At 41.3% G+C, this 72089-nt stretch overlaps 4 protein-coding genes across 6 annotated transcripts; 2 read left to right on the top strand and 2 right to left on the bottom strand.

Annotated features, from left to right (window-relative positions):
• Positions 1-22466: 22466 nt before the first annotated feature.
• Positions 22467-30002, bottom strand: LOC143511716 (putative methyltransferase DDB_G0268948). Its single transcript, XM_077001293.1, has 7 exons — positions 29882-30002; positions 29518-29696; positions 29240-29400; positions 27240-27453; positions 26655-26758; positions 24120-24257; positions 22467-23999 (listed from the first exon to the last, which is right to left on the bottom strand). The coding sequence occupies exons 2-7, from the start codon at positions 29626-29628 to the stop codon at positions 23912-23914; spliced, it is 816 nt and encodes a 271-aa protein (XP_076857408.1). The 5' UTR covers positions 29629-29696; positions 29882-30002; the 3' UTR covers positions 22467-23911.
• A 10320-nt stretch (positions 30003-40322) lies between these two features.
• LOC143511715 (putative methyltransferase DDB_G0268948) lies at positions 40323-55775 on the bottom strand. Its single transcript, XM_077001292.1, has 9 exons — positions 55631-55775; positions 49530-49593; positions 46882-46940; positions 45449-45583; positions 44769-44929; positions 44282-44495; positions 43823-43923; positions 41041-41178; positions 40323-40722 (listed from the first exon to the last, which is right to left on the bottom strand). Exons 4-9 carry the CDS (start codon positions 45557-45559, stop codon positions 40632-40634), a joined length of 816 nt encoding a protein of 271 aa, XP_076857407.1. The 5' UTR covers positions 45560-45583; positions 46882-46940; positions 49530-49593; positions 55631-55775; the 3' UTR covers positions 40323-40631.
• LOC143511713 (uncharacterized) lies at positions 46181-65849 on the top strand. Of its 3 annotated transcripts, none has more exons than XR_013130235.1 (10): positions 46181-46274; positions 56460-56705; positions 56888-57196; positions 57365-57655; positions 57914-58024; positions 58693-58782; positions 59007-59054; positions 59258-59280; positions 59386-60368; positions 60657-60725. XR_013130235.1 is itself a non-coding variant. In XM_077001290.1 (10 exons), exons 1-10 carry the CDS (start codon positions 60293-60295, stop codon positions 65560-65562), a joined length of 1359 nt encoding a protein of 452 aa, XP_076857405.1. In that variant the 5' UTR covers positions 59461-60292; the 3' UTR covers positions 65563-65849. The 3 variants fall into 3 exon arrangements, 1 of the variants encoding a protein (XP_076857405.1); XR_013130234.1 differs by having other exon boundaries at positions 59007-59093; XM_077001290.1 differs by lacking the exons at positions 46181-46274; positions 56460-56705; positions 56888-57196; ... (3 more) ...; positions 59007-59054; positions 59258-59280 and adding exons at positions 62945-63181; positions 63319-63645; positions 63729-64055; ... (3 more) ...; positions 65291-65319; positions 65512-65849 and having other exon boundaries at positions 59461-60368.
• On the top strand, positions 49453-55492 carry LOC143511714 (uncharacterized). The gene is made up of 2 exons (XM_077001291.1): positions 49453-49552; positions 49821-55492. Exon 2 carries the CDS (start codon positions 49929-49931, stop codon positions 50835-50837), a length of 909 nt encoding a protein of 302 aa, XP_076857406.1. The 5' UTR covers positions 49453-49552; positions 49821-49928; the 3' UTR covers positions 50838-55492.
• Positions 65850-72089: the final 6240 nt, after the last annotated feature.

Below are 72089 nucleotides of genomic sequence, written 5' to 3'. Positions count from 1 at the left end.
CTCACAGATATAGTGGGTACAGTTACAGATGTTGTGGGTAGTCACAGATATAGTGGGTACAGTTACAGATGTTGTGGGTACAGTCACAGATATAGTGGGTACAGTTACAGATGTGGTAGATACAGTCAGATATAGTGGGTACAGTTACAGATGTGGTAGATACAGTCAGATATAGTGGGTACAGTTACAGATGTGGTAGATACAGTCACAGATATAGTGGGTACAGTTACAGTTGTGGTGAATACAGTCACAGATATAGTGGGTACAGTTACAGTTGTGGTGAATACAGTCACAGATATAGTGGGTACAGTTACAGATGTTGTGGGTACACTCACAGATATAGTGGGTACAGTTACAGATGTTGTGGGTAGTCACAGATATAGTGGGTACAGTTACAGATGTTGTGGGTACAGTCACAGATATAGTGGGTACAGTTACAGATGTGGTAGATACAGTCAGATATAGTGGGTACAGTTACAGATGTGGTAGATACAGTCAGATATAGTGGGTACAGTTACAGATGTGGTAGATACAGTCACAGATATAGTAGGTACAGTTACAGATGTAGATATAATCACAAATATAGTAGGTACAGTTACAGATGTTGTGGGTACAGTCACAGACATAAGCAATAAGCAAATTCAATACCAGATGTAGTGTGTACTATCAGCCTTCATATAGGTGGCTGTTATTTATTATTACATTAATAACTTATAGGTGGGCAGTCATGGCCTAGTGGTAGGGAACTGGTCTTGTGACCGGAGGGTTGTGGGTTCGATTCCCACCTGAGGTCATGACTGAGGTGCCCTTGAGCAAGACACCTAACCCCAACTGCTCCCCAGGAGCTGGGCTAGGGCTGCCCACCGCTCTGGGCATGTGTGATCCACAGCCCCCTAGTAATCACTAGTGTGTTTGTGTGTGTGTTCTGACTGCACAGATGGGTTAAAAGTGGAGGACAAATTTCGATTGCGGTGTAAAAATCACAATTGACAAATACGGCACATTTACATTTTTTATAGCGTGGCGGGAATAGAACAACTTAATGTAAATGTATGTGAACCAGAGTGTGCAAAACAGCCTCCCCCTTCTCTACTACTGAGGATGTTTATCATATGAAAATATGTGAACCTGCTTGCGTGCTCACGCAACATGTCTGCAGCATTCTGTCAGTTATGCCAGTTAAGCACGATGCACAGCACAGGAACTACACATAAATGTTTAAATACCACAGCACATTTTCCCCTTCACCTCAACTCACTATTAGCAAGGTTGATGTCATCAGAGTCCTGGAGAGGGAGCAGGACTCAGTGCTGGGATCAACATTTAGCTCCTTCTGGATGGGCTTCAGTTTGCTTCCAGAGCCAGCGTACCTGCAGGTGCAGCCATACTGCCCCAGGGCTTAAAGCATTTTGACAGTCTAGGCACTTATAAGCTCTAATAGCTCTGCTTATGGATTTAATTTCAATACCATTGTGTCAGAACGTCTGCAAATCAGACCTACCCAGCTGCCTGTGCCAGATAACATCTGTCGGTGGAGCAAAGGTTTACACTTGTTGGCTTCAACTGTGGAGAACTTCCAGTTTTATGTCCAATTATATCCAGGTACCTGGGCACATCCGTGCAGGTGCTCGTCTATTACCAAGACAGAAGGTTCTTGTTAAGGAAAAGGAACAAATTCAACCTGCCACAGCTTCTGATGGTCCAGTTCCACACTGCAATTAAGGAATCACCTCTCACCTCTTCCATAACCTTTTGGATTGATTTCTACATGAGTCTAACTCCAGTGCAAAATCAGGACTGCAAAGAGAGGTATCAGATTTAATACTGCAGGACATATACAATAGCAGTGATGCTAAGAGTGTTTGCAAGATCATTTTATTGCAAGCGTAATTAAGATGTGTTATTATATTGACTTCCTGGAGTCCTGGTGATCTTCCCACTGTATCCCACTTTAGATGTGTACTGAAAACTCCACAGCGCCCTCTGTAGGATGTTGTGCCCCTCTCTGTGTGTAGTGACTAACAATTAAGAATGTGCAGGATTAAAGATCCTTACAAAGCTTACAAAGTTCATGTCAAAAATGTATGAAATGAACAAAACAAACTTGCATGTAACCTTTACAATATCCAGATATGGCATGAAAGGGTTAGAGAAACATCCATTAAATGAAGAAAACATCCATTATTAACTTTAAAGGACCAACTCAATGTGAACATGGCCAGCCTAGTTAAAAACTCGCATACGGAGATGAAGTAGGTGAAACGTCTTCTCACTAACCAGTTTGCAAATGCCCCGGAGTGTGAGCAGGCACACACACACCAGCACAATCCTCAAAGCAAAAGCAGCATAAAGTAGTCTGAAGAGGGGGAAAGGCACGGAGGGGGGGTTGTGCATTACCGCAGGCATGAATAATTTCTGGCCCTTCACGCTCTCCCCCTCCCACCGCAGGGAGACGTGTAACCCAGGCAGGGCTTTGACAGCACTGCTGAGGTAGCAGAGCAGACATGAGAGAGTGATTTACCCATTTACCCCAGCTGAGAGTGAGCTATCTACCTCAGTGCAGCCACTGTGTGGTGACTTTGTCACACTGGGTGATGGAAGACATCCAATTTGCTTGTAGATAGCTCATCTATGGTCAGGAAACTGATGCTTGTTCCTCGTCTTTGTAAGTGAACCAATGTCTTAAGAAGTTTAGGAACTCAACTCGGGGGGTATTAGAAAAATAGTTTACTTACAGTCTTTTGAAGATCCTGCCGAGAGAGGAATGCTCTCAATTATACATTAAGCACGGACCTCATCAGTATTCGGCACTGAACTGCTGTCTTGTCGAGCTTGTGGCTATAATAAATAACTGACAATGAAAAGGTTTGTTAACAATTTAGCACTTTAGGGTTCAATAGAACGACCTTGTTTTTTAGTACTTTGACATCTCAGTTGCAGCCATGACACAGCAGTGAGTCACCTATAATGGAATAGTTTTAGGTGTACGTCGTGAAAAAACGAGACAAGACTGCACAATTCAGACCACGCGGACCCCCAGGGTAAAGCTCTATTACAGTATAAAGTATCAAATGCTTTGAAACGACTGCTATTACAAATGACAGATGGAGAGGAGTCATCTAGATCCCGCTATGTGATCTCTACCTTTATCGCAAGCGGCAAACTGCCGCAGGCCAGTTATCTGGGGGAGGAAGAGTCAGGCGGCGATGAAGCTCTCTCGCACCAGAAAAGTTGGCCGTACAAGTGACTTCAATAAAAAAATCAAATTACATCATCAAACCATGAGGCAAAGCAGCAAAGGAGAGCAAAGTGCAAATCCAGCCGAGAACGTTTAATGACTCGTGCTAATTGGAGAGCTGATTTGAGTGCTGTCCTCACTCTGACACTGTGACTGACCACACGCCGCATTGCCGAGGCTTCTGGGGGTTTCTGCGAGATCTGGGTTTGTTGAAGGAATGAGCAGGGCCCAGTCTGCCATGTTTACATGAAGAGTTTGCACTTTCCCTTGTTAGTGTGCACTTCTGAGTGAACTAGATGGAAAAGCATGAAATGTCATTCACACTTTACAGGGGCGGGCAAGGTGCTTTTGCTGAAAGATACTGTTAAGCCTCTAAATCTGTTGTTTTTTCTTGACTGGTTTTTCTTGCCAGGCCTTATGGGCCAAGTCTCATTCTCAAAATAAGTGCACTAGCATGAACAAATACAGACCAGGACAGTGGTATCTCAGTACTGAATTAGGAAGCAAAGGTTGCCAGTTCAAGCCTAACCACTGCCAAGTCACTGCTATTGGGGCCCTGAGAAACGCCCTCTACTTGAACGAATTATATAATTGCAATAATTGTAAGTCACTTTAGATAAAAGTGTCAACTAAATACTGTGAATATAATGGACTGATTTGAGCCTAAAAATTGTGGCATTATTTTTGTTTGTTTTTGAGAGCTTCTAATGGAGAGCTCTCAAATGATGTTTCCTGACTTTTAATGAAAGATTAAGACTGGTGCACCTGGTCTGTTCTTTCATTCTTTCTGTGCTTTCTCATCAATGTACAATGCAATAATTTGGACATACTTTCATAGGCTGCCCTCCAATTATCCAAATTCTGCAATAAAAATAAAAATAACAAAAAAACTACAAAAATAATAAGATGGAAAGTCCAATTAGTAGACTCTTAGCCTACGCCAACATTTTTTCATTTGAAGCATCTCACAAATCTATTACTCTAATCTATTTCAAAAAGACATTTCATTATGTCATTAATTTATGTCATTAGTCATCATCAGTTACATTCATAGATATATTTAACTGTGAAACCAAAATCCACTGCACCATCTCCTCAGCACCACAGAGACATACAAGTATGAATGACTGTCAGCATGAGTAATGGTGTACAATCCGACGTCCCAAATCCTCCCACAGGAAGCTGGGGAGGTCGTGCGTCTTCTCTCCGGCCTCAACTGGGGTTTCCCAAGTCGCAGTGCTGAGCTTCTGTTTCCGGACCATGGCGGTCGTAACACATCGTAAATGCATGTAAGGCAAAGAGGAAGGCAGCAGAAAATCTGGCTGCATGTTAGTTCCCACACTACAGCGTAATCTGTGTATTTTTTAAACATTTCTTTAAGGCACATGGCAGTTTTCTCATTTGGTCTTGTCCAATGCACAGCATTTATTGACATAGTTTTGAAAGTAGACATGGCAACCACAAGTCTGAGTTATGCCTGAGTGCCATTAAATTGATCCTAAAATGTATTCAGATCAGAGCTGAAGGCTCATCACGTGCCTCGAGGGAGAGCAGTGTTGGTGGAAAATCTCCTAAGAGGATTCCTTTGGGTGTCCATGCCTGACTGTTTGGATGAGAGATGAAGCGGTCTGTGGCAGGACTCTCTCACTGCACTGAGAACAGAGTTGTCGCTCCAGTGCGTCCAACAGCATTGCCAACTCCACTGCAGGAAACTTCTCAAGGTATTGAAGAATGCCCACATCCACTCCACATATAGTCACATCCACTCCACATATAGTCACATCCACTCCACATATAGTCAACTGGAGCTTTTTGGTTACCTACAAAAACCACAACGTTACCCCCCCCCCCCCCCCAAAAAAAAATTTAAAAAGATGTTCTGATTGTTTTTTGTTGTTACAGGAAGGCAACGAGATTAATTAGCAGTTTTCTTGCTTTCAAAAGGAGTAAATTAAGTTCTCTGCACGGTGACCTTATGAAATCTAATGAGCAGGCAGACTGCACAGAACAGCTGTGTGGTCTGAAAGGTTGTCATACACAGCTGCAACTTACATGCCAGTAGATAAAAATACATTTTTGCTATAATTTTTGGCAGATGGAGGAGCTCTGGCCTTAGGGCCACAGTGAGAGAGAAGCCAAGTATCAGCTGTGTCTCTCATTAGACTGTTTGCTTGCAGCTGAGGTATTTGCTAATATCCTCTTGCTTTCAAATTGTGCTCAACAACATTTACAACATTATGTATTAGGAGAGAGCTCATTAGGGTTTGGAATATTGTGGTTAAAAACTCACCAGAATGATTTATTACTGGCAGAATGATTTATTATTGCAAAGGTAAACCAGTCATTTAATTTTTCAAGCATGTTCATGAAAGAAGTCTTGAAGAAAAGATCATCAGATCAAAAAACACAAAATCAAGAGAGAACAGTTCATGTACAGTTGGTCTTTTCAGCCCTAAACTCAAGTGGGAGGATAATAATGAAGTCAGTGGCACTATGGGTTAAGCTAGGTTTATACTTGACACGTCGCGACTGGCGCGAGGGTCCGCGCGTCAAAAATGATGCAATCACGGTGGCTCCGCCCTCGAGGCCAGTAGGTAAACAGTAATAGATAAAAAATGTATTAAAAATACACGTATAGATTAGTGAGAAGTTGTCTGATTACAGAGTTGGAATTACAAAATGAATGCATGGGTTTGTAAAGGCCAGTACAGAGTACATCAGGGCCAGATGCATTTTAACGACTCTACCGTTGGGTGGTGTTAACTGTGATTGCTTGAGTACAAAAGACGTTTGCAGCCTGTAAGCAGGACAGTGACAGCAGTCCATCACTGAATACTTTCCTTTGTGGAGGGTCTTGTCCAGGGTGATGTGTATTGCCCATGAATGACAAAAGGTGTCTTGAGACCTTCTCCCCGCCCACCACCGTCTGCCATTCAGCGGTCATGTATTTAATTGTAGTTCCAGAAACTTGATGCTAATTATTGGTGGTTTTTTTGTTAGGCTGAGGACACAGAACGGGGCAGCCAGAAGAACCTCGTGCCAGTGGAGACGACCTGCCTCCCACCCACCAGTCCCCATCAACCCATAGATCAAAGCACCACAGCAACACCACCCTCATCCTCTCATTCTTCACCTTGGCCTGGCGTCTCCCCACCTCCCCTGACATCCTCCATCAACTGTACTTGTGTGCGGAAAAAGACCAACACCATTGATGATGCTATTCTCAAAAGACTGGAAAGGATAGACCAGGACAGACCGAGGTTAAAACAGCAAGATAATGAAGACTCTCGCTTTGGTGACGTGGTTGCACATATGCTAGGACATATACACCCTAAACATAAGCCTGAAGTGAAGTTTCAGGTGTACAAGGCGTTGTATGAAGCGATTAAAAAAATACCCTAAAAAGACCCACCAATGTTTGCACTGTAACTGACAGTTCTCTTAAGAGATGTTAAAAAAAGATATTAATGAGCTACACCACACTCAATATCGGATTTAATTGTATTTTATTTCAAAAGTAGTTTATCTTTTGTTCTGTTGCTCCTGCAATATATATATATATATCAGTGGGGAACCGTCAGGGCCCTCTACGCCCTCTCAAAGGGCCTAAAAATATTCTTAAAACATAAATATATATAATATAATTTATCCAATTTTATTTTATCTACTTACAGTTTGACAATCGACATCTAAACAATTACAAAAATATAAGCAAATAAATTATTCACCCGTGTCTATTCAATCTGTGTTGGAAGGTGAGGGGTTAAGTGGAAGCCTGTGAGCCTGTGTCCCCCCCTATCAGCACTGTGATGCCCGCTGTTCGTTTACAGAGGGCCTGGCAGTTATAATTCAGCGCAATACCAGTTTCATTGCTTTTGACGTCCTTGTGCGCGTTGTTTACGTATTCCGCTTCCGAGGAACACGAAGCTGTGAACCTTATTTTGTTGGAACCTTATTTTTGTTAAGAAGTTATCTAGTACAGATATTACTGTTTATTGCGTGTCTAAAGCTGTACTGTCGTCTCAGTTTTTTTTTCTTTATTGCAGTTAATTAGGAGAGGAAACACTTTTTTGGGGGGGGGATGGGAGCGGTATAATGGTCACGGTTCGCTACTGATTGTAGCTACACTGTACTGTTGTACTGTACTGTTGTACACTTTCTGCCCATTATCAAGGTTTGCACCTGCAAAATAAAAGCATATTCAATTATCTTCATTAGGTAATTAAGTCTTATATATATATATAACAGCCTAAGCAGTTTGGAAAGTTCCAAACCCTCCAATATTCCCGATCAATATCGGTCCACTCGCTGCCTTTGGGCACAGAGACAAAGTGCTTTTTCAGTGCCTTCCAGCCCGGCTTACCTCAGCCACGATCAGAAACACCGTTGTAGATCCTAATTTATAGCTTGCTGCTACACTTTTCTGGCTACCAGATACTTGGATCCTTAAAGTTGCAGCTCAGCTAAATAAATTGGGCTGATGTATGTCCTTCCATGTGATGCAATGGGTCATCAAACTGGTGTGAAGACATACAAAAATAGTCACAGTGCTTTATTTGTCCAAAGCACACATCGGCTTTACAAGTACGCTGAATTCACCATCACTGCCTCTCTGTATGTCAGGGACGAACATACCATCTTCTCTTTCATCGTTTTTGTCTGTCTAATAGACATAAACACAACAGCCCTTCCTCAGTATTTAGAAGCTCCTCACTGATGGAAGACATAAGTAGTCAAACACAGAAAACAACAACAAAACCTTCTCTGGCACTTTTCCATAAAAGACTGCTTGCAATGTTCAACATCCAGAAATTCATTTTTTATTTCGCTTTACTTCCAGTATACTGTAAATCTTTAAAATTCTACAGACCCAAAGTGCAAAACATTGCATGGAAATGTCCTCAAGTAAAGGAGAAGACTATAAATATAATCTTTGCCTATCTTTTATTGAGATACTTGGCGTATGCTGAGTTGAGTTCACTAGCAAACCAACTCGCGCAGATTTCCGTAAGGGGTCATTCACAGTTTCATCTATAAGGCTGGAAAATTCCAGAAGAAAGATGGGAGGTTGGGGAATAATGAGGCAGAACTGATGACCGAGTGCTCCAGACGCCCAGACCAGCCGGCAGCCGCATGCTCTTCACACACGCCCTAATGGGCCCATTATGTGAAGACAGGCTCATTAAGTAAATGACGAGGATTGCTACGAAGGACTGCCATCAAACGTCAGATGGAAACTTCTCCCTTGCTCACCGCTGTAAAAAAAAAAAACATTGTTTTAACTTAAAAAAGTGTCTGTGCCTTAAGGACCTTATCATTTTGAGTATTTCAGATTACTGTTAACTTCCAATTTCGATTTGTTCCAAGCCCTTACTTTTTAAGTTAAAATACCCAATACATATTTTACAAGGTGCAGAATTCACGTGGATCCAGCCCGTGGAAAGGAGTGGAGTGAATTTGTTATAGAACGGCGTGAAATCCACCGAGAGCCACAGGACAGCTCAGACTGCAAACAACACCATGCCAAAGTGTCCTGGGGGGAGGAGCCTCAGTGCAGGCCTAATCACACACCTGTTACCTGCTGCGGAGTACAGCCCTGCAGATGGGAGAGCAAACCTGCTGACTCAACAGAGCAAAGAAGAGACAACATGGGAAACCGCTCACACTGTTCCCTGAACAAAAACGAAAGGATGACTGACATAGTAAAAAAACAGCTGATCCACACACCATGGAAACGGCTCACCCAACAGAGGTGTAAGGAGTCCCCGCTCCAGAGAAGCTGGCATTTCAAGCAGAGGCAGACATGATGATGGAAGTTCATATTTACCTCTGATGAGCTCCCAGACATACACTGCAGGTGCTGGGCTCTACCTATTCTCATTGCATTATCAAAACCCCAGTTTAGTGTCTAGAGTTATCATCGCTGCAGTTTTATACACACACACACACACACACACACACACACACACACACACACACACACACACACACACACACACACACACACACACACAGCAGTAGCAACAACGACAGCAGTTAGAGAACTCAGTAGCAAACACAATTAGCTTTATTGGTTTATTGCAGTTGGTAATCAGAATCTATGGTAAAGACAGATGAGGATTCCAATGTCCCCATTTATTTCCACACAGACAGTTTCATCCCAGGGGAACCTTACAGTGAAGTCGTACTACGCCTGCAGGTCTTGTCCCGGCCCATGACAAAAACTGGGTGTGATGTGATCAGAAATGACCCAGTCAAATGCTATAGTTAGAAAAATTGAAAAAAACAACAACATAATAACATAACAATAATAGTGACATAATTATAGTAAAATAAGCTATTTGCAAAACATTTTACCACCTATGAGTATTCACCACATTGTAATGTTTCCAGACAAACAATGAATGCATTTGTTTACGTAAAAAAATCATCCACAATAAATCACATAAAAGTGAAGTGGTGAGGTGCAACGCCATTACAATATACAGTATGCTGCCAAAAGAATTCGTTCACCTTCCTTGACTCACAGATGAGCTTAAGTGACATCCCATTCCTAATACATAGGGTTCAGTATGAGGTTGGTCCACCCTTTGCTGCTAGAACAGCTGTAATTCTTCAGGCTGTTCACAAGGATTAAGAGTAGGGATGTTTGACCATTCTTCCAGAAGTGCATTTTTGAGGTCACATACTGATGTTGAACAAGAAGGCCTGGAGTCTCCGCTCATTCATCCCAAAGGTGTTCTATCGGGTTGAGGTCAGGACTCTGTGCAGGCAAGTCATGTTCATCCATACCAGACTCTGCCATCCATGTCTTTATGGACCTTACTTTGTGCACTGGTGCAGTCATGTTGGAAGAGGAAGGGGCCAGCTCCAAACTGTTTTCACAAAGTTCATTTCACTGGAACTAAGAGGCCAAGCCCAGCTCCTGAAAAACATCCCCACACCATATTCCCCCCTCCACCAAAGTTGACACTTGGCACAATGCAGTCAGACAAGTACCGTTCTCCTGGCAACCACCAAACCCAGACTCATCCATCAGATTGCCAGATGGAGAAGCGCGATTCACACCAGAGAACGCACCTCCACTGCTCTAGAGTCCTGTGGCGGTGTGTTTTACACCACTGCATCAACGCTTTGCATTGCACTTGGTGATGTATGGCTTAGATGCAGCTGCACCACCATGGAAACCCATTCCAAGAAGGTCTCTGCGCACTGTTCTTGAGCTAATCTGAAGGCCACTTGAAGTTTGAATGTTTGTGATTGTTTGTGCAGAAAGTTGGCGACCTCTTCACACTGCAATTCATCATCCGCTGACCCCGCTCCGTCAGTATACGTGGCCTACCACTTAATGGCTGAGTTGCTGTCATTCCCACTTCCATTTTATTATAATACAGCTGACATTTTATTATAATACAGCTGACAGTTGACTGTGGAATATTTAGGAGCGAGGAAATTTCACGACTGGGTTTGTTGCACAGGTGGCATCTTATCACAGTCCCATGTTGGAATTCACTGAGCTCCTGAGAGCCACCCATTATTTCACAAATGTTTGTAAAAACATGCCTGCATGCCTAGGTGCTTGGTTTTATATACCTGTGGACATGGAAGTGATTGGAAGACCTGATTGGATGACACTGATCCACAGTTAATCGAAGCACAGTATAATATACAGTGGGGAAAATAAGTATTTAGTCAGTCACCAATTGTTCTCCCACTTAAAAAGATGAGAGAGGCCGGGACTTGACATCATAGGTAGACCTCAAATATGAGAGACAAAATGTGAAAAAAAAATTGAGAAAATCATTTTGTCTGACTTTTAAAGAATTTATTTGCAAATAATGGTGGAAAATAAGTATTTGGTCAATAACAAAAGTTCATCTCAATACTTTGTTGTATATCCTCTGTTGGCAATGACGTTTGCGTCATGAGGTCAAACGTTTTCTGTAAGTCTTCACAAGGTTGGCACACACTGTTGCTGGTATGTTGGCCCATTCCTCCATGCAGATCTCCTCTAGAGCAGTGATGTTTTGGGGCTGTCGGCGGGCAACACGGACTTTTAACTCCCTCCAAAGGTTTTCGATGGGGTTGAGATCGGGAGACTGACTAGGCCACTCCAAGACTTTGAAATGTTTCTTACGAAGCCACTCCTTTGTTGCCCTGGCAGTGTGCTTGGGATCATTGTCATGCTGAAAGACCTAGCCACGTTTCATCTTCATTGCCCTTGCTGATGGAAGGAGGTTTGCACCCAAAATCTCACAATACATGGCCCCATTCATTCTTTCATGTACACGGACCAGTCGTCCTGGTCCCTTTGCAGAGAAACAGCCCCAAAGCATGATGTTGCCACCCCCATGCTTGACAGTTGGTATGGTGTTCTTTGGATGCAACTCAGCATTCACTGTCCTCCAAACACGACGAGTTCTACTTTGGTTTCATCTGACCATATGACATTCTCCCAATACTCTTCTGGAACATCCAAATGCTCTCTAGCAAACTTCAGATGTGCCTGGATATGGACTGGCTTAAGCAGGGGGACACGTCTGGCACTGCAAGATCTGAGTCCCTGGCGTCGTAGTGTGTGGCTGATGGTAGCCTTTGTAACGTTGGTCCCAGCTTTCTGCAGGTCATTCACTAGATCCCCTCTTGTGGTTCTGGGATTTTTCCTCACCGTTCTTGTGATCATTTTGACCCCACGGGCTGAGATCTTGCGTGGAGCCCCAGATCGAGGGAGATTAGGAGTGGTCTTGTAGGTCTTCCATTTTCTGATTATTGCTCCCACAGTAGATTTCTTCACACCAAGCTGCTTGCCTATTGCAGATTCAGTCTTCCCAGCCTGGTGTAGGTCTACAATTCGGTTTCTGGTGTCCTCCGACAGCTCTTTCGTCTTCACCATAGTGGAGTTTGGAGTGTGACTGTTTGAGGTTGTGGGCAGGTGTCTTTTATACTGTTAACGACTTCAAACGGGTGCCATTAATACAGGTAATGAGTGGGGGAAAGAGGAGCCTCTTAAAAAGAAGTTACAGGTCTGTGACAGCCAGAAATCTTGCTTGTTTGTAGGTGACCAAATACTTATTTTCCACCATTATTTGCAAAATAAATAAAAAGGCAGACAAAATGATTTTCTCAATTTTTTTTCACATTATATATATATATATATATATATATATATATATATATATATATATATTCAGACTGGATTCTAAATATACAGTGTGAAGATGTATTGGTCATGTCTGGTTCACTGCTGCCTTGGGTGACATTATATAACATCAAGTTTCTTCTAATTCAGGCATTACTAGCTGACCTGTCCCCACTGATCTAAGAGGCCTTTTGGTTTTGTACCAGAGATGCATTTAGGTCCTGAGCAATATAGTGATTAATGACTAACAAGTACTAACCCTTCGAAGTCGATCGAGTTGCTAATTGGAGGCCAGTATAGGGGCCGGACAGTAGGGCTAATCTGCTCATTTCTCTTTGTCCTAGAGACGCTGTTGTCCTGTAGTCTATCTGCATGGACCCCCAGCTGTTCGGGTTAGTGTTAGTGTTAGGGTTTCCTTCTGGAGAAGGTTGGTACAATGAAGATATGGATTGACCAGTTCACGTGATTTTGGTCAATTATGTTGTACCGTGCCAAATCTTGGTCTGAAGTCTCCCGAGCTTCCCAGAGAATGTAACGAGCTGAGCAGCAGAACTTGAACTAGAACGGAGTACCTTTCCAGAGCAGCCGAACCTTCACTTCGTCTCACACCACTTACCTTAGGCAGGTGCTGTTGTGTCTCTATTCATTGCTCGTGAATAGCTCGACCATGGTGCAGGCAAGCAAAGACAAAATTGGAAACGGCTTGCAGAATTGCTTCCTGACTCTGAAGGGCTGTCTGCCGTGCTAAGGGAGTTTGTTAACATGTTCAGTGCGTCACCTTCAGCTTCCATTAGCAGTTACAATGCACTGCCAACCGAGTGCTCAGGACCTCTAAACTGACAGCTTAAGACGCAGACAAGACTAATAACTTAATTAGCATCTGTCATGGACGGACTTTCCACATTCATTTGACAGCGTGGGATGATTTAAAGACTTCATTGTTGGGGCTTTGACAGAATACTGCACTTCCAACAACAAAAAAAATCAGATACATGAGTCTACGAGGCTTTTGCTAGAACATCTTTGATGCAAGGTTTCCTTACATTATAAGACTAATACAAGGATGGATGTGATGGGCTAATTACTGGGTTCCTTCGACAGAAGGAGGGGGGAGCTTCGCTAAGAGCTGCCCAGGCCCAGCTGGTGATGGTTCCTGGTTGGACTTTGGTGTTTTGAGTTCCCTAGCTGATCTCGGCCAGTGCGTCTCAATCTCCTCTGCTTGAAGACTGAGGTTTGACACCACATATCCCCTGTTATAATTGTGGTGGTGTTGTTTATTAGTTCAATATCAGGAAGGTCACAGCTTTACATTAAAAAAAAAACAAACAACAAAAAAGAAACCTCACAACACATTATAAAATTGCAATAAGACTGAATACATGGCACTGGCCTGAATGGTCTATCTACCACGACTTGTTATTGCAATCCACAGTTAGAGTTGTCATCAGGCCACAGGTGACTATGGACTAAAGAGAACTCTGCTTTAAAAGGGTCAGGACTGATTATAATATGCTATCTGTATGCACATAAGGTACTTGGACACGTTGACCATGTTGCCTGGCTACAATCTCAGGGTTTTCTCAGTTATGATAATAATGTAACACAAAACAATAAACCTAAGAAAGAAATGAAGGTTATTGCTTAGACATAGAAGGAATGAATCACTGGTATTTGATATTTCACTCTTTGTAAACACATGTGAGTCAGAATATTCATAAGTATACACTTTACCCACATGACTAATGCATGTTCTATGTGATATTCAAGCAGACGCTATAATGGGGGGTGAGGGTCATTCATACTGAATATTAGGTTTTCATATAAACTTACGCTGAATTAACTTCATATGAGATTAATAATGAAAGAACATCAAACAATTAGATGAAAGAGAAGCATATCTGCTGTATATAAAATAAAAATGAATAAAATACAATAAAATAAAAAAGAAGCCAAGGAGCATTAGATTTAATAATCTAATTTAGATTTAATAATCCAATGTTAGATTTCATAATCTAATCTTAGGTTTACTAACATTTTCTGAAATATGGATGTTTTGGAAAGAGGTTTCATGCTGTTAATGGTTAAATGCTATAGCTCACTGCATCCATGGCTTAAATGAACCATGAGCTCATCTCCAGATCTCTGTGAACCCTGTACCAACTGTACCAACACTGAATGATTTTTATGGTCAGATTGTCCCAAAGAGCTGGATTCATACAACCTATTAAATATTTCATGAGAACCAAGTTTATAGGACTATCAAAAATGTTGTGCATATTTTTATGTTAACATGTCATAGATGACTCAGGTTATTAGCAACATGTAAACATTAAGGAAATTGTGCTTTGGAAAAAGATTTTGGAAAGTCACCAAATACCTAAAAAATAGAACACAATCTCAAATGAAGTAAATAAACAGCATTTAGGGGCAATACTTCATGCACATGAGTATCGTATGGAGAGCCACAGAACAACAGGGCTTCTCTTTCCCCACTGTGATTCAATTGATTCAGTTGATTCCATGTGATAATCAAATGCAAATTTCAACCTGCATGGCTGTGGACCTGTGGGGAGTGAATTGAAGATCGGATCGATTTCCACAACCCGAGCACTTACGTATATGTATATATGTATATGTATACAGTATATACATATATGTATATATATACACACTCTCACTCTATCTCGCCCCCCCCCCCCCCCATATATTTCAGTAGAATTAATTCTTCTCCTATGTCAGAAGGATTAAGAATAAGATTGTGGAATCTTATTCCCTGTGGCCTTTTCCCCTCAGGGCAGTGCAGTTGTGGGGCTATAAACTGTGGAGAAGTGCTTCACTGTTTCCGGCCTTTCTGGATGTACATCCCTGCAAGTAAGTTGATGGTCCTTCACTACAGCTCCAGTGCCCAGGTGCCTGGTATATTTTGGCCTGGAACAGGACCAAATTGATCCAAAATTTGGATGACTGGATGTTCCGCAAAGCACGGCGGCCGGCGGCGGCTTGAAGAAGTTTTTTTTGTGTTGTTATTGTTGTTACTGTTCCCAGCACTAATCAGGATTCTCCTCTCTGATTGTTTTAACAGATGGAGGTAATTATGTCCCGAGTGACGTCGAACGGCGAGCCCGAGCGCTAGCGTGACGAGCCGCGTTTCGTTTGTTTACACACCAATGAAAAAAATGCGGCTCGACGGCATCTCCTGTAAACCAGCCGCTTCAGTCTACGCTTCAGTGGGACGGTCTACGTCTGGACCTGCTGGAGCGCTGTGTGAATCCAGGGAGAGACCAAACACGAGCAGAAGCATATGAGCAACTCTGAAATAATCACCGTCGTAGTAGTAGGTGGTACTGTGGACGTGGCATTTCACTGTAGACGCAGCACTGGTAAAACTGACCCTCATATTTCCATAGTTACGGTGTGATATTGTGCTGATGTCGGCCATAAGTCACCGGCTCCATATGAATATGTGCAGAGAAACAAAACAAAATCATTTTGTTTATTTTGGTGCCAGGAGCACTGCGTAGACCCTCCAGGTAGGTTACCTTTGTCTGAATGTGAGTCCTGTTTGACTGAAACTCTGCTGTCTGAGAGGGAACAAAGACACTCAAGTTTCCTTCGTTAACATGTGTCTCTCTCTCTGCCTCCAACCGACATGCTCGTCTTCCCAACTGCCACGAGTCAGACACACCTGAGCAGTATTTCTGGATGGTTTTGTTGGCCACATCGTGCCATTCAACCTCATGTGTCTTTTTATGTTCAACATGGATCATCAATGCACAACACACATAAAAGCACAATAACATGCATAATAGTTTACACATTAGAGTAGACAGGTGTAAAAATTAGAGTATACAGAAAATACATACATACTTTATACAAATCACGTGTACTGTAAGCGTGCAGTACAAAAACGAACTTCCCATCGTGGAGAATGTTGTACTGAGAAGGATTCATCTCTGTATTAATTGCTCATTTCAGTGACTCCTCTATATGGATCATGGTGTAATAGAAGATCTGTACATTGCTGGATGCAATAGCAGAATACAGAGTTTGTATGACTGATTACGAAACTTTAGCTTTTGTGAAGAGCAAACTTTGCTCAAATCTGTGACCTTGTGGCTGACTGGTGAACTAGTGAGGTGAAGCCATGAAGTGTTTGAATCTGCCGACTCCCCTAGGAGAACATAGCTATTTCCAGGGATAGTAGGATCTACTGATGATCAGTGTTCTTCATAAAGCATGATACAGTAGATGTACTTCATTGTTGTTTAAAAATGTTCTAAAATCCTCTCTCCCCACTGCCTCTTGCATTTTGTGCAAAGACGTCAGCACTGTGTTGGACTTTATATATTTTGCCACCCACCATCACTTACCACCTACCTCTCTTAATAACTGCTTAAAAATGAAATTATTATTGTTATCATTTCTAGTAGCATTTTGTGATTTGTTGAGCACTTTCAATTTAAACAGGAAAACAGCATAAATGGGGGAAAAATTGAATTCTGAGTTAAGTATCTGTTCAGCTTCAGTTTTTGAAGGTTCTAGATTTGACCTCACTGTTGTAGCGCTTATGGCAGGCATTGGAAGCTTTATAGTTTGACTAGGTGCTCAATCACTTCAGATGATGTAATAAAAACTTTTGAGAAAGTAATAGCTCTGACCGATGAAACAGACAAAGTACAAGGTCTTGCTATATACAGTATCTTTAGCAATAAGAGATACCCATCGTCTCCAGGTATGACGGTGTGTGGAGGTTTAATCAGGTCTGGGTCTTAGGTACAAAGCTGTTTGAGGTAGCACAGAGGGATTAATCAGCTTAGGGCGTATTGTGTAATAAAGCCCTGGAAAAAATAAAACGCCTAAAAAAACAGCAATCAAAAACACAGAATCGTCACAACAGTAATGAAAGACAACAAAAAGACACAAATCCTGATTCGGATCCCTCTAGCTTCAGAAACGACAGACCACATCTAAATATTCACCAGAGGTGGTTTCTTTTGAAGTATATGACAGCTTCAGTTCTAACAGCTTAAATGAAGTATTCCTGTTTGCCTCTTAGGATCATCATAGCACAGAAAAAGCACTTCTTAAAGTTTTTATTTATCTTAGACTGAATCAAAATGCACTACTACACTGGTTCCTTTGTATTTTAGCCCAACTTTTGATAAAGCTGACCTTAAAATACCCCCTTATCAGTTAATAAACTGATTCAATATCTCTTGATCTTGCCAGCTCTGATCTAAATGACCTTAACAACTACACCTTTGTAATGATCACAAACGTATGTTTTTTCAATGGAGAAATATATCAAAGGTCCAAGACATTCTCTAATCAACAGCTAATGGTGGAAAAACTCATATATACTTTTTGTTCTGTCCTTCCAAAGAACTCCAGCTTACAGACTGAAATGCCCAAGAATGAGGTAGGCTATCATATTTCTGCTCACACAGCTGTACTGACCACCTGTCTCTTTCCCAACTGATTTTAATGACCTTCCAATATCACCATAAGAGCTCTGAGATCTACTTGGCTGTATTACCTGAAACTGCAAATTGAACTGCAGTAAAGTCAGGAGGCAAACTCAAACATGCTGGCTTCATAAGGCACCTTCTCGAGGGTTTTAAAGGGTGCAGAAAGCTCACATCGGTCATATCGGTAATACAAAATTTTCATCACCCTTTCATGACACATGTGACAAATTATGTCCTCCAAAATTTCATTTAGTCGTTCCTCGTGAGGGAGAAACATCGGATCACACCGGACATTTATCAGTCTGAACAGAGAGAGGAGACACACTCGGTGCCAAGCTTGCTCTGTGTTTTGAGATTGCTTTAATGTTTCATATCATGGGAAGGACGACATAGCAGAGGTCTCTACCTGCACTGCAGCACTGGTCCTGGCACTAGGAACGCATTTGGAAGTGATTAAAATTGCTGCTTCCATGGCTGTTTTGTTGGCCTTGCAGATTCCCCAGTAGTCTGTCCCCAGGTGAAGCACCAGGACAGAAGTGACTGTGTTTATGTTTTCAAATCCTATTATAAAGGTCTTACTCTGGGTAATGTACCATTTCAATGATACCCAGTAGTGCATGAGTGAAACTGGCAGTCTAGAACAATAACGGTGTTTAAGGACACACTGAATCACACAGAATGCAGCTACATTATCTTTGGTCGGTGGCTCTAAACTCGAGGGTTCGGCTCAGGGTGACAGAGGTTCTGTTTGGTCAGCTCCTGGTTGGACTTTAGGGAATCGTTAGCACTGTAACCAGTGCTGCATATCAGTGTTTACGTGGTATGTTTTTGCAAGATGCATTTCATAGATGATACTGTTCTACTCAGTAATTCGGTGTTGTTTAATGAAAATAAGGACACTTATGGAAACTTATGCTGCTGACTATTTTTACTGAAAGTAATATAGAGACACATTTTGTATATCTCATAAACGAATGACTGCTGTGCTATGTTTGTCGCCTAATATATGCTGGCTGGCTATTTCAGAGCAGGAAGTTTTACTGTCATTTGCACCCACACAGGTACACACACACACACCTATCTCTTTTATCTCACTTGCCCGTTGGCATGACAACTTCTACAAAAATAATGTAACACACTGCCACACAATTCAATAATACAATACAAACAAGATAAAGGACTATATTGCGCATGGTGGTTACTCATCATTCACATGAATGAATGAGATGAAACCACCACCTTGAACATTTGTGCTTGGGGTGTGGAGTTACTTCACAACCACCTTTCTGTCTAGAGCCCAGCAGCAGGTTAAGAGATGGTGTCAGAGGGGCGCTAGCAGAGGAAAGGTGGACGAAAAAGTAGTTTATATTCAACCATCACAGTTGATGTCTCTTGCTTTGCTGTTCAGAGACTGTAGAAAGGCTGCGAGTTTATTCTTTGTATCATGGATTTTCAGGAGAAGCACGTCATGAACAATTGCATTACAAAGATGCAAACAGATTGGTAGTGTGCTCGATGAAGTAAATAATTAAATATAAATAACTGAGCACTGCACTCTAGTGGACAACTTTGCTAATTTATATAAAAAATAAATATTTTTTGTAAAATAAACTATCCATTGGAAAAATCAGAAAAAACATCTGGAAAAAACATCAGTGAAGACTACATGGTTTCTTGTAGCTAAAGTTGAGATGCTACATATGCATAGAAAATCCTAGAATCAATCATGTTGGTGATATTATCAGACTTAATATTCTTAATTTAAATTCTTATTCATATATGTACATGTGCATTGTACAGCACTTTGGCTGGCCCTTGTGGCTTTTAAATGTGCTTTATAAATAAAGCTAAGCTGACTTGACTTGACTTGACCAGACAGAACTTTAACTTCATCAATCAAAAGACATTATTGCTACATTTTCTCAACCAAAAAAAAAAAAATATATATATATATATATATATATATATATATATATATATATATATATATATATATATATATTATTTTTTGCATATATTGAACCTTGTCTTGGATCAATTCAGGCATACCTAAGATGAATTTATCAACAGGATTCTCTACCTTAAAATAGTTTAAGATATTTAAACTAGCATTTAAAATATCTTCACAGAGTGAAGTGTGATTTTTCAACCTGCATGGCTATGGACCTGTGATTTTTCCCCCCCTATTGTTATTGATATAGAGCTCATTGTCTGAACTGTGTAAATGAGAAAAGTCTATTGTTGTAAGGGAGACGTCGAGATTTTCCAGATGAGAATCCTTAATGAGAATCCTGATCCAGTAGAAACGTGGGCTCGTACTGGCCCAGTCAATCTGCACCCTCATCCAGAGCTGAGGGAAGAAATCGATGCCTGTCTGCATGAAAAATGGGGCAGTTACAGCTCTGCTATGATTCCCATCTGGAAACACAGCCAAAGACAATTAGGGCAAGACAAGTCACTGGCTCACCGCATACCCCGAGCAGCAGCCCTGATAAGTCATAGAAACCCATTTTCAGTGTCTCTTTAAACTAGAAATAGGTTCCTGGGTGTTGTGAAGGCTACATCTTAGTGATGAACTGGACACGATGATTCATTCATATTGGGGGATCTACCTTCTTGTATTGGACACTTGATATAAGAATGGAGATAGCCAGGACTTTGAGTTGAGCATCTTAACACTGTGATAAAATATCAAAAAACATCAGAAGAGATGAGAGCAATTATAGAGTTCGGCAAAGAGAGAGACACATAGCTCACATAGCTGGTCAGCTCCAGTCTGAATGTACAGAATGGACAATTATACATGACTAACAGACCTAGCAGAGACTTCTGCAGCTCTAGCCTTACACGCTCAGCTAAAAGGTGAAGGCAAAGATGACAGCACAGACATGAGGGCTCCATGTCAACAATGACAATGTTGGTGTGGCAGACACAGATGTTTCAGTTTACCTTAATTGTTTTATATCCTTGAATCCCAATATCTTGTTTTGCTGCCTCCCCAGGTTTTCAATTCAAACTCCACTACCCAGAATACACAGGCAGTCACGTGGGGAGTCTAGAAAGATCTCCACCAATCCTACGTCTCACAGATGGCTCCACGGCGCCAGAGAACTGATTGAATCCACCTGTTCCTAATTATTTTCCTATGTTTAAACAGCTGTTTTACAAGGTATTGTTGGTATGCATTTCTATATGAAGCATATAGACTGTTGTAATAGTTTTCTGGTTCTGACGTCACCTGTCTTGTGGATTATATCTGTTTGGATCACCTCTGTTATTGGTATCCAGTTTGTTACTGAACTCTCCCATCTCTGGTTTATGCCCAAGAATCTAGCTGTTGGAATAGTTTGCTCTGATCTGGTGTTACCCTTAACATGTTTGATGTTTACAGTTCTGTCCTCTTGTCAGTAGAATTATTCTTATTAATTTTGCCCACGAGTGTTTGTGTGTTCCTGCCTTGTCACAGATCTGTGCTATTTATCTAACATGGAAGCTCATTTTGAAATGGTTGACAAATGGGGTTTCAACATAGACTTACATTTTTGTACTTTCTAATTTGTATGAAAATGTTTTGTTTCCTCTTTTTTATAATTTTACCTACAATAGGCAGGAATGATTGTTCATAATAGGAAATAAGTTCACTCAGACATCTGAAGTGGAGAACCTTAGGTCAGAAACAAAATTTTCTATAATACCAAATCTGACATGCAATCATTGTCATGCCAGTAATATCAGGCTAGTATTGTTAAACTCTTGTTCTTGTATGGGAACTAGCTACCACAGTATGCGCTAACAGACTCTTACATCAAGTAAGCAGGTATTGGAGTAGGCCAAGATATATACAATTGTGTTCCATTAGCATAGCAGGAGAAACCAATGGCATATTCACAAATACTGCTACAGAGAGGCAGTATACACCGTGTAGAGGCACAGGATGGATTTTAGGACGGGCACGTCACATTTATAAACCCACAGAAGTCAGTCAGGTAGGGTCTAAAGTTTAGACTCTAAACCAGGGGTAATCAATTAAATCTTTCCGCGGTCCATTTTTGGCAGATAGCTCAGACCTTAGGTCCGGGTCCGCGGTGGCGAACGAAAGTTGTTGAGCGCGGGGGGGGGGGGGGGGGGGGGGGGGGGGCGTAACACTCGTCTGAAAATAAATTCTCCGGTTTAAAATATAGTCTCCCGTTAAAATTTTTTTGGCATTTGGGTCCGTATCCAGTTAATCAGGAATGTGATTGGGTCCGGACAGGACGGCGTTCGGGTCCGGATCCGGACCGCGGTCCGCCATTTGGTGATACCTGCTCTAAACCATAACAGCTTTTCCGAGTCCTCTATATGGTGTATAGCCATATCTGGTAGCATAGCATGATCTATTGCGTCAATTGCACTCGGACCAAGCAGAACCATGAAACGTGTAAAAGAAGATTTACATATGTGAGGGGTGGTGTTTGAAAATGTTCATGAATATCATTCTTGTACAAATTCAAGCTTTTGTGCACCAACTTTCTTAAAGTGTAGTTACAAATGGCACATTTAGATCTATCTATGAAATGGATCTATAATTTGAAAGGTCACAGGGGTCAGGATCTGGGGATGGTAGTGAAGACCAACAGAAGAGTTTACTCTTTAAGCCTTGAAAGGCTTTATTTCTGGGAGCATTTCTTTAAGTAAACTGTTAGAAATAGGGCACAGAGACAAATGGATCATTTATTTATTCATAATCTATCAATTTAGGATAAATTCAAGTGTTTTTCTCGGGATATACTGTGCTATATTCAAATTAATATTAAAATCTCCTAGTATCTTTATCAAAAATATTACAAAATTTAATTGATAGTTAGCAAACTCCTGTAACTCCGATTAATAGTGAGGTTTCTTATTGGCAAATAAGTCAGTTTCATTCAAGCAATGCATTTCAAAGATAAATTGGTTTCCAATTTTTATAATCGATCACTCTGCCTCCTCCTCTGCCATTTAAATGAGGGCAGTGATTGTACCCTATGGGTCTTTCCTTATTTGAAGCCAAATATTCTTCCATTCTAATCAACATTTCTGTCACATCACAGTCCTGATCAGTAATGATATAATTTATATTCTGATTTGAGAGACATTGTATTAAACTTTAAAAGTTGAGTTGAACTAGCTCAAAGTTTATTTATCTGAAATTTAGTATGATTCAGTGAATGGATACAGTCTCAAGAGTTTGGAGTCCATGTGCCTTCTCAAAGCAGCTACCATACGGCTGGTGGACACAGGCAGGATAGCATTCTCACCCAGAACACCAGTCTTCAAATACAGACCAATCATGTATAAGGGCTGTATTTGTTTCTGAGCACCACTTGGACATCCAGCAGTTTAGCTGTCACAATCTTCTGTAAGTTTCCTTGTAGAGGAATAGAGCCAAAGCATATTACTGCAGTGGACACTGTATGGGCTAATTTAGACACCTCTTTAATATGATTCTTCATAACCTCGCATTGTAATATCTTCAGGTTTCCAATTATGTCCAGCACCATTTCCCAGCACGGAGTCAAGTGCTGGCAATGCCCCTAAAGAAGAATCTAATTTCACATGAATCACCTATTACCAGAGTCCTTTCAACAGGCTTCTCAGTGGGTGTCTCACAGTGCAGGGTGAGCCTGTTGGAAATGTGAATTGGAGGTGATGAGTGGTACTTGCATGGGTAAAGCTTGGATTTGGCTTTGCAGCAATGTTACCAAGATGCCACCAATTCATCCTGGTTTGGGCAAAGTGTTGAGGGCAAACTGTCTCTTTTGGAGCTTCCAAATGTGGGTTTGGCTGTTGCATTCTAACCATGTTCTTCGGTTGTACATGTACCTCTGTTTTTTTATTGATTTTAAAGTGGTATTCAGCTATGACACAAAATGGATAAACGAAGAGTAGTAAAGTCTAGATGGCCGTAATGTTCACGTTGTGAATTCAAACACAGGAAACAAAGTGTATGAGTATGGTCCTCTTCCTTTAAAACACTCAAATTTCTCATTTTTGCAACGTGTGAAATTTATTTTTCTTAGAGGTCTGTCAGACCAGCTGGTTAACAACCTAAGGTTTGCAGGCCAGCAGATAGAAGTAACGAACTCCCAAGATGACTTCTGTTTCTGTGGATGTCACCTTCATCACCGACATCAATCTGGAGAAGATGGATATGAACGGTTGGAGAGAGGGAGAGGGTCAAAGGTCATATTCAATACCACATGTTAAAAAGCTAGCATGGGGAGAGCAGTACCTGACCTGAGCATCAGAAACTCACCTCCGTGTTATGTCATGGGACAGTCTCTGTGCCTCCTCTGGGTCCTTCTTCAGAAGGTTCTGGTAGGCGGAGAAGGACTGCACCATGCCTATGTATTTAGAGATGGACACTTGTAGCCTGTCCCAGAAGCTGGGCTGCCTAGAGGAGGTCCAACAGAACAGTAGTTCATCTGAGCTGCGGTTCTGTCTGACATCTTCTGGATTATTTGCAGCCAATTCCATTTATACTCTCCACTTTCAAGAGTTTATATCAATACGACATGATGGGCATATAACATTAGACGCTGAGAGCATCACCTGAGGAAGGTTTTCTCCAAAAAGGTACAGAATTTACTTAAATAAAATAACATAATAAATAAACATAATTGATTTAAATAGCAAGCGCATTAAATACTGCAATATTACAAATGTATGGATAGGAAAATTCTAATAAAAGAAAATTAAATATTAAAATGTAATGTTTAATTAAAAAATAATGTCTGTGACAATTATTATAAAAATAATAATAATAATGTTAATTTCCCCTTCCATCTAAGAAAAGAAGAAAGAAAAGTTGCTTCTCTGTGCTTAGTGTTGATCACAGGCACAGTAACTGGATGAGATCCTAGAGACCTAAGGGGCCTTTCTGGGATTGTATTGTTGGAGCACGTCAAATAGATACACCAGCCCCTAGTAATTGCACCCTAAAACCATTTCTGTAATATCCTGGGAGCCAGTGTAAAGATTAAAGCACAGGGCTGTTCTGTTCATTTGCACTAGTGTGAGCTCTCACAGCTGCATTTCGAATCAACAGAAATTGTCTGATCAAGACAGAAGAGAACGATCAATATGATCAATCCTGCTAGAAATAAAAACATGGACGAATCTCTCAAGGTCTTGCTGCTTTTGTTCATTTTGTCCAGATGATAAAATGCTGATGTAGTAATTGCTATGACGTGATTACGTCTATTAGAAAAACATAAAATGCTAATCAGTGATCTCTACAATCAAGATCGGCAGCATGACTACATCTCATCTTCATTTCCATATAAGATAATCTCAGTTTTATATTTTATTCAGCTGGCGGAAGCTTTTGCACTGACTTGGTGAGCAGATAGGACCATAGTTGTTTGGTGGGGGAATAAATCTGGGGGTATCTGCACCACTCTGTTAAAAAAACCTACTGAGTCAATTGAGAAAAAGTGGCCCAAGAAGCTTTGGTGACACTACATAGGTATCTTCTCACATACACATTTGTCTTTTTCCACAGAGTAGTTCCTGCAATGCAGATATAACCCAAGAATGTTTTCCCGTCTTCTCCAGTGGGTGCTTTTCCTCTGAATGATCTAGTTTCCTCCACAGTCCAAATGGAAGTTAGATCAAATTGGCTATACTAATAAAATTGTCAGTGTGTGTGAATGTGTCTGCATGTCCAGTGATGTTGGCTAATAAAGTTTTGTGTCTGTGTGTGTGAATGTTTGTGTTTTGCTGTTGTTGTTTAGCATGCTCAGCGGTGGCGCTCTGTGCTATTGTCCTCTCTCCCCTCCCTGTACCTGATTGGGGCCCCCAGGGGGCTGATTTCTAGTTGAGGATATTTGATGTGTGTAGTTCGCTGCAGCTCCTCACTGGCATGTGATTGGATGTAAAAGCTGAGTGTGTTCATTGTGAACTGATTTCGGGTTCCTTGAAAAGAGCTATATAAATATATAATTCATTCTGATTAATGGTGTCGAATGCAACACTGAGAGCAGAATCTGCACCTAACGCGTCATTAAGAACATTTAGTAGAACCATCTGAGTGCCGGGCTGGAACCTGCTCTGAAGGTTGTAAAAATAGCTATTTAAAGATTTAAAAACAGTACGTTTTTTTGAAGACCTCTCTCTCAGTTATTTTTCCAATGGTAGCTTTTAAATAGGTCTGTAATTAACACAGTTGGATATGAGATCTCACATCTCCAGGAGATGGTTAATATCTGCAGTTTTAATTAACTTGAAAAGGAACCTGACCTGACTGCTTGGAGTAATACCACCGCAGGTAGATGATATGAAGCACTGCAGTCTTTCAGTTAAGCTTTTATAATTAATACCATTGAACTAGAACCTTTCAACCATATTACCTCCATGTAGGACTTTTGGACATATTATTACTAATCTGATATTTTGGATAGTAGTTTTGAAACAGGATCACTCTATGTGCATATACCACGTGAACTAGGGGAAAGGGGAGTGGCCTGTTGCTTTGGGCAACCAGGAAAAGAAAGGGTCCTGCCAAAATGAGGCACAGCCATTAATCCAAGGTTAGGATAACTCGTATTTTTAGTGCATTACATCAGGAATTTGACTGCACTTTAATTTGCTTTTATAAAATTTGTAAATGATATTCATAAATAAGGATTCAAGTACTGGGCTTTTCTCTTCTCTTTAATTTAGCTATTTTTTTTGGTCATCCCTTTTTCTAAGTCCATGAACTAAGAGATCATCCTCATTAATTGTAATTGTTTTTGGCAGCAAACCCATTGCTACCGCTAGGAAAGACAGATGAGCAGAGGTTCCTTACCATTCCTTGACTGGATACTGGAGAGTGTTGTAGACACGTTCATACAACGTTAATGTGCTGTCACCAAGCTTGGGGTGACGGTGAGGTTGCAGGGCAGCATAAAACTGTTAAGACATGGAATGTTATTTGGGCACACACACATACACACACACACACACACTCACACACACACTCTTCCTCACAGCCACTCCCTCGCTCATTATCACCTCAGTATTGATTACACCCATCACCTGTTGTTTCTTAATTATCCTCCCCTGTCCTGCCCCATTTCAAACCCACAGGTACCGGCCCGTCAGTGCTGTGCGTTCAGCTCATCTGAGTGAGGCGACCGTCCCCCTGCCGGAGTCTGCGGCATTCAAGTGCATCAGTAACACGCCTACGCCGTGCATAGAAGCTTCTAGAAAGCCTTTTCGTTTCTGTTTGTTTGATTGCGTTATGGAGAATAAAGATCACCAAACAAACCCCTCACGTCTCGAGCCTTTGCTGCCACCATTTCAGCGCTCTGTTAGGCTGTTATTAAACAGAGAGCAGTAGAGCAAGTGATCTTGGATGGTGGTTATAGAAGGTGTTTAAGACGACACAAACCTCCTTGCAGATGTGATTCAGTTCCTCGGAGCAGTCTCCATAGCTGAGCTCCATGTCTAGGCCATAGTTGAGAATAGCCAGACAGCCCTTGGGTTTCAGGATCCTGTGGGCCTCCTGCAGAAAGCGTGGGTGGTCGAACCAGTGGAACGCAGACAGGGTGGTCACGAGATCAACGGACTCGTCCCGAAAAGGCAGCTCTTCGGCAGGACATTGTCTGAAAGTGCAAAATAAACGTGACGGGCATGGTGCGATAGTGCGAGCAATGGTAACATTTTTTTTGAAGTATCTCAGGCAGGATTAGCAGTCTCTCAGCCAGAGCAGGATTAGCAATAAATATGTAAATAAGGGGATTTTAACAAGCACATGAGAAGCATCAGTGACAGGCAGGATGCAGCGTGCGAGTGCGGTTCTACATAGAGATAGAAAGAGGTAGAGCAGTGAGTGGGCACATCGCCAACCCACAGTGTGAAGCAAATGGCATTGGCAGTAAAGCTCTAGGAGTGTAGCTGCAGCAGTGGTTGGAGGCATGAAGGTTGGAAGCTCGGTCGGGGCATCAGAAGCACGAGAGTGAGAAGTCACGCCACCACACAGGACAACCTTCCTGTGGCCTTGCAAAAGAGGGAGATACGTAAGAGCCAGAGAAGACACAGGTGCTGGTCGTAGGTGGTTTGCAGCAGGGCAGGTTTGGAGTGTGTGTCCCTATGGCTGGTGAGAGTATTTTCATGGCCATCATGAAGGTTACTACGTCTATATTGTTACTACGTCTATATCCATCTCGTTTTCTTAAAAAATGTGTAAGACACTATTAGCCCAGGTCTTCGCTCCATTATAAATAGCAACCTTTCAAGTGGTCTAGTTCCATCTTGTTTTAAAAACTCATACAACATTGACCCGCCCACTTCTCCGTACAAGTGCACAAATCTGTTTTGTAACACGAGATATGTGCTGCAAAAGTCGAGGCGGTCAGATTTGGAGTTGTGCCGAATTCGTGCACATTTCCTGCCAGTTATTTTTTTAACATTCACGCTCAGATTTTTATTCTACAAGTTCTCACATCAAAACTACAAGTGCAACTTTTAGTTTACAAGTTCTCAAATTCAAAATACACGTACAGATTTTGTTTTACAAGTTCTCAAATCAGGTCCTACACGCTCTCAAGTTTTGCAACAGATTTAGCTCCATAAAAATCCTTCACTCTCGTTTCAAACGCAAAGGTGGCCAAGCGTTCTCTGTTGTTGCTCTGTGGAACTTCCTGCCATATGATATTAGGTCCATGTCCTCCGTTGAACAGGTTAAATCTGGTCTCAAGTCCCATCTCTTCTGTCTATGAATGTGATTAAATATTAATCTCCCATTAGCTTCAGTTCACATACAATATGGTTTTAGGGTTTAGAAATTTGAATACGTTACTATTTTACTTACTACTTTATTACTTTAAGGAGTTACTGTAACTTTCTGACTTTTAATCTATTTTTATTATTACTTATAGGATTTTAAATTACATTATGCCTTAAATTTTATTTTGTTGTACAGCACTATTGATCATCTTCGGCTATTTTTAATTGTGCTTATAAAAATACTTAATTAAATTGAATAGAATTTGTAAGGTCTTTATACTAAATACAGATACACAGAGTAGCATATGAAATGAGATTTGCAAGGTTAAAATGCTAGAATTTACAAACTCACACAGCTTCAGCGTCTAAAGAGAATGTTTTTACGAGCAGATTGACTTACTGAACTCGGATACCTCTGAACCCTTTCACACTCTATTGTTGCAACACTGGACTGAGTCCAAAGTGAGTTAAAAAAAATCTCTTCTCAGCTTCTCAAACATAATTGCACAAAATCCATAGAATAAACGCTAACCTAAAAACCGACCCCCACAATGCCGCATTGTGACCTTCACAAAAGACGTCCTGCTGAAATATACATCTACGCGACCCTTTGAATCTGAGCTCTTCAGCTTAATCTGTACACTCGTAAGAAGCTTGAACAACCTGTAGGAGATGTTGGCGGCAGTGTTGTGCAGGATCGCCAGGTCCAGTTGTGCAGGACTGATGTCTGTTCCCACCACCTGCGTGAAGTGCGGACCCAGGAGAGCTGTGCCCTGGCCAGAACCACAGCCCACGTCCACCGCAACCTCACCCAGAAGATCACTCTACAAAAACAAACCCCGGCTCCTCAACAGCCAAGATATTCCCCAAAGAAACCCGAATACACTCAATTGCACATATTTTGCATGAAAGCAAATATTGAAATAGATAACCACCCTTACATTTTTCTTGAAGAATGTTAGGATATTTTTGGTAAGTTTTTCGGAGGGTGAAACTCTGTACTTCCAGTATGCAGACGCATGTTCTTTTGCTTCAAACAGTCGAACAGCCATCCCAAGGTTCCCAGAACAGCACCAGAACAGCACCACACACTTCAGCACGGACAGGATGCCTGAACAGACTGGACAATGTGGGGGAGAATACCGAGACCCCCACTCGGTCAAGATGCAGTCAAGATTAACGAGTTGAGCAAACCTTGCGATTAAAATTTCTTAAACTTTGCATTGCAAATTCAGTAAAATGTAATGAAATCACAATTGAATACTTTTGCATGAATACAGTAATATCTATGGTAGTTAGGCTTACCTCTTATTGCTCAACCTGTTATATTCTGGACTGGTCCCTGTCATGAATACAGTAATCTCTATAGTAGTTAGTCTTAATATTGCTCACCCTATTACGACGCTGAAGTTGGTTACTTATTCACAATTTCCGATTCGTTTAGCTACTTATTCGCAGCTCCTTATTCGGCGGCTGAAGTTGGTTCCTTAAACAAAAAGGGTGTGTTCACGATGCGTGTTTGCTGCACACTTTGTTTAAAAGATAGATTAAACAAACGAGGGAGCAAACATTTAAGAGGTTATTGTTTCCCATACTGATTTTGTGAATGTAGAAAAAAATAACTATAATGAAAGCATTCCTTTTGTAAAATGTTTTTTATTTCAAGTCGTTCCAATTGTATGCAATTTGTACATGATAATTGATTTCATCAGCATTTCTAACGTAAGGAAACATATTCTTGAAAACTAAAAACACATTTTGAATATAAATGTGAATCCTTGTTACCTGGAGCATCTCACATTAAAGATTTCAACTTTGGGCTTCAGAATTAAGAGACTTTTTTGAAGATGAATCATATTAAGAGTTTACTGTTGTAGAGATTATATATAAGTATACGAATCATAATTAACCTATATGAATTTAAAATTTTGCTGGTCTTTTACTCATTCATCGATTTTTGATTTATTTTTAAGCATAAAGAAAACTGATCTGAAGCTTTTGTAGGTTTTATTGCATTTACTTGAATGCCAACAACCAATGACTGAAATGGATGTGGGTAAATGCTTAATGCAATGAAAATGTTATATTTAACTGGCAAATTATAATTATACATTAAAACCAAAAGTATTATATAAACTCTTAAAGTTTAATTTAACACCATATTAGATAAAATTTAATCCCACTCACTGCATTTTTCTGCAAATGTATAATAACTCAGTGTTCACTTAAAAGATCACGTTTTATTTTGAAACTATTGCTTTGAATTTACTCCTCAGTGTTAATAAATCAATTATAAAAAAAACAAACAAACAAAAAAACCCCATGATGACAGGGTGGACAAGTTGATGTGAGGGTTGACCAAGACAGGGTCCAGACTTCAAGGCCGGGTGCAGGCTGCAAGACGAGGCCATACTCAGGGCGCATTAACACTCACGCTTGTAACACGAAAGATGGACGTTGACTACTGACAGACGTAATACTCAAACAAAGATGAGCACAGGACGCTACACACACACACACATCTCTAACAAGCACCGCGTGAAACACATTAGACTAACGACAACCCTTGTCCACCCTGTCACCCTATAAATATTATGCCAGGTTCACACTACACGACTTTTCAGTCGTCAGGTTTTTGTGCCGTTCGCACTACACGACTGGTTGTGCTGTAATCGCAAGTCTTTCAGTTGTTGTGGCTTTCACACTACATGACTGATCGGCGACGCGGGCTCACGACTGGGGAATCGCCGACTCATCTGGCTGCCGTCCAAAAACACGAGAACACGAAAATGAAACTCTCGCGAGAACCAGCAACACCACGTAGAAGAAAAAAAACAATGTACATGTAGGCCAACTCCACATTTTCGTTATTATTATTTTTTTTACCGTTTAAACACTCCATAGTTTAAGTGAACATAAATATAATCAATCGCACTATTTCTCCAGTGCTGTCACAATAACTTAAACACAGTGTTGTAGTAAAGTTGTAAGAAAGGTGAGGATTTTGTGTATTTGCTGGGTTACTGTTTTGAAAGTATTCTTGAAAGTTTTTTACATTCTTCAGAGACATCTTCAGCGGCGCCGCGGTTCTCTCTCCGCGTTCACATTGGCTGTAGCTAGACGCTGTTCCCATTGGCTGTAGCTAGACGCTGTTCCCATTGGCTGTAGCTAGACGCTGTTCCCATTGGCTGTAGCTAGACGCTGTTCCCATTGGCTGTAGCTAGACGCTGCTGCCGACTCTCAGTCGCCTGCTAGATATTAAACATGCTAGATATCTGCCGGTCGTCTGCGACCAGTCGGCGACCAGTCGGCGACCAGTCGGCGACCAGTCGGCGAGCGTCTTTCAGCAGTTCACACTATACGACTGAGCGAGCGACGAGTGATCGCCGATTTGCCTCCGATTAGTGTGTGTGTGTGTGTGTGTGTGTGTGTGTGTGTGTGTGTGTGTGTGTGTGTGTTTATTTTAGGTGCAGGTGTTTCTCCCCGGAGATGGAAAGCAGTATTTCTGGACCTTTAGGGATCTCTTAGATAGAAGTGCCCTGATGTTGTGGGGTGAGCGGGTCTTGAAGAGCCCCCATGAGAGGTGAGGGCTCCCCTTATGTTCGGGGACTAGTTGTGTTGACTAGTATGTACCAGTTCACTTCTGGTTATTGTATCTTTTATTTGGATTATGTCACAGGTTTTGCGTTGGTGCACTCTATTCATTAAATACTTCATTTTCAATGAGACTGGTGTGATCGTGTCCTTCTTTAACTTGAGCACCATTACTGGTCACATCTGAACTTAATTTCTACAATGGTTTTAATATTAAAAGTTCATACAGTGTTAGAGATGAAAGTTTGTGCATTGTACCTTCTTTCACAACGTTTTAGTTCAACTTGGAAGAACCTCAAGAGGAAACAAAGCAAAAAAAAGTATGGGAATATATTTTAATAGGGTTAAAGGAGTGAAACTAACATTACTGAAATGGTAAAAAAAAAAATAACTAAAAATAAGAAATGTTATTTTTCATGTTAATTTAACTCTTGTTTTGAGAGTTAACAAATTAACAAAGTGTTAAATGTTTTAACTATTTTGAAAGTGTTTTCTTGTACCATTAGAAGCAAAACAGCCCCAAGGCATAATTGACCCCTTGCCATGCTTCACAGTAGGCAAGGTGTTCTTTTGTTCATATGCCTGGTTCTTCCTCCTCCAAACATAGCGCTGGTCCATTGGCCCAAATAGTTTCATCTGACCACAGTACACTGTCCCAAAACTTTTGTGGATTGTCCACATGACTTTTGCCATACTGCAGTCGACTTTTCTTGCTCTTTGGAGTCAGCAAGGGGGTGCACCTGGGAGTTCTGGCGTAGAGGTCTTCGTTATGCAGTGCACACCTTATTGTCTGAGCTGAAACTTTGGTGCCCACATCTGACAGGTCTTCTTTCAGTTCCTTAGCAGTCACGCGAGGATTTTTCTCCACATTACGCTTCAGGTAGCACCAGGGCCGGAGTGGACCACTTTTTCAGCCCGGGAGTTTCATGCCCAAATCCGACCCAAAATTATTTTTCCCTCCCAATCGGCCCAAACTAGAGATTGACATGAGCCGGCCCATCGGGAATCCTCCCTAATCTCCCGATTAACCACTCCGGCTCTGGGTAGCGCACAGCAGTCACGGTCAGGATCTTTTTTCTGCCATGACCAGGTAGTGTTTCCATTGTGCCCTTTAACTTGAACTTGCGAATGATATTTCTGATAGTGTCTCTTGGAATATTTAACAACTTTGCAATCTTTTTATATCCATTGCCATTCTTGTGAAGAGACATAACCTCTTCTCGTGTCTTCTGGGACCATTCGCTTGCCTTCACCATGCTTGTAAACACACCAGTAGATGTCTAGAAGGAGCTGAGTATCATAGTCCTCTTAAACCTGCCTAATTGGTGCTTATTATGCTTGATTGCTGCTTGTTACGTGCCTGGCTTGCTTGTTGTGTGCTAGCGTGTTCTTTTGCAGGTTTTCCACTGGAGGGCGAATTTGGAGACGAAATGGAAGACAGGTGCTGCTGATGACGGAACAACGGGATTGGCTGTTTAGTAATTGGTTCCCCTTTTTAAAGAGTCTGTGCCTTTCGTATGGTGGCCCGTGGTGTATTGTTTGACAGTTCACCACGCGGTCCTCTTTAACCAATGCATTACAGTGGGGTTTTGAATTGTGCTTTTGTGTATGTTCGGGTTAATGCCGATTTGAGATATTACTCCCTACTACGGTTGTTGAGAGTTAGATAGGTGTTTTAACGCACCTTACGAGATATTACTGCCGATTTGAGATATTACTCCCTACTACGGTCGTTGAGAGCTAGATAGGTGTTTTAACGCACCTTACGAGATATTACTCCCTACTACGGTCGTTGAGAGCTAGATAGGTGTTTTAACGCACCTTACGAGATGTTACATTGCCAAGGCCGTGTAGAGTGGGTCTCTGGTTTCTGATTTGTGTTTGTACGTTTACTGCTGACTCCAGATATAGCTACTCCATACTCGAGGCGCTAAGAGCTGCTTAGGTGTTTTAATGCGCCTTATGAGTTATTACAGACATATCAGACCTTGTGGGTCCATGTTCTTTTCTAAGTAGTTGTTTCGTTTGTATTTTTGGTTTGGGTAAGTGCCTATTTATTTTAATCGTCGTTTTCTCCTGTTTTGTGAGAGAATAGGGAGTTTGGGACGATTGAATTGTGTTTTTGTTTATTTCTTTTGGTTTAGGGTAGTTAAAGCGGGGGAGGGCTTTAGCTTGTTCTGGTTGTTATTTTGGCACGAGCCCCAGATGTTGTCTCCGTAAGTTATTTCATTTTTATGATGTACTTGGAAATGGAATATGGACATTACAATACAAATAAGATAAAAGAACCATGTATGAATGAACCTTGCTGTGTGATGTTTTGGTTATTTATGTTGCATCCTTTTAGAACGAGCTATCTTGCACAAAGGACCGTAACACTGCTCATTGCCATCCACAGGTGTTTTTAATACCTGATTGAAAACACTGGAATGAACCTCTGTTCTTAAGAGTGGTAGTCGTAAAGGGGTTGAATAATCTGAATAATTGTGTCAATGAAGAAATCACAGAAAGGCCATTTAATACTTTATGACAAAAACAATCGATGCTATTTATTCAACCCTTCACATCATTGGGGGTTGAATAAATTTGATCACAACTGTATATATAGTATCTACAACAGTAAAACCTTAATATGATTCATTATCATAAAAATATCTTACCTCTGAAGCCCAACTGAAGGTTTCAGAAAAAAAATCTTTAATCTGAGATGCTCCAGGCGGGGGGGGGGTGAAAGGGGGTGTCGCCCCCTCAGGCGAGGCGTCCCGCCCCCTCAATTTAATTAATAAGACCCATTTATTTTACAACAATCGCTACATGGCGCCCACTCAACAATCGTTACACGCCACCCCCCGCTCAACAACTTACGTTCGCCACCCCAAAATTTTCTGACGCCCCCCCACTGTATATGTTCTGGCGCCGGCCCTGACTCCAGGTAACAAGGATTCATATTTATATTCCAACCAGATCCAACTGTTCATTCACAACTAATATGGAAACATTACATGCTGTCCACAGCAAGCTTGACACTCATTAATCTGGCACAGAAACACACAGAAAAGAGAGAGATGGGCAGATATCTACAGATACAATTATATCAGGCTTTACTGTGTAGTGGGAAATCCAGTGTCCAGATCCAGGCGTGAGACACGCAGCAGTCAAAACCAAAAATACATAGTGACAGCAAAGGTACACGTGGGTTAATCCAAAAAATCATTGAATAATCAATAGAATTATTGAATAATCAAGACAACTACAACGATTCTTGTAATGAAGTAAGCCATTACAGTGCCAGTGCCAAAGCAAACATGCACGAACAGCCTGGGTGATCACCCAGTTGCTCTCATCAAGCATAATGAAGTACTGGTCTCTGTTCCTGCCTCGCTGGGCTTCCCAGACAGGATCGTTGCAGCAAATTCTGGGCCCTGTACACTCTCAATGTCAGTGGGCCCCTATAAATGCCAGTAAACGAGGCACATGAGTAAAATGGGCCCCTCTCCCTACTCGGGCCCTGGGTAGTCAAGTCCATTTTTCCCCCCACTACCACGCCCATGTTCCCAGAACCACCTGGTGTACAGAAAGTGCAGATTATGCCCCCAGTCTTCATTAATGGAGCCAGGATAGAGAGGGTGTGTTTTTGTTCATTTCTACCATTCGCACCACTTTAGCATATTTGCACTATCTACATTTTAAATCAAACACTACAGATGTGTGTTGTTGCTCACGTATGAAGTGTAACATAAACTACTGGCTTAGATTGACTCTGTTTAAACTGTAAACCATCTACATATTAACAGTTGACATATGCACACATATCCTGGTCAGTAGGTCGCCGAAGCGTTTATCTAGTAGAGGTTAGCAGAACTACTTTGTAAATGTAAATGTGCCGTATTTTGTCAATTGTGATTTTTACACCGCAATCGAAATTTGTCCTCCGCTTTTAACCCATCTGTGCAGTTAGAACACACACACACACACACACACACACACACACACACACACACACACACACACTAGTGATTACTAGGGGGCTGTGGATCACACATGCCCAGAGTGGTGGGCAGCCCTAGCCTGGCGCCCAGGGAGCAGTTGGGGTTAGGTGCCTTGCTCAAGGGCACCTCAGTCATGGCCTCAGGTCTGGGAATCGAACCCACGACCCTCCGGTCACAAGACCAGTTCCCTACCACTCCACCAGGAGTAAGACTGTGTGGTGTAGAGGGATAAAACTAGTATAGAGGGGTAAGACTGTGTGGTGTAGAGGGGTAAGACTGTGGTGTAGAGGGGTAAGACTGTGGTGTAGAGGGGTAAGACTGTGTGGTGTAGAGGGGTTAGACTGTGTGGTGTAGAAGGATAAGACTGTGTGGTGTAGAGGGGTAAAACAATGTGGTGTAGAGGAGTAAGACTGTGGTGTAGAGGGGTAAGACTGTGGTGTACTAGTGATGGCTAAGTTACCTTGAAAAAGGCAATAGTAACTTATAGTAACTCCTTTTAATAGTAACTTAGTTAGTTACTGATTACTTGATATTAAAAGTAACTACGTTAGATTACAAGTTACTTTAGTAGTTACATTCAGCAGCAAAAATAATTTTTCCAATACTCACTTTATTGGAAGTGCATTTTTAACAGTAACAATGTATTGAAGCAGGTTCGGTAACCGAGGCAGAAACTGCTTAATCCAAAAATCCAGAGGAGGGAAACATTGATAACGCAATGCTGGCGCGCGCAGGCGCTGCCCCCCCCCCCCCCCCCCCCCCCCCCCCCAGTGTCACTTAAAAGGCAAGACCCGCCGTGAGGAGTAGTAATCGCTACAGTATCTCCTGACATTACGTTTGTGTAGCTGCGCGGTATTATTTGTAAATTTATTTGTAAACGTAATACGAACTGTTCAGTCAGACAGCTTGTGAAACGAAATATTACAATTTCAAGCATTTTAAAGTAGGCGACGTTAGTCAAAATTCCAGCACTTTTCAAACGTGGAACACAATACAACATTAAAATTCTTCAGGTAAATGTTCATTCCCCTGTTTTTGAGGGGTGTTTCTTTATACTACCACATATCGTTACGGGAGGACACTGCACAAAATGACTTGTAAAACGTGCTCGCGCTTTCACAGGGTCGCGCGCAGCGTGCGGAGTCGAGCGCTACGGTCAGACGCAAAAGTAGAACTGAGCCAAGAAGTAAGCAAAAATATATATTTTACTAGGGAAAATAAAAATAGTAACGCACAGTTATTTGGATAAGTAACTTTAATCTGATTACTGGACTGGAAATAGTAGCGCGTTATATTACTCGTTACCGAAAAAAGTGGTAAGATTAGAGTAACGCGTTACTAAGTAACGCGTTACTGACATCACTGGGTGTAGAGGGGTTAGACTGTGTGGTGTAGAGGGGTAAGACTGTGTGGTGTAGAGGGGTAAGACTGTGGTGTACAGGGGTAAGACTGTGTGGTGTAGAGGGACAAAACAGTGAAATAAGGGCAACAATTGTGGACCATGTTTTACATGCAAGTCATGGTCTTACAACGGCTGAGGCTGGTTGCAGCTGAATATTGGAAGAACAACTGTGTCTTAAATCGTTCAAACATTTCATAGAGAAAACGTGTGTAATTCAGAAATGTGCTCTCTGCTATAATGCTGCACATTGACATAAATTCTGACATGTTATTCAAATTTTTGTTTTACATTCTTATACCATATAGGATATCAAGACTAGCTCATAGTGGTAGCAGAGGTTCCATTTTCACACAGCAAGAGGAGCCTGTATGTGCTCAGGTTGTTTTGAATGTGTAGAATAAGTTTCTAATTTGGCAGTTTTTCCAGTCAGTTGTCTGTCTTTACTGAATTTCAATTATTTGTTTTTGTCAAGTGTGAACAATACAGTCAAACAATATTGCTGTACAAATTTGATTCCAGTCCAGTTTCTTGTCAGTCTCCCACATACAGTCATGTGTATCTTTGTTTTCCATGTAAGTTTGTATGTGTGTACCATGTATTTGATATACCACAGAATGTGCAGTGTTCTTGAAATCAAAAGCTTAGCTAGTTTCCATCAGAATATACAGTCTACAATGACTGTGATTTAAAGTTGCACTGACAACATGACTAAGTATTTTGACTGCCTTGTTCATAGGCAATGGCACACAGACTAGATACTCTGATGGCACTGACAAATTGACTGACCTAAATATTTGCTTTTTTTGGCAAAAACAAAGAATTTTGAGTGAAGTATCTGCTTTTGCTGGTATTTCATTGAGTTTTGCTGTTTGCACTAACTGTTTTGAGAAATGCACTTGATGTGATGCCAATGTAAACCATGTGTAACGATTGATTTTTGCACTCACACCTGCCTGCTGCCATTCCTGAGCAAGCTCTGCACTGCTTGTAGCCCGATCCCGCAGCTGAAACACTTTTAAGAGACGGTCCTGGCGCTTGCTGGTCTTTCTTGGGCACCCTGGAGCTTTTTTGGCAACAATTGAACCTCTCTCCTTGAAGTTCATGATGATGCAATAGATTGTTGACTTAGGTGTAATCTTTCTAGCTGCGATACTCTTCCCTGTTAGGCCATTTTTGTGCACCTGTGTTAATGGAGCAATCACTGAAACGATGTTAGCTGGTCCTTTTAAGGCAGAGCTGCAATGAAGTTGAAATGTGTTTTGGGGGATGAAGTTCATTTTCTAGACAAATATTGACTTTGCAATTAATTGCTGTTAAGCTGATCACTCTTTATAACATTCTGGAGTATATGCAAATTGCCATTATAAAAACTGAAGCAGTAGAATTTGTAAAAAATTTATATTTGCATCATTCTCCAAACTTTTGGTCATGACTGTAGAGTTTATTTCATAATTTCATATTCTACATTGACTGAGGACACGCAAGTTGAACGCGAACGACAAGGCATGATGAACAGAGAACACGGACTTACACTCTAAGGCAGCGGAAATGACAAAGGCACCAGACTAAACCAAACACAAGAGTACAACTAATAGTTACGTACACTGACACGAACAAACACACGTGAAGCAAGTAACAACCATACATGAACATGAAGACCAACAGAACATACATGTATTGCCAGGCATAATACCCCAATAGGCTAACACCACAAACACGCAACCAAGCAAAAGCTCAGGGAACCTACACAGGCCAAACAGACACAAACTACAGAGCAAGAACTACATAAATGACAATGACATTAACCCTCAACTCGACGACTAAATACCAAACAGAACTAAGATAACGTACTTAGGCACAAGACACAAGACATAGACAAGAAACACGCACTCAAACAAACCCATAACACAAATCACGTTAGAGAACACAGACCAAACATGAACTGAAAACCTAAAAATCTACGAACCTGAAAATGGAACAGAGTCTTTAACTGTACACAAACCCGAAGCTAAACAAAAAACCACGAAACACCAGAATAAGACTTGAATACAGTGCACTTCAAACTAGGAGCTAAAGAACCGACAATGATCCCCAAAGGTATAGTCTGGACATAGTTTTCAAGTGTGTGTGTGTACATATAGCCTAAGGTGAGCTAACACAGTACAGCTGAAACAGAGGGGCGTGACAACAAGTACAACGTAAAAACGAGATACTAGAAAGGGGGCGGAGCCAGACGTGACACCCTGATGTGAGAAATGTACCAAATCGACTGAGAAAAACTGTAAAGCACAGCGACTTGGTGGATAAATGTGTAAGATCTTTATGGAACAAATGTTTAATTAGTTTTTAAATAGATCCCAACAATTGTTTTTTTTTATTTCCTTCCTATGTAAAATTACCTTTAACTTTTAATTTTCTTTTAATTGGAAAGGCAAATGCAAATATGAGAGCAGCTCTGTACTGACGCAGATTAATATTCATTACTCAGACACCCGTAAACTCTTCTGAACACGGGTCAAATATCAGCTGGATTATTTATGATCCCCCCACATGGGTATCTGGAATAATTGATGTTTAGATGAGATTTGTCAGGAAAACTAGAAACACCAGCACATAAAATTATTCATCCCAGTTAATTACTGTACTTTAATTTGTAAAATATTAGTAATTTATTTTATAAAAACAATAGAGAACACTAAGAAATTATAGTCTATCCTTCTAAAGATATGTGCACAATTACGCACACACACAAACTTAAAGGTGATGCTTTTTATCAGTTATGGAGCCTTTTTATTCATCTAGAATTATACATTGTGCAATTTACATTTCTATGATTTCCTAATTTAAATATAAAAACATGAAGATGCAAAAATAGGTTAAATGACAACATTGTCAAATGCTGAACAAATTAGATCTGAATATAACTAGCTAATCGGGAAAGAGTGTTAACTAATGTTAACTATTACAACTAATAGTTGTAAATTCAAATATCCTTTGTTTTTAAGATCTATAAAAGCCAGAACGATGAGCCTCATAATAGTCAAACACACCACCAACTGGCCATTCAGAGTTATTGAGGCTTACAGGCCAGCACACAGTAGTAGTTTGTTGTGAACTCTAATTCAGTTTCACCGGATGATACGCCCATTTCTTGCAGAAGCCTGGAACAATGAAAACACTTAGTTATTACATGCAGCAACTAGAAATACTATAAATACATACACAATATGGACAAAAGTAATGAGACACCTTCACACACACCTACACGTGCTTTCATGACATCATCCCACCCTAAATCTGTGGCATTAATATGGCGTCAGTCCGTCTTTTACACTTATATGTTACCACTCTTCTGGGAAGGCTTTCTACATGATTTTGGAGTGTGTCCGTGGAAACTTTTGCTACACCAATCTAACCCAACCAATATACATGTTTACCGTAAAATTCTGAATTCAATCTAAACTACAGATACCTCATACCTCATTTTTGTGGACTGCAGTAGGGCTGTTGCTGCTTGAGGTTCTGTCTTTAGGTACGTCTGATACATGGAGAACGTCTCCACAAAGCCCAGCACAGCATCAACAGACATCTGCATCTTTACTGGGATGCATTCGATCCTTAAAAGACACAATATTTAAAGTTACGACAAATATTTTCTCCCTAATGCCAGATGTGGATCTAACCCATCACAGCAGAAAAAGTTAATATTCAAAAGCATTTTTTAACATGACTAGGGCTGCCATGATTAGTTGACTAGTCACGATTATGTCGACTATTAAAAAGTATTTGAGCCCCCACTGACTTTAAAAGTTTTAATACAAAAAACGTAAACGTAAAAAATAATGAAACGTCTCAATTTTATGCCAGCTTTATTTTAACAGTGCAACATAGATTATCAAAAGAAAAATGGAGAAAATTACATGAAATGAGAAATACAAAATAATTTGCATTTCATTGAGGGAAATAAGTATTTGATCCCCCACTGACTTTAAAAGTTTTAATACAAAAAAATAAATGAAACGTCTCAATTTTATGGCAGCTTTATTTGAACAGTGCCACATAGGATATCAAAAGAAAAATGGAGAAAATTACATGAAATGAGAAATAAAAAATAATTTGCATTTCATTGAGGGAAATAAGTATTTGATCCCCTAGTAAAACCATGACTAATGTTTGCTCCCACAGACCACTGACACACCCTAATCACAGTGAAGTCGTTACCTGGATGAGAGACATGTGTCCTGAAGTGTCACCTGTATAAAAGGCCTCCTGCCAACAGTCTCAGTGACACTCCAACATCTCCACCATGGGCAAGACTAAAGAGCTGTCTAAAGATGTCAGGGAAAAATTGTTGACCTACACAAGGCTGGAATGGGCTACAAAGCCATAAGTAAGAAGCTGGATGAGAAGGTGACAACTGTTGGTGCAGTTATTCGGAAGTGGAAGAAGTACAACATTATTGTCAATCGACCCAGGCCTGGAGCTCCATGCAAGATCTCACCTCGTGGAGTCTCACTGATCATGAGAAAGGTTAAAAATCAGCTAAGAACTACACGGGAGGAGCTGAGTAATGATCTCAAGGCAGCTGGGACCACAGTCTCCAAAATAACCATTGGTAATACACTGAGACGTAATGGTTTAAAGTCCTGCAGTGCACGCAAGGTTCCTCTGCTCAAGTAAGCTCACGTCCAGGCCCGCCTCAAATTTGCCAATGAACATATTAATGACTCCGAGAGAAACTGGGAGAAGATGCTGTGGTCAGATGAGACCAAAACTGAGCTATTTGGCCTCAACTCAACTCGATGTGTTTGGAGGAAGAAAAATACAGAATATGACCCTAAGAACACCATCCCCACCGTCAAGCATGGTGGTGGAAGTATTATGTTTTGGGGGTGTTTTTCTTCTAAGGGCACAGGCCAACTTCACCGCGTTGACGGGAAGATGAACGGGGCCATGTATCGCAAAATCCTGGGTGACAACCTCCTTGCCTCCGCCAGGGCACTGAAAATGGGTCGTGGATGGGTCCTTCAGCACGACAACGACCCAAAACATACAGCCAAGGAAACAAAGGAGTGGCTCCATAAGAACCATATCAAGGTCATGGAATGGCCTAGCCAATCTCCTGACCTCAATCCCATAGAAAATCTATGGAGAGAGTTGAAGCTTCAAGTTTCCAAATGCATGCCTAAAAACCTTAAAGATTTGGAGATGATTTGCATAGAGGAGTGGGCCAAAATTACTCGTGAAGTGTGTGCGAACCTTATAAAAAACTATAAGTAACGTCTGACTTCTGTGCTTGCCAACAAGGGTTTTGCCACCAAGTATTAAATGATGTTTTACTAGGGGATCAAATACTTATTTCCCTCAATGAAATGCAAATTATTTTTTATTTCTCATTTCATGTAATTTTCTCAGTTTTTCTTTTGATATTCTATGTGGCACTGTTAAAATAAAGCTGGCATAAAATTATGAGACGTTTCATTTATTATTTTGTATTAAAACTTGGTGTGTTATAGCAGTAAATTGAAGAACATATACATGAATGTGTCACGGTGGGGAGGCCGGGTCGCCACCAGAGGGCGCGTGTCTCAGCTCACACTCCCTCACAGCACACGTCCCCGAGCACCAAACCACTCCCTCTGTCCCAATCACCACAGTACTAGCACCTGTTCCCTATTATGTTGTGCACCCTTTTTAAACCCGCAGGTCGTTTGGTCCAGTGCTGCACATTTCCCCGCGTGTACTTGTGGTTCTCAGGATGCTTGGCTATTTCGCTGCATCGCAGATCTCTCAGTTTTCTGTTTGCTAGTATTCTTTTTGATGGAGAATAAAGACCATTCTATGTGACCCTCGCCTTCGGCCGCCTCTGTTCTCGCATCACAGAATGATTATTTCCCTACACTAAACCTTACAGCTTTCTTGCTATTTTGTGACCAGGGGAGACCTAGGGGGCAGGTTAGATTAAAAAAAGAGAAAAAAAAAGAAAAAACCTTTCAACTTTCAGGGCTACAGACTCCTTTACTGAACTAGAACTTGGCCAACTTAATCTACTCTCACCGCATAAACATGAATACTGCATTCACACATGAGAACTCGACTAGCTCGGTATCACATGGTCCATCGCGCTACAGAGAAAGCAGGAGTCGCACTGATGATGTGAGGGCCTTCAGTGTCTATTAGACAGTGGATATACCTCTCTTTATCAGGGAAGGGTATGGTGGATATACCTCTCTTTATCAGGGAAGGGTATGGTGGATATACCTCTCTTTGTCAGGGAAGGGTATTGCTTCAAATAAAGACTCAAGTTTACTGCTGGCTCCTGTCACCCGCGTGCTCATGTAGGGACGGAGAGTTTCCAATACCTGAAGAAACAAACATCCTCTTTCATCCTTCTCTTATTTATACAACCAATCAATTCAAAACATGCTAAATTACTTGTGGTAAATATAATTGAAACATCGATACTATGTTAATTAAATGTAATGTATGTTATGCTAATTAAATGTATGGTTAGTCACTAGTCAGGCTTTCTACTCAAACTTTATTCAGGTTGAAGCTCTTTCAACATTATTTCACATAAGGCTAAATCCCCTGTACAGGGCATCACCCAGATACATCACACCACGAGAGTGTTGGAGTGAAGCAGAGATTCGAATGGAGTAGAGTTGCTCATGGACTTCCAGCCGGCCTGGGCTTGCATGTTCTGGCCCAGGTCCTCACCTCTGCGTAGATGCTGTTAAGACCATCACCACAGGAGCCATAATGCAGGCTGAAGTTTTCGGTGTAACCCAGCAGGGCCATGCAACCATGTGGCTTCAGCACACGGGAGGCCTCCAGGAGAAAACGCTCCACGTCGAACCAGTGAGCGGCAGACGCTGCCGTCAGCAGGTCCACGGACCCGTCGGGGAATGCCAGCTCTTCCGCGGTGCCGGTTCTGTGACGTAAACACACCGCACACAGCTGCACACCTGAGAGCAGTACACGATAACATCTCCCACGTCTCCAAAGTCCTTCAAACACTGTACCTCCCCCTCATTTCCTTACAAAATTTCCTTACCCCCCCCCCCCCCCCCCCCCCCCCCGAAGGCCGGTGGAAAGAGCACACCTGCTTCAGCGAGCTTTGCTGAGCACTGGGTGAAGTTGAGCAGACATGGCTACAGGATGCCGAGGGAGGGCACGGCCGCTGAGGAGACCTTGTGAGACTGACCTGTAGGTGATGTTGTCAAACCCAGGTACCATCCTGGCCTCCTGCACCTGCTGCATGCTCACATCGATGCCCACCAGGTTCTGGAAGTGGGGTGCAAATAAGCGGCTGTTCTGTCCCGTCCCGCACCCAAGGTCCACCGCCAGCTCATAGGGAGGTCCTTTCTAACTCACACACCACAGTGACGAACCGGCAGAGAAGCACATATTTACAGTGGGTTAATGAGTAACACACCATATTTATTTATAGATTACATAGAGATCAGAAAATGGTTAATGTTTATGGAAATAGTAAATAACTGTAGGCTAAACAGCAAAAAGTCACAACTATTTGTGTGTGCAAAGACTAATAATTGTGTTATAATTATATAATAAATGTGTTAAACACTTTTTTTTTTAATCAAAAAAGGTGTCAGACTGTGGTGTCAGACTGTGTTCTGAAAGAGTGAAATGTAGGATAGAGTTCAGTGAACTGCACCAACACCTCTCTCTCTCTCACCAACACCCCTCTCCAATGTCAAGAAGGCTCTGAGAACCCGCTGATCTGACTATGGTACAATAACAATAACCCCATTAGTGTTTTTACCCCCAGAGAGGCACAGCTGGATAAATAAGAGTCTGAGATCACACACAAAAACCACGGTAAGCACAAACAGTGGAAACATAAATATATATTTGGCCAACCTTTTTATCCAGGTACTTCAGGACAAGTTCCTTCACCTCATTGGGGGGAGTAAGGCGATACTTCTGATAAAGGGATGCATGGTGTTTCTCCTCAAACAGTCTGTAAGTCATGATAGCGTCTTTTCACCTGTAGTCCTATACAGCAATGATTCCAACAGTGATCATTAGTCCTTCTGAGATACTGGTTAAACATTCACTTCATGGTGACATGGCTTTCTTACTAAACATCACCAAGGTGGACATATAGGTTGTGAAAGCATTTTCTGAACTACTACAGGGGAAAAATGCATTGTAATGTAAGCCAGTGTAACTACATGGTGAACTTTTTTAAAAAGGTGAGTCTTGTTCTGTTTTCAAGATAGCGTGATGCCTGAATATATGCAATCATGTAGGAAAACCCAGATGTACGATTGCTTCATGTGGTCATATGACAAAGTGCCAATAATAGCTCTACTTTCAGCAGAATTTATACAAATGGCGGGTCATTCACAGGGCAAAAAGCATGATGTTGGCAGGCAGAGACAAAGGAATAAGACTTACAAGACTTACTTAGCATTTCCACAGCCACTTTAATGTACATCTTTGCAAAGGACCTACCTTTGCACTGAACAGTATATGCATTATATGAAAAAGTTCTAAATATTAGCATTTGGACTATAAAAAAACGTCAGGGTGGTCATATGTGGTTTTAGTTCCCCTTTCTCAACTACTTCCTTGTGTAACTCCAGAAGACACAGCAGTCTCGGGCAGAAGATACTTGTGAACATGTCTTTCTGGTTTATGTTCATGTGTGCACTTCAGTGTGGTGTCATAGCCAACACAGTGGGTAAGTCTTATCTTTACCTATGAAGACAGCAGGAAAAAAAAGGAAAATATGAAAAACTAAACAATTAAGATGCACATACTGATATCTGTAAGAATAACAAATTGACAGTTTTATTTTAAGTTTGGCCTGGACATAAATTTGTTGATTTATCAATGATTAACTAACGGCCTTATTAGCATTTTTTTGTGGCACATTTTACACTGATGACCTCCATAGCAGGCTAGAGGTTTACACTAGCCGCCTGCAGTCACTATGGTGCCCAGGATGGATCTGGACAGAATCTGCTTGAGAATATCTGTACATAAACTCTATGTGGATCTTGCAGCACTGAGCATTCATGAATTGAGGCAGCGGGTTTGAGTTGGGCCTTAGTCGCTGGGAAGGCCATCATGGATTTACAGGTTCGTTAGTGGCATAGTGCTCAAGTCAAATAGATGTTTGTTGCTGCGTAGTGCTTAAGAGGTATGGCCTGGTTTACTAGTGACCTTGGAACAGGGGAGGTGGGGTGTAGCTGATGCCCCACCACCAGATATCACGGTTGAGCCTTCTGGAAGTGTTGAGGGCCTAATTCAACTTCAACGAAACACAGACAAAAGGAAGTGCCTACCTGTTGACCCCTGCGAAGATCTCAAATGATGCCTGAGAAGAACTCAAATGTGGTGGAAGCTGGAATGAGGAGAGAAAACAGCTTCTTATTTTATCTTCTAACATCGCTCTATTGGCATAGGACCAGGGCTTAATTTGAGCCGGATCCTGCCGGAACAGGATCCGGGAACTCTTTAATTTTGAAGCCTGCGTTCCGGCAACTGTTTGCCTCAATCCGGCAACTGTCTGCCTCGATCCGGTGACATTTTATACCGCCAGTGTAACATTTACCGCTCGCCACCCCCCGTCGACAATTTACGTTCGTCACCCCCCCCTCCCCCGCTGTTTGCGTTCCGGCAATGTTAGATTTACAAATTAAGCCCTGCATAGGACATTTTCACATCTTACATCTCCTGTGTATCTGTACAATCAATGAAGCAGAGCAGAGAAGCACCTGAATATTTTCAGCACATTATTCAAGAGAATTTAAAATAACTGTATGAATCAGATTTGTTTCCACTTTATTTCGAGTGTCCAAGTTCATATCTGTAGATGTTTGACCTGAGTGAACTGAACATGTAACAAGTATAATACATATATTATCTTAGCATTAGACATGCTGTTCACAACATTCTGTGGATTTTGGTTAGGGTCAGGATTAGGTTTTGGTTTGAGGTTATGGTTGGAGTTGAGATTAGATGAGTTGGTTTGAGGTCTGATCGCTGGTGTCTGCTCCATTTGTCAGTAAACTTGACTGCAATTGCTTCCAAACTCTCATCTGACTCATTCATGACAATGTTACTAATACTCTGTTGAAAGAGTATTCCTCTATAAAGGACCACTGAAAATAAAATGTTACTGTCTTTTTAAATATGGCTGAGTACTACACTGGCTCAAGTTGTGCCTTTGAGGGGGGTGTGACCAAAGGAGGTGACCCAGGATCCAAGATATTTAACCTGAGTAATTTTGTTGAGGTGCTGGCCATAAGTCTGCATGGTGCCTTCAGGGACCACACACCAAGTCTTGTGTTTTCTTCATGTTGAGCCTCATGCCGTTCTCTCACAGGCGATACTCCTGTTTCTTTACACTTGATCAACGTCCTGGGCTTGATTCACTAGCACGATAGTCATAAAACTACAATACCGCTCATGTTTGAGGTGTTTGGAAGTCGCTGTGCACAGAATGAATAAAGGCAAGCACTGTTGTGTGACGGACGGCATTACTGACAGGGTAAAGTTAGTGAAGGTCCCACAGAGTAGAGCGTTGTGCCTGTAATGTTGTGGTTTAGACTTCACTGCAACTCAACTAACAGTTACTTCAACTCAATTACCCATCACTGATCCTTTCTTAAAACCCTTAAAACAATGCTGTCAAAGCCACATTATCTAGTGTTAGTGAAACAGCATCCTGTCAGCGGAGAAGATGTTAAACTAAAGGTAACAGTAAATTATGAAAGTAGAAATCATCAGTTTGTGTGGTTACACTCAACAGCCCAATAAACAGCAAAATAAAATAAAAAACCCAGTTACTTAAAAGGACATTTTTGCTGTAATCATTGGATGAGCTTAGCTTGCAATGAAAAACTAAGCACAGTGTGTTTCTTTGGGGAGTGTACAAGATATAAAGATCTTTATCCAGTTGTTCTGTTCAGTATAAACACACACAAGCTGATTGGCCAAGTCCAGCTTTCGTTATAACTGAACGAGTATAGTATTGTCTTTCACAAGCAAGTGGCACTGCAAATAGATTTTCTATGACCCCAGCAATACTTTTTCAAGTAGCCAATCCTTTTATTTTCCTGCACCAATACATGCATACAATATTGACACAATAACGCAATAATTCGATCTTTGTCCCTTTAGCCAGTGCATACGCATTGGATTATTCATAGCTGTAACATCTGAATAGGCCTCCCACAGCTCAGCTAAGTCTGATGGTAATTCAAAGGTAGACGACTGCATATTTATTATTGTTATTTTTTATATTAAAATGTTTGTACAATGTAAAAACCATTTAAAGTAAAATAATAAAGAATACAGTATATGATGTAATGGCATCTTTTTCCTATCGAAAAAGAAATACACTAATTTCTACGTTAGGCTACAACAGTGTTGTACTAAATTTTATTAAACTATTACTTAATTTTATCATGCAAGGTACTTTTTATAGGGGATACTTTGCAAAGGTGATTTGGAGGGACTTGCCAATGTCATTTTTTGTTTGTATAATCTAATTTTAGAAAGAGCTTGAAAACAACAAGTAGAATAAGTTTCACTGACTTTAAGAAAGAAATACCATTATAATTATAATTATAAAGAAATACCATTATAATTATAATTATAAAGAAATACCATTATAATTATAATTATAAAGAAATATCATACCCTGAGCATTCACAGTGCACACTAACCGTTTACTACACCACAATAACAACGGGAATATGAAGACAGAAGCTATTAAAAAGATACAATGGCTAGAACCCCCAGAAGAATAAGCTGTCAGACACATCCAGGTTCAAAGGTGAAGGAACAGAGAATGATTAACATTTAGTTTTTTTGTTTTTTTTAATGGGAGTAAATACATTTCAGCACAGATCATCACTGGAGATGTAACATTCTCACTCCAGGACACCAAACTGGCTGTCGGGGTCAAAGGTGAAGGGAAACTTACCGGTCCCAGACCAAGTACAGATGGTACTGCTGTCTTACAACTCTTTTGACTCCATCGTGTCTTTCTATAAGGACCAAACAGAGAAACAGTATTTGCTCAGGCAAAAAAAAAGAAAACGGTACTGATGTTAGCAGTAACCATCCATCAAAGAGCAGAAAACACTGCACTTGCAGCAGTAACAGGACGACGCTGCTTCCTGCTGACCGACGCTGTTGCGGAGCGAATTTTGAAATTGTTTTCTAAAGTATAATAATCTATTTACGTGCTAACCTTTACCTTTTGCATTCCTAGACACATTTTACAGGTTTTATTCCGGCCGCTGACCAACTTTCTGCCTTCACAAATCAGCTAGCGTAAGTTTATATATCGGCTAGACACGGTAAGTGTTTTGATTTATTCATGGCTGGCGTTGGTTTGTTCCCGTGTTCGGAGTGTGGCATGTTTAGTCTAGACCCTTTCGCCACTGATAGTAATAGTGATAGTATTTGTCAGAGGTGCAAACTAGTAAATTCTCTCGTGGCGAAAGTGGAAAGTTTAGAGCGACGCGTCCACTCATTATTGAGGGATAGAGAGACAGGGTCTGTAGTAGGTGTGGACGCGCCAGGGAGAACTAGCGCCTCCGCGACTCCGGCGATAGAGCCCTCACAGCGGGGCGAATGGGTGACGTCTCGGCGGCGTAGTCGGAGAGCGAGGGCTGCAGCTACCGCTAACGCCAGCGCTAGCCCACCAGAGCACCACTCCCCGGTTCACGTGTCCAACAGGTTTGCCCCGCTCAGTGTTACACCCGCTGAGGAGACTCTGGTCATAGGAGACTCTATAGTCCGACACGTGAAAGTAGCTGTAGCTGTAGGGGCACCAGCGGTTACAGTCAGCTGTTTACCGGGAGCCAGAGCGCCGGACATTAGTGGCAACCTTAGATTGTTAGCTCATAGGAGGTTTTCTAGGATAGTGATTCATGTAGGGGCCAACGATATACGTCTGCGGCAGTCAGAGGTGACTAAGGCTAATGTTAAAGAGGTGGTTAAATTAGCCCAGACGATGTCCGATGCCGTAATCTGCTCTGGCCCCATCCCAATGCGGCGCGGTGATGAGCAGTACAGCAGGCTCACGTCGCTAAACCGCTGGATGTCCAAGTGGTGTTCAGAAAATCAAGTGGGCTTTATTAATAATTGGGAAGAGTTCGAGGGCAAGCCTGGTCTTTTAGGCAGGGACGGTGTCCACCCCACCCGGGATGGCGCTGCCCTGTTATCTTGCAGCATAGCCCATAGCCTGTTAGCTAGTCGGCAGAGTAGCACTAGGAGCTGCTGACTGTCCAGGGTCGCGACCAGGCCGCAGACTAACGGGTTAAACCTGTCTGCGAGCTGCTTAGAGGCGTCACCAAGTTCCCTTAGGATTGAGACTGTGTCTGTGCCCCGGGTTAAACTAAATCATAAGAAAATAGTCCGCCCGAAGTTTTTAACTAATATTCAGACTTCACATCAAATTATTACAACCTATATGACCGATCTGAAAATTGGATTAATCAATATTCGATCGCTCAACTCAAAAGCAGTTTTTGTAAATGAACTTATAACAGACCAGAAAATTGATATTCTTTGTCTAACTGAAACGTGGGTTCAATCTGGTGATTATTTAACTCTAAACGAAGCCACTCCTGTGGGATATAGTTATATACATAGACCTAGACTGTCAGGCAGAGGAGGTGGAATATGTATAATCTATCGTGATTGTTTAGAAATTCATCAGAAATACTTAGATATCTCAAACTCATTTGAGATGCAGTCTATTAATGTTATTAGTCCATCGGAAAATAAAAGTACATTCTCCCTAACTAATGTATACAGACCACCAGGGCCTTACTCAGATTTCTTAAACGATTTCACCGATTTTGCAGCAAATTTAGCAGTATGTAGTGACAAAATAATAATGGTAGGAGACTTTAACATACACTTTGATAATGCGGAGGATCCACTGACAAGGGCTTTTACTTCTATATTGAACTCTGTCGGCATTAAACAAAACGTAGTAGGACCTACACATTATCGAAATCATACCCTAGATCTAATATTAACGCTGGGTATCGACGTAGATAATATAAACATACTCCCGCAAACCGTAGCAATCTCCGATCATTATTTAGTAAAATTCGATTTTCACCTTAACATAAATACCCGCCCGTCTCCTCGGCAGTGTATAAAGCGCTCAATAAATTCATCAACAGCAGCACGGTTTATTGAAACCCTCCCTGACTTAACTGCTTTAGCCCACTCGCCATCCGATCCAGGAGAGTTAGATAGTCTAACCGACTACTTAGAGCAGTGGTTCTCAAACTGTGGTACGCGTACCACTGGTGGTACGCAGAGCACCCCGCGGTGGTACGCCAGATGAACTCGGAAAATAAAAGATGCTTTGAGGTTTTTTTTTTTTTTTTACACAACACATTTTTTTTTATTAAAACAGAATTATGACAAGTCCTGAAATTCAGAAACTAAAAGGGATTACTCGTATTATGTGCGGAGAAAATGTCGCTAAACAGTTCGACCTGGTGCATCTTTCAAACGACACGGTCACTCGCAGAATTGATGAAATGGTGGACAACGTCAGACAAACATTGACCGAGAGAATTAAAATGAGTAAATGCTTCTCACTGCAGTTAGATGAATCCCTAGATGTCGCAGATTTAGCCAACTTGCTCGTTTACGTGCGATATGAGTATGAGGGCATGTTGCACGAAGACTTTTTGTGCTGTAAACCAACCACTACCAACACGAACTACAGGAGAACTACATTATAACATATGTGTGTAATAAGCAGGGTTGCCAAATGCGTGAGACACACGCATTTGACCGTCTTCACACGCCACACATCCGATTTCTCACGTCGACAAAAAAAAATCTAGTTTATTTACCTCTGATCCACATCTATGATTCAATGAGTTACTAGTTCGCTCTGGCGCCAACCATCGTGATATAGCCTAATACTTAATTCGTGTCTATTTTACATCCTCCCGGTAACAATTTACATTCGCCCCCCGCCCCCCCGTCAACAACTTAAACTTGCCAAACAGCTTTTTCTTTTTTTTTTTTTTTTTGGGGGGGGGGGGGGGGGTAGTAGGTGGTACGTGGAGGTTTTTCGTTTGACAGTTGGTGGTACTTTGTCTAAAAAGTTTGAGAACCACTGACTTAGAGAATACCTGCAGATCAGCTCTAGATATAGTAGCTCCACTAAAATATAAAAAAGCTAGATCCAAAAAGCTCGCCCCATGGTACACCGACCAAACTAGAAACTTAAAACAAATAGCACGTAAATTAGAGCGGAAATGGCGATCTACTAAATTGGAAGTATTCCACTGTGCCTGGAAGGATAGCATTATTGACTACAAACGGGCACTCACTAAAGCACGCTCAGCATACTTAGCCTCACTGATAGAGAAAAATAAAAACAATCCTAGATTTCTTTTTAATACTATTTCTAAACTTACAAAAAATCAAGCAGGCACAGAACCTCAGATTCCAGTAAACCTCACTAGTAATGTATTTATAGATTTCTTTGATAATAAAATAGAGAATATTAGACAAAATATAAAACCCTTTATTAGCAATACAACTGGTATGTCATCTGGTTTGGTTGATATTGATTTAAATTACATACCGGGAGAAAAACTTGATGCTTTTCATCCACTCCCAAAATCAGAATTAGAGAAAATAATTTCTTCCTTAAATTGTACTACCTGCACATTAGACTCGGTTCCCTCAAAGTTATTAAAAGAGGTATTACCAGCTGTAACTGAACCTCTTCTAACTATAGTTAACTCATCCATTACAATAGGTCACATGCCCAAATCATGTAAATTAGCAATTATCAAACCTCTGATCAAGAAACCAAATCTTGATCCGACTGTGCTATCTAATTATAGACCCATTTCAAACACATCATTTATATCTAAGATCATAGAAAAAGCTGTTGCCCAGCAATTATGCCTATATCTGCATAGGAATAACACATTTGAAAAGTTCCAATCTGGTTTTAGGCCCCATCACAGTACTGAAACAGCATTAGTTAAAGTAACAAATGATCTCCTCCTTGCATCAGATCAAGGCTATGTATCACTGTTAGTGCTTCTTGATCTTAGTGCAGCTTTCGACACAATTGATCATAGGATCTTGCTAGAAAGGTTAGAACGCTGGGTTGGAGTCTCAGGCACAGCCCTTTCATGGTTTCAGTCTTACTTAACAAATCGCTATCAGTTTGTAGAGCTCAATAATATTTCATCCAAACGTACAATGGTTAAATATGGGGTCCCGCAAGGCTCCATCTTAGGACCACTATTATTTACATTATATATGCTACCATTGGGCACAGTTATAAACAAACATGGTGTCAATTTTCACTGCTATGCGGATGACACTCAACTTTACATATCAGCCAAACCCGATGACAAACTCAGTTTAGGAAAAATTGAGGCCTGTGTAAGAGATATTAAATGCTGGATGTCTCTAAACTTCCTACAATTAAATGAGGACAAAACAGAAGTTCTCCTTGTGGGCCCTAAGGCCGCAAGACAGAAAATTCCAAATTTAATGCTTAATCTTGCAGACTATCCCATTACACCTGGCACTGTAGCCAAAAACCTAGGCATCATACTCGACTCTGACCTATCATTTGATAAATATATAGATAATACTACTAGGATAGCTTTTCTACATCTCCGCAACATTGCCAAATTAAGAAATGCATTATCACAGGATGATGCAGAAAAATTGGTGCACGCATTTGTTAGCTCTAGACTAGACTACTGCAATTCACTACTGTCAGGATGTTCAAATAGGAATCTAAATAAACTTCAAGTAGTTCAAAATGCTGCAGCTAGAGTTCTGACCAGAACTAGAAAATTTCAGCATATTAGACCAGTCCTATCAGCCCTGCATTGGCTCCCAGTTAAATTTCGTATTGATTTTAAAATTCTATTATTAGCATATAAAGCACTACACGGGCTTGCTCCTGAATACCTCCAGGAACTTATTTCCTACTATGAACCCCCACGTCAACTAAGATCACAGGGTGCTGGTCTGTTATTAGTTCCACAAATTAACAAGGTAACAGCAGGGGGAAGAGCCTTTTCTTATAAGGCCCCCCAGCTTTGGAATAATCTTCCTAAATGTGTCCGGGACTCTGACACAGTCACAATCTTTAAATCTAGGTTGAAAACCCACTTATTTAGTCTAGCGTTTGATAATTAATATCCCCCTTAGATAAAGGTACAGATCCAGGGGTTCATAGACGAAGGGTTTTATGGTAGACTGGGGTACTGGTGCTGTCATCCTGTCACTGCTCGTGGTCACTCAAGTTTGTTGACAGTGCAGTGGACGGATGCCATTGTCTCAGAATGCCCCCAAGCCTATGTTACCTTCTGGTTCTGCCTTTTTTTAGCTAGGCTGTAATAATTTAACTTAGTGCCGGAGTTGCTGCCACACTCCAGAAATGTTTAAAATTTACCTGTCCTGTATATGTCCTCATACAGAGCTAATTTTCCCTGTTTCATTTCTCCACATGGCTGCCCGCCTGCTTGAGGAATAATGAGATGAGGAGAGACAAGCGATCCATCCTGGCCGGCCACCTCCTGCCTAACCGGATGCCTACACCATGATGGACATTATTACATATTTTTCGGTCTAAATTGACATTATTGCATCTTTTACATTCTGTCTACATTCTGTCTATATTGTTGTTGTTGTCATGGTGACCGGTGTCGGCCAGAGGAGGATGGGTTCCCCCCCTGAGTCTTGGTTCCTCTCAAGGTTTCTTCCTCATGCAAAAAACTAGGGAGTTTTTCCTTGCCACTGTCGCCTTTGGCTTGCTCACTGGGGGCTAGGACTCGGCACTTGTAAAGCTGCTTTGTGACAACAACTGTTGTAAAAAGCGCTATATAAATAAAATTTGATTGATTGATTGATTGAAATGCAGCAGCAGTCTGGTACGTGTTGGATAAGCTTTAAGATACGTAGAACTTCCACTTAATTTACTCTTCTGGGGTTCATTTGTGGGCCAAATGTGACCCAATGCAGCCCATGCAGTGAAACTCCAAACGAAACCGCACATACCTCTCAGTAGTGTAAAACATCTACAGGGACAGGAAACAACACAACTTTCTATTTAAAAGCCTGTTTCAGCAACACTTCACGCAACCGTTTGGTTAAACAAGCGCAGTTCTGTGCACAACCTGCTGTCGTTGAACTTCCTACATGATAATACCGTAAACCCTGGAAGATGGTGCCAAATATACCGTATGAACCCTAAAAGCTGCGCACCACGAGTCTCACAACCATTACACCCACCACTGTGAACATTTGGTGTTCAAGAGCCACTAACTGGGGCGACAGTAGAGAGACTGACTTTGTTCTGGTTAATCTAAAACATAAAAGGCGATGACAGCTTGACAATCCTGATTTCTCTGGAAAACTCAGAGATTTAGTTTTCTGATATGCAAATTCTACTTCTGGAAAGTTCTTCCCACCTGCACTTCTGAGCTGGTAGTTCTCAACAGAACAGAATGCAAACTGGAATGAAATATCAGACTAGCCATTAACCTGTGAACGGCATGGAGTTGTCCAAGTTTCCATGATTGATAGATTTTACACAATGTCGAATGATACCTCAGATCATCCACCCTGGATGGAGGGACACCACAAGGGTGTAGCCACTCGCACCAGGCCTCTGACCTATATCACAGCTTCCAACATTTTTGCCTCAGGACAAAATGAGTTCAATTATGTTGCTGCGAGAGAATGTGTGTGTGTGTGTGTGTGTGTGTGTGTGTGTGTGTGTGTGTGTGTGTGTGTGTGTGTGTGTGTGTGTGATTCTTGTAATAGTGGCACAGTTACATGAAACGTAATGTGGTAAATGTAGTTTGTCATGTGTTTTTTTCATTAGAAGAACAATCTGAAACGGATTATGTCACTCTTGGATCTGACGTGAGTCTGAGCTGTAAGATGTCGGACCTTCCAGAAACCTCCACAGTGTGGTGGGAGAGAGAGGGAGCTCCCACTGCAAACACCACCCTGTTCTACAACAACACCGCCTTCCTCCTCTTACACACCGTCACCCACGACAGTCAGGGGAAATATCTCTGCAAGAGTGAGGGGCGTCAGGTTCATAGATATATCAATGTCTCCCAGAGTAAGTTCAAACTGAGATGAGTAGGCCTATATTAGTAATGTTATTTGTTTTCTGTAACTGGACTACCAATCTCTTAAATGGCATGAGCTAAATGTTCAATCAATTAAATTGTTTCTTTTGATTTTTTTACTTTGAATATTAGTACATCTAATACATGTTAATATTCCCACTTTTTTAACCAGAAACCTACGAAAAAATCCATATTCTATATCGAGTGGACAACAGCGAAGTGTCTCTAATTTGCAAGTCAAAAAACAATTACACCACTGCAATATGGAAACTCGAGTCAAGCCAACGGGATATAGCGAGAGGCGAAAATGGGGGAAATATCGTAAAGATTAAAAATACAAGGTTTTCAGTGCCTGTTTATGATGGGTTCTTTTTCCCCTTGCATATCAAAGCTGTTATGTTTAATGACAGTGGGGAGTATGGTTGCTATGTTAAAGGAGACAGGAAAGTCTTCACCACAATATGGTTGAGAACACTCAGAGGTGAGTAAGGATGTCTTCATTAATAAATTAAAAGTGAACATGTAGCCTGCATTCTAGTCTGGTGTAAATGTAACCGTGAACATGTAGACACTCGTAATTTTCCACCTGTCGTCTGTGCAGCCTAAATGTGGCGTAACTCTTTATGTTCTGTGTCGCTGGTGCTGTCAGTCTCTGCAGAGCCCCCTGGTGGTGCGTTCAGGAATCGCCCCGTGGTTCTGACCTGCGAGGTGTCTGAGGTGACTGACCATGTGACCCTGGCCTGGCTGAGTATGGAGGGGGGCAGGGGAGTGCTGGTCAAACAGGAAGTCCTGACAAAAAGCAGCAACAAGACCCTCAGTATAACTGTGGACAGCGTCAGTGAGGAGAAACACCTGTGGCAGTGTGCTGTGTTTACTGGGAAGAACCTCAGTGCGCTGGTGCCCATAACACTCACAGCACCAACACAAACGCCTTCATCAGGGAAGCCAAACCACACTGCAGTTCTCCACAAACACTCTTACATGTTTCACCACACACAGATGTCACCTGCTTCTCTTTCCATAATGTTGTGTTAATTATAGCAGGCCTTTAGGGTTCAGTAATTGTACCTGTTTGGCTGAATTGTTAGTTAAGTTCTCTGATTGGTTAAACAGAGTTGCAAAACTTCATAGAAATTGTGCATTGGCTAATTTATGAGAAATGTTTGTTTTACATACACGCACGAACCTGGTTCAACAGAAGAGGGCGGTAGACTGATGAGTTTGGTTGCCATGGTTTCTGCTGGGGTCCTGGGTGTTTGCATCTTGGTCGCAGTTCTGGCTTTTTACCGGATCAAATCCACCACAGCTGGTAAACCCACAAAACCTCTTTTTGAAATGATAACAGGTTTATAACTTTACAAAAAGTCATTTTGGGGCAGTCATGGCCTGGCGGTTAGGGAACTAGTCTTGTGGCCGGAGGGTCGTGGGTTCGATTCCCAGACAGGCCATGACTGAGGTGCCCTTGAGCAAGGCACCTAACCCCAACTGCTCCCCGGGCGCCGGGCTAGGGCTGCCCACCGCTCTGGGCATGTGTAATCCACAGACCCCTAGTAATCACTAGTGTGTGTGTGTGTGTTCTGACTGCACAGATGGGTTAAAAGCGGAGGACAAATTTCGATTGGGGTGTAAAAATCACAATTGACAAAAATATGGCACATTTCATTTTAAACCAGTGAGGCACATATATTAACATTGTGGAACTGATGTCTGAGCACGCCTGTCAAAAAATCTTTTTTGGTCTCATAAACACATACAGGATGTCATTTATTTTGAATAAATATCAAAATGTTTTTTTTATATATTTTAAAATGTTTTCAAAAATAATATTTCCTACCTCTTTTTGCATTCATTTTGACCACACTGTTAATCCTTCTCTGTTTTGTCATTTAATCTCAGTACTTTAATCTCTGAGTAGATTTTTCTTTCAAAGTCAAATGAAGACATCACTCTATAATGTCTTCTTGATGTCTGTTACAGGTGGGATGCCCCCGTTAGACAGAAGAGGGCGCCATTCAGCTCAGTCGGACGCAACTCCTGAAAACGTCACAGACTCACGGATAGACAGAGGTGACCTATGAAAATAAAACTAAAGTGCTTACAGTGTTTTGAGATGGATTGTGGTAGTCCTCAGTTACGTGTGCTAACAGTCTAAGAGCTCAGAGAATCCTTTCTAACACCAGTATCAGTATTGTTCAAAGTACATGTAACCCAAACTGTTTGGGCCTGACATGCCTGCATCCTAAAGGTTATGGGTCAGGGTTCACTCAGGGTTCACTCTCTCATAAACACAGGGGCAGAGGTCATTTACTCTACGGTGTCAGTCACGGGACCCCAACATGGTATGCTAAAGTCTATTTTGAGAGATATCAGCCTTATGGGTAAGGGAAGTTCTAGTCACCTTTTGATGCATTATTTTAATCTGGTTGAAAAAGATTGTCTATTAAGAAACCTGTAATAAGTACTAAGTAGTTAATAAGCACTGACTAAAAAGGTATCACACAGACTTGATGAACATATCTCATTGACTTCTCTTTTGTTATAGACCCCAGCAGACAATCTAAAAAGGTGAGGAAAGTATTTTCAGTTTAGTATGTGGGCCAGTGTTATACTTTTCTTTGTTAACGTTGGTTTAGTTTTAAAAGGTAATTTACCAGTTGCATATGTTTTTAGACAACATCCAGTGATAAAGACATCATCTACTCCACTATCAAGATGTCCTGAGTCATTAGTGGAAAAACCCTGCAGTGTGTGTGTGTGTGTGTATGTGTGTGTGTGTGTGTGTGTGTGTGTGTGTGTGTGTGTTTTACAGTAAGAGGTTGTTTCTTTTCAATATTTGCACGTGTCATGTTTAGGATATATGGATAACTGTAAAAAAAATGACACACTGAAAACAGTATGTTGAAACTGTAATACAGTGTTGTATTAATTTATGTTTTCTTGAGACTTGTAATGTATATTGTGCATTTAATGTAGCTCGCTAATAGGAATTTATTTTCACTGGGTTTCTGTTTGGATTTTGTATCACTTTAATAACTTTTTTTAATCTTTATTGACATTTTTGTTCTTACTGTGTAAAAATGACAGAGATTAAAAGCTAACATAAATATGTGATGTTCAAGTTATGTTTAGATCACGCATAAAATGGACTAATTTTGACCAAAACCCAATGGAAATGGCATCATTGATCTCTTCATGCTGTTCTGCAACAAAGAAGCTCAGACTGATGGTCACGTTTGAAAATGAATGTACTCATCTCGTCTGTGCAAAAAAATTAAAAAATACACACGCGCACACACACACACACACACACACACACTATACTGAAATGAGAAGCGAACATGAAGCCATTTAGACTTGATCACCAAACATAATGCTGATTGGATGTCCTGGGTCACCCTAAATTATACCATGTATAATACAATTATTTTTTTCCATCATTATATATATAGCAGAAATGTTCTCAGGGTAGGTTTTAAAAACACGTGGTATGTTATTGTATATTTCTGCTTTCGTTTCCGCTGAGGTCAGTCTAGCATGGAAGGCGTAGCTACACACCCACTGGTTCTTGGCAGAGTTGATGAGAAACATGTGCTTTATACTGTGGATTGGCTTTAGTTTTATATTTAAATACTGCTGTGGAATTCAAGCTACAGGTGAGTCTCAGAAAAATGTCTCTGTGCACACGTTTCTGTCTGTGCGTTTGTTTTTGTTCTATGTTCAGTAGGCTTGACACTTTTTTTTACACAGATTTTTATATAGATGTTTACAATCCCTTGAAGATTCAAACACATTTACCTTCAGCGCTATTCATTTGAAAGTATTTGAGCTATTAAACACAGTACACAGTCGTGTATTTATTTTGATATGTTGTATATGGATTTACATTTTCATGAAACTTGTTACTGACATAAAGTAGAAACTGAGTATTTCTACTGCCACAGATGTGCAACAGAAGCAACGTTATGACCAGAATTACACACTCCAGCTCACACCATGCCCAGAGATCACAGGTACCCATCTCTGCTGAACCTCACAACTGTGGGGAAATCATAAACATAAGATTTTCTCTAGGAAGTAGGTATAATTTAGCTGTTTGAACAATTTTCTCTAGAAAGCAGGTATAATATAGCTGTTTGCAGAGGTGGGGACTCGAGTCACATGACTTGGACTCGAGTCAGACTCGAGTCATTAATATTAAGACTTTTGACTTGACTTGAAAAAATATTCAGAGACTTAGACTTGACTTGGACTTTTACACCAATAACTTGGGACTTGAATTGGACTTGAACCTGTTTACTTGCAAATACTTGATTTTTTTTACCCCAAATCTAAATTTTAAAACGCATATTAATATTTATAAAGTGCGCCCCATTAATTTCATTTCCGTCCTTCTGACGCAGACCAGTCCTCTGCTTTTCCACACTCTGTACGTGTGTGTGTGCATGAGCTGCAGCACAACCAATCAAATGGGGGGTTGGCGAACGTAAATTTTTACCGGGCGGGTTGTAAAATGGACACAAATTAAGTATTATATCGCGATCGATCGATCGCCAGTGGTTGGTGCCAGAGCAAACTAGTAACTCATTGAATCATAGATGTGGATCAGAGGTAAATAAACTAGAATTTTTCCGGCGTGAGAAATCGGATGTGTGGCGTGAGAGCGTGTGAAGACGGTCAAATGCGTGTGTCTCATGCTCAATGCGTGAGAGTTGGCAACCCTGGGTTCTGTATCTGAACTCGGGGAAGAGAGCCTCTCTCTGTCACCATCATAATATCCAGTTCTATCTCAGCATGGATTGTGTATTTGAAGACATCTACGTCGAGAAAAAAATATATTGACAAAAGTGGAGCGAGTTTTCAGCTATGGGGACATCATTCATCGTGCACAAATGACATACAGACTTTTGACCAGCAAATGCAATGCAGAATAGTTTACTGAAATGTCTAAAGTTGCAGATTCCTGTTAATTGTTCAGTTCTTATATTTGTTTGTCTTGTGTCACTCACACATGTTCTCCAAGAAACCAGATAAGAGAAGAGAGGGAAAATGCTGTTATGGTTCTTTGTATTGTACTGTGAAAATATCAGCACTTTTTATTTAAACATGGAGTTCTACTTATGACTTTTTCACAGAATATTTATTTCTGGAAAATTGTAGTTTAAAGTATGAATATTTTTGCAGCTAAGTTTAACAAATTGAACTGTGCAATAAAGAGGTGTAATTTTAATTTTTTTTATACTTCGTGTTTTCAGTTGCACATGTTTTATCAAGATTTGAGGAGAATACAGATTTTAAAAAGAACGCATGTCTGTTATTTACATTTAAAATATACCTGCAACATTGGTAAAAAAAAAAAAAAAGACTCGAAAGGACTTGAAATTCCAAGTTTCAGACTTGGGACTTGACTTGACTATTGCCTGTCTTGACTCGAGACTTGACTTGACTTGAGTGTCTTTGCTTGAGACTTGACTCGGGACTTGAGGTATAAAGACTTGGACTTACTTGAGACTTGCAAAACACTGACTTGGTCCCACCTCTGGCTGTTTGTGACTTTTGAAAATACAGGACCCTTTGTTTGACTTTATTGTGCTATCAAAGGTCCATCAGTTTTTCTAGCAAGTCAGGCTTCTCAGGTTGGATATCATAAGCGTGTTGTATTTAACCAAATGAACAAGATGTTTCCTTTTCGAGCTGCGTGCACCTGTCATGGGTGAAGAACATGCAATAAAAGAGGAAGCAAACACAAATTCCCAACTGAAGATTTTAATGAAAACACAGCAAAACTCAAAACCAGGGCACAAAGGCAAATGAAAGAAACCCCAAACAATATTAATAACAGACAGATCTGTTAAAGCAGGAAGGGGGCTTTTAAAAAGAGGGAAACAAAGACATAATCAGACACATGGGTGGTAGTAAATGAGATGAACCTGAAAACAATAAAATATATAACAAAAGCCACTTGGTTGCCACCAACAAACTAAGGCTGTTTGCTGGGGATGGGGGGGGGGGGGGGGGGGGAGGGGGGAGGGGGGGATCCATCAAAGAACCCCTTAGTAATTATATGTTGCATACAGAGACCAGAAAACCTTTATTGTGTGAATAAAAAATAGATTATTTGGTTTTGTTTCTGTCTGTCTACATTCACAGTAAAAGCCATAAAACATTTTCATATCAATGAGCAAATATCTTGGAACATGAAAACAAATATTTACTTATTTCTTTCAAAAAGCCCAGCAAGGAAATGACGTCACACTGTGCTGTAAGGTGTCCCTCCTCCCAGAATTCTCCACAGTGTGGTGGGAGAGAGAGGGAGCTCCCACTGCAAACACCACCCTGTTCTACAACAACACCGCCTTCCTCCTCTTACACACTGTCACCCATGACAGTCAGGGGAAATACCTCTGCAATTTAATATACAAGGGGAAGATGTTGACGAAGGCAGCCCAAATGCTGGATGTGTCCAAATGTAAGAATTCTGTGAACAACCAGCACACCAAGCGATATATCCAAAATGCTATGTGTCCACCTCCTGCTCTCATATACATATATATATATATATATATATATAAAATGGTAAACTTGCTATTCTTGCTGTCTTTCTAGATTCAACCCAGAAAAAGAATATACTATACAGAGAGAGCTCTAACCACAGTGACTTGTTGCTCATCTGTAAGTCCAAAAAGCTTTACGACCGAATTATGTGGATCTGGCATTCAGAGGAGACCAACGTTGTCATGATAGCAGCTGAGGAAGGGAGAGAACCCAATGTAACCGGACCCATAGCGCCAGGGCAACATACAACTATGCTTTACAATGGCCAGCAGTTCAATTTTCATATTTCACCTGTGAAGTTCATTTACAATGGCACATATAAATGTGTGGTGAATGATAAAACCATTTATTCCACTTCAGTACTTCACACATTAAGAGGTACATTTTCTACCAATATATTTTTCTTATCAATGTATTTGTTGAGAGTATTGTTATGTATTTTGGATCGCTGGTGATGTCAGTCTCTGCAGAGCCCCCTGGTGGTGTGTTCAGGAATCGCCCCGTGGTTCTGACCTGCGAGGTGTCTGAGGTGACTGACCATGTGACCCTGGCCTGGCTGAGTATGGAGGGGGGCAGGGGAGTGCTGGTCAAACAGGAAGTCCTGACAAAAAGCAGCAGCAAGACCCTCAGTATAACTGTGGACAGCGTCAGTGAGGAGAAACACCTGTGGCAGTGTGCTGTGTTTACTGGGAAGAACCTCAGTGCGCTGGTGCCCATAACACTCACAGCACCAACACAAACGCCTTCATCAGGGAAGCCAAACCACACTGCAGTTCTCCACAAAGAGGGTACCACTCTTCCATGTTCCACCGATTTAAGATTTAAAACTGTTAGAGGGTCATTTCAGCTTCATGTTAAGCACAAAGGTCACTTTGTCCTGTGGTAACACTAGTAAAGTCAAGGACACTGATATGTCCAAGGTGACACTGCTAAGCTGACTACCCTCGCGCCGTCGGCTAGCGTGTGATGTATCTGTGCAGGAGACGGCAGAGTGGCAGAAGACACAGGGGTGCGTACTGCAGTGGTGGTGTCCTGCGGTGTGACCGTGTGTGTGGTGGTGGTGGTGGGAATCCTCTTCTTCTTCTGTCACAAACAATCACCTGCTGGTAACCTCACCTGCTCCTAGCAGTGCCACAGTTCCCACGACCAGATACACCAAATCACTTGTCCTGCCTGTCTGTCAGTTGTAGCTAAACGTCTGTTTTATGTCATTGTGCACCCTACTGTAGATATACCATCTATGACAGAGATGACATCCACAGGTGAGTACAGTCAGCGTGATGCAGCCATTAAACACACTGAACAGAGGTATCACCTTATAATGATACTGTATGCTTAAACTAGTGTGTAGTGTGTATTTTATAATGGTTCCAGTTCACCATACATTGTCTTTCTAAGTGCTGACTGTAAGGTTCAGACATCTGAGGGAAAGGCAGTTTTTCAGGAGTCAGGAGACCAACTTGTCCAGACTTCACCTGGCTCTTTTCACAGTGTTATAAACAGCAGAACAGTGTTTTCCGGAGGTGGAAAGTATTTATGACGTATTTTAATTAAACACAAAGGTGTAAAACAGTGAAGCCAGGGTTGTGGGGACAGAAATTAGCACCCCAAAACATGATCATTTTCAATGTTTTAAATATATTCTCAGCAAATATGCATAAATTCAATAAAATTTGCTAAACGAAGATATGGAATTTGTAATTGATAAAAATATATAAATTCATTTTTGTCAGTACATGATTGGTTTTGAATATATAAGAGATCCATCCTAAACATGAAACACACTCTCCCTCACTAGATGCTGTTCGTGTTGCCATGGTAAAACCCCAGGAGGAAGATGAACTCCACTACGCCTCAGTTACTGTAGTGGGCCTGTGTCATGGTAAGACCACACAGCAGGTTATAGAAGATTCGTTTTTTCTTCATCAATATATAAGACGATGCACATTTCTACATGACAAGTAATATAATGGGTATTGAACATTTCACTGTACCGCTGCAAATGACATCATGATCATTTCAGGGACCAATGCAGAGTCCTCAAACAGCGAGGTAAGCCATTAGCAGCTTTTATTTGGCACAGTGGCCACTTTTCTGACATTACTGAATATCCAGTACCTACATCTACAGACTTTTGTTTCTTTAGAACCGAGATGGCGTGTCTATTATCAGAACAATCCATTATTTGTTCATTATTTTACAATTTACTGTGCATGTACCTAATCCTGTGTGCCATTTTCACAGATGCCCAGTGCCACCGACACCACAATCTATTCGACTGTCAACATCAGCTGAGGTGCAAGAGGGAACAGTGTAGTGTAGTCAGTCTGGGAACCTACATTTGTTTATTTTTTTTATTGCCGTTATTGTTTTAGTGTTTCCTTGGGTGTGCCTTTGCTTTTTATTAGGTTTGGTAAGTATAACGTAGTCATTTGAAACTGACTCCTGATTTCTGCACATGAATTTTGTTCTTCCTCTGTCTCATTTCACACACCAGAGTATACGAGTGTTTGGTGTTGAATGGAAAAATAAAAGCGTGTTAAAGGTGTGTTTATGCAGTGAACACACCAGGGAGAATGTTCCATTTGCTGGATTGTGGGTATTATTAATAACAACGTAGTGTACAGTCCAAGGTCTATCACCAGCAAATGTGCAGCACCAGACCAAGGATTCATGGGAAAAAGACAGAGGAGGTGAATCACAGGAAGACAGGGCACTAGAGAACAGGCAAACCTCAGAGAACGTACACACGCACTGTCAACCGACATTAGACGATACGAATTTATAAATATACACACTCAACAACACAGCTGAGAACCTTTCCTAAGACTCGAGAGATGTGGCAAAGTTCAGTATAATCAGAGGGATAGATATACACTCAGTAATGATGTTCATGCATGTCTTTGTAACCCATGCATGACATGTATAGTACAGCACATGGTCGTGATTTTCAACTGTGGGGCCTCCTGGGTAATCCGTATATGTTTCTTTGCCAAATAGTGTCATTATCAGCCTCATGAACTTCACAACTTACCTAGTAGGTTGCCATACATTTGAAAATATTCCACCAACATTGAACTCTGACCTGAACTTAATTATAACAAGACTATCCTAATAGAGAAAACACAGATATTGTGAGTAAAATAAGCAAACAACCATCCACAACATTTTTAAAAACCCACAATTTTCAGAACACAATGGCTTCCACAGGCAAATATCAGTATTTACTGTGAACTCCCTTGGGACTACATAATGCAAAATTCATTGTGAATTTAGGAAATCATTTGAAGTGTGGACAGTCAAAAAACATAGAGAAGGCTTTGTGTGATAGCACTTCCATCCACTAATAGAGTCGCAGTGGTTGGTCCAGTGTAATGGAATCTAGTAAATCAGTAATTGCTTAATTTCATCTGAATGTTATTGAATCTAGTTTCTATATATACCTTGGAGAGAAAGAACCTGTCCTAAGAAATCATGCTCATAGGTGTCAGTGCATTTAGTCTGGAGACCACTGTGTCCTGACTGGATAAGGAGGCAGAAGTGATCAAACATTAATTGCCCCAGGAAGGGTGGGAATTAGTAGACTCCACAGAGGGTTCAAAAAAAGATCTTAGATGCACCTTACAAACATCATAACAAACTTGGATAATCACAAGGACTATTATAATGTTTGATTATACTTCTAATAGTTTTCTAAATTATTCAAACAATTAGAATTACTTCAGAACAACACTGAACTCCAAGTGGCAAAATCATCAAAATGACTTGAAAATAAAGAGCTTGACTGAAACGGCACTGCAATGCTATGAGCACTAGGGGGCAGTAGTGGCTGAATTTGAAAAGACAGGATAGAGACTCAAAGATTCTTCTTCATGGACTCTTGTATCCCGTGAGGCAAAATCAAGTCAAAGTTGCAGGATTGTGCAGGAAGGTAAATATTTATTTGTTAGTTGTTTCACATAATATTTTTTCTTTAATCACAAAAAAAAAAATGAGAGAAGGAATTTCCATTGCAATTTGCAGTGTTGAAATGTTTTATGAATTGGAATATAACATTACTTTATAAGCACACACACTGAAAATTATACACATGTATATGCTTGTTTTATCTGTATGTGTGTAAACACACTGGTGGGGCAAAATGATTTCAACAGTAGATGGCATTGTTGCATTATGTCAGATTATATGGGACTGCCTTGGCGGTGGTGTTTTGAAACCAGGGAAGTTCTTCTGGGTTGGTATTTTAAAATCAATTATATGACAGTATATGATAGGTATAAAATCAATGTGGGGAAAAAACAGGAATATTGAACATGTATCATGATATTCGCAACTGTAGTATATATGGTGCTTTACATAATGCGGGTGTATTTAGCCGAATGACCATTTGATGGCTCTGTTGGAAAACTCATGTTTTACATTTTTTTTTGTCATAATTACTTTTTCTTAAATTCTTACATTTACCTTATCTTTCTCTATTTTTTCTCTGCTTACAACCAAGATGTGCTGTTTCAATATAGTTCAATACATCAATGTAAAATGCAAAGGTACAAAATCTAAGCCTTTGAATGTCTTTATCAACAAGAAACAGAGCACTTCATATGTCTTCCAAGGTTGTTCTGTATTGTATAGATTTGTGTCTCTATTCAAACCTCCACGAAACCCAGGGCAGTTAGATGCCTCTCCAATACCGTCAAGGTCTCCCAGAGCAGAATAATTCACCCATGAATTGGGCTTTGAGATAATCAAACCACAAAAAAAAAAAATGTCATTCATTCAATGTCTCATAAGACAATGGCATTTCGGAACGGAGGAAGGAGGCAGGTGTGGACAGAATAGGAGGCGTGCGGAGGAGACGGACACCAAGATCAGCACATGGGCCGCTTCACACGGCCCGGTTCTCTGCCTCCTCAGTCAGCGCTCCCTCAGCCCCGAGCAGACACGGCCACATCGCGCTCCTGGGAGGTACAGCTGCAGGCCCTGGGCCTGGTGTGAAGACGGCCTGACTCGTTTTCTCCTAGAAGGAGGACGAGTACTGTGTCCATTGTGTTTCTGTCAGACTTTCATGCAAGCAACATCCTGCCTTCAAAATGTTCAGTCGCAGTCATTTCGCCCATGTGATGCACCTATAGCTTCAAATATATTTACACATGCATGCTTACACACATACACACATACACACACACACACACACACACACACGCAAGTCTTGGATCACATTACACTGTCAATGGAGATTTAATACTGAGGATGTTTTTTAATCTAGAGCTAGATTTAGTCTGTGTCCAGAGAACAGGCCAAAATATCCTATATAAAAACTTATGCACCTTCAATGACTCATAATACTCACTATAAGTGTCTACAGTGACTTATAAGTGATCATAAAACAGATGTACCACTAGAATATAGACCCTTTATAAGACTGACAGGCACTAAACCAAACCTAGCTGAATTGATCACTTTAAAAGGCCCAAGGTTCCCTCACAGTATGAAGAGACACTGCAACACAGGCACTTAATACTGCGAGCCGTGAACAAACTACCCTCACCACCATGTGCACAACACTGCAGTTTTTAATCCCATCAGGACACATCAAAGAAACAAAATGAGTGTCCGACGCCTGTAGGCGCTGGAAGGCATCGTGCTCATCTTCCGAAATAAGGTATGTCTGCGGCTCGTCATGAAAAGGCTCTGCGACACAAACATTCCCTCGCCTGGTTTAGTGCCAGATGGAACCGTTCCTAGACGGCTCTTCAGAGCACGTTTATGAAAGGGTTCTGTCTGAACCCAGAAGATCTTGCCCCAGAGGGACATGATGGAAAACGCTCTACATGGAGTTTTTTTTATTGGAAACCATGGTGCATATTACTGGCTCTACAATGATCTGCATAATATTGCACTACACACTATACTGCTTATGAAATATCAAACAAACCACGCTGGAAAGATGCTAAAAAAAAATGCTCCTTTAATTAAACAGCTAAAGGACAAACCCATGTAAGACTATAATACCAGAAGATGGAGATCTTCAGACATCAGCATTCTAATGGCTCCATTTCTATGCAGCTATGTGTTCTCACTGCAGAGGACATACAGATGGCCACGGACCGGGGGGAGCATGTTGTCTGCATGAGGGAAACAGACGTACCCTTCCCCTCCGACTGTAAATGAGATGATCCCGCTCTCGTTAAAACCTCGGCCACTCTGGGAGAAGCTAAACGCCGTGCGATCTTCATCCCAGCGTGCCCGCCTGACTGGCAGGGTTTACGTGCGCCGCTGAAATTTAATCCACATTCAGTCGCCCACTGTATATTAAGGGTTAAGTGAATCATGTTGTCTTCTTTTACCACACCTCTAAGATCAAATGTCTGATCGTGTTCATTTAGATTGATTCTTCTGACTTTGTAGGAATACTCACCAGAATTTAAATCAGTCCTTCCTCCAATGATCTTTTAGATTTTTTTTGTCTATTTTTAGTAAAATACATGAAGAATTAATGCGCAATAATTTAAATTAACCCAAGTGTATCGATTGCTACCTGTCTACCTAATGGGGTTTTCCAGTGCTGTAGAGATCTACAAGCACAGAGCAGGACGGAAAAGGCCTTCAGGGAAACTTATGAAGCCAGATGATTTTGGTCTGGGTTTTTCATGTAGACAGATCTGTTTCTAAGGGATGAATCTTGAGGCATGAATATCCAAGTGTATTTTTAATGTTTCTGTAATGGAACAAGAGGCCTGTTCCTGTAAGCAGGCTCGTCATGGGGAAATGGGTCTTTGGTAGAAATCATGCTAATGTGCTCATTAAGGTGTGGGTGGTGAGTGCTAACGGAAGCCATGAGCAGACAGCAAGACTCACACTAATCCATGAATCTTACACGGTCCGCTGTGAAATGACTATATACGACTCTACATAGGAAGCTATAGTCCAATTACACGACATTACAGCGAGGTTAGAATAGGGGTTTTATACCCAATAACGCCACATATGGTTATGATATAGGGATAATTAGAAGAGAGGAATAATCACACCATTAGCACTCACGTCGCAATGCATCACTCCAGCGATAACACTGCGGTTGTGAAGCTCACTGTGGGAGCTACGAGAAGATGTGCGTAATCAAGGGATGGACCCGTTCGGTTCCCATATGCGCCACGACGCGCCCCGGGGCGGACAGGTGCGATGGAGATGTTGCACCAGAGAGCTCCATCAGGAGCAGCGAGGAGCGGCGTGGCCTTTCCCCACCGTGCCCTAAATGAGGACGGGATGCGGGTGGACGGGAGCGTGGAGATAGGACGCAGGTCGTTAGGTGGGGTTAGAGGGAAGAACTAAAGGGCACCGCAGGAGAGCTGACATTTCATTAGCGCTCCGGCTCTGGGAGCCTGGATAGTTTTTACTGGGAGGATTTGTGCAGGCCAACGGGCAGATAAGAAAGGAGGAAAGAACCGTGCAGAAGATGATTTCACGCCATTAAACGGTTCAGCTAATTATGTGAGGAATAAGATAATCCCACTGACGTTGTGCTTTCTGACTGGACACGACGTGCCAGATGACAGGACGAATTGCATCAAGTGCTTAACGTTTAGTAGATAAGCTTGTGTTTTGTGATCACGCGATGACTGTAAATGTCATAATAATTTCATGCTCACAAAGTTACTAAATCTCTTCCATCAACCAGCTGTTCAGGAATAACACTAATTATATCAACAAAACACAGTATGAAATTCATTTGGAATTAACATCGTTTCTCGAGCAAAGACGTTTTATGCCTCTTACAGTATAAAACAGGATAAACGCCTGGATAATCTAGCAGGACTACAAGACAGATGCACCATTAGCCTCCGTGCAAAAGAGCTCCATTGTTTCTCCATTAGCACCGGAGCTTTAGAGTCAGTCGGGAAGTTAACCGTGCCAGTCAAGCGCGTGCCCGTAGCAAAACTCTCGCGAGCAAAGTTTCGAACCCACGAGGGCACGCGCGCGCATTCACACGCGCTTCCCGCCGCGCCTCTTCCCGCCTAAACGGTAACGGCCACGGCGCGGGCATCACCAGAGGCGGTCTTTGCATAGAGGCGTGGCTAGGCAACTGCCTTGGGCCCCTCCCACTGCAGCCCACTGTAGGGGCCCCCTGACTAGCTGACTTATTTCTCGCATATTAATGTTGATGGGCCCCCTAGCTAAATTCGCCTTGAGCCCCCAAATTTCTAAGTCCGCCACTGGGCATCACTAACGACAGTTGATAATGTGCTAAGGGGGCAGTTGCCTCGCTACCCTGTAGCCAACCTTTACTGCCGTGGTAGCTAAAATATTATTACGCAGGCAATTATACATGTCTTGTATCGGTCTTTAATTTGGCCTTAACGTAAGAAAGCAATTCGGAGCTTATACATGTTAACTGTAATAGACCCTGGTACATTTAAATTGAATGATTAAAAGTAGCTTCAATTGAAAAGGTGATAGCCTATATTCATTTAGACCTAGCAAATCATACCGTTCACACCACTATTAGCAGTATGACTAACGATATCACTGTCAAACTGAAACCTCTAGGCTACTTATAAAATACATTTGGCATACTAAATGAATGACATTTACAGCTAACGTTAGTAAATGAGGTAGACGAGTATGCAAGTAACATCCCTGTTATTGTAAAAACAAAATCATTGCTCAACCAGACATTGGTTTAGATGCATTTCCATTTGTCAGAATTATTTTGTAAATTCCTGTGACATTAATTCCTATTGGTCCCTCGTGTAGCTTATAAATTGCAAATGTTACCCTTCACCAGCTAATATGACACAATATAGAAGTATCTGTACAGACAG

Source organism: Brachyhypopomus gauderio, chromosome 4, assembly GCF_052324685.1.
Source record: "Brachyhypopomus gauderio isolate BG-103 chromosome 4, BGAUD_0.2, whole genome shotgun sequence".
Lineage (NCBI taxonomy): Eukaryota > Metazoa > Chordata > Actinopteri > Gymnotiformes > Hypopomidae > Brachyhypopomus > Brachyhypopomus gauderio.
Note: the sequence above shows the minus strand (reverse complement) of the source record. Positions and strands in the feature narration are given on the sequence as shown.

Coding starts and splice junctions, on each gene's coding strand:
- LOC143511714 (XM_077001291.1), top strand. CDS start 49,929: ATGGCTGGCGTTGGTTTGTTCCCGTGTTCGGAGTGTGGCATGTTTAGT.
- LOC143511716 (XM_077001293.1), bottom strand. CDS start 29,628: ATGGCTGTTCGACTGTTTGAAGCAAAAGAACATGCGTCTGCATACTGG. Junction 29,401..29,517: donor TAACATTCTTCAAGAAAAAT/GTAAGGGTGGTT, acceptor TTGTTTTTGTAG/AGTGATCTTCTGGGTGAGGT. Junction 27,454..29,239: donor GCCGCCAACATCTCCTACAG/GTTGTTCAAGCT, acceptor TTGCACTTTCAG/ACAATGTCCTGCCGAAGAGC.
- LOC143511715 (XM_077001292.1), bottom strand. CDS start 45,559: ATGACTTACAGACTGTTTGAGGAGAAACACCATGCATCCCTTTATCAG. Junction 44,496..44,768: donor TTTGACAACATCACCTACAG/GTCAGTCTCACA, acceptor TTTACGTCACAG/AACCGGCACCGCGGAAGAGC. Junction 41,179..43,822: donor CCCTTCCCTGACAAAGAGAG/GTATATCCACCA, acceptor GTGTCTTTTAAG/GATCGAATGCATCCCAGTAA.
- LOC143511713 (XM_077001290.1), top strand. CDS start 60,293: ATGAGAAACATGTGCTTTATACTGTGGATTGGCTTTAGTTTTATATTT. Junction 60,726..62,944: donor ACCATGCCCAGAGATCACAG/GTACCCATCTCT, acceptor TCTTTCAAAAAG/CCCAGCAAGGAAATGACGTC. Junction 63,646..63,728: donor AGTACTTCACACATTAAGAG/GTACATTTTCTA, acceptor TGGTGATGTCAG/TCTCTGCAGAGCCCCCTGGT.